This window comes from Hypomesus nipponensis, chromosome 27, assembly GCF_054491055.1.
Source record: "Hypomesus nipponensis isolate SF chromosome 27, ASM5449105v1, whole genome shotgun sequence".
In the NCBI taxonomy this organism is placed as follows: domain Eukaryota; kingdom Metazoa; phylum Chordata; class Actinopteri; order Osmeriformes; family Osmeridae; genus Hypomesus; species Hypomesus nipponensis.
The window spans coordinates 13,073,997-13,146,085 of record NC_140387.1 but is presented as its reverse complement, the minus strand read 5'-3'; the positions used below and the strand labels follow the sequence as shown (position 1 = coordinate 13,146,085).

General features: G+C 39.4%; 2 protein-coding genes across 5 annotated transcripts; one reads left to right on the top strand and one right to left on the bottom strand.

Moving 5' to 3' along the window:
* Positions 1-17,585: 17,585 nt before the first annotated feature.
* On the bottom strand, positions 17,586-43,993 carry syk (spleen tyrosine kinase). 4 transcript variants are annotated; one of them, XM_084694011.1, is made up of 15 exons: positions 43,777-43,993; positions 36,604-37,073; positions 35,559-35,719; positions 34,206-34,344; positions 33,900-33,978; positions 33,599-33,636; positions 33,086-33,130; positions 32,606-32,677; positions 30,977-31,058; positions 30,533-30,692; positions 26,731-26,940; positions 25,127-25,316; positions 24,121-24,261; positions 19,837-19,949; positions 17,586-19,550 (listed from the first exon to the last, which is right to left on the bottom strand). In XM_084694011.1, the coding sequence occupies exons 2-15, from the start codon at positions 37,003-37,005 to the stop codon at positions 19,478-19,480; spliced, it is 1,905 nt and encodes a 634-aa protein (XP_084550137.1). In that variant the 5' UTR covers positions 37,006-37,073; positions 43,777-43,993; the 3' UTR covers positions 17,586-19,477. The 4 variants fall into 4 exon arrangements, with proteins under 4 accessions (XP_084550137.1, XP_084550141.1, XP_084550138.1 ...); XM_084694015.1 differs by having other exon boundaries at positions 30,977-31,055; XM_084694012.1 differs by lacking the exon at positions 43,777-43,993 and adding an exon at positions 43,661-43,734.
* Positions 43,994-46,116: 2,123 nt separating this feature from the next.
* On the top strand, positions 46,117-52,727 carry diras2 (DIRAS family GTPase 2). Its single transcript, XM_084693867.1, has 2 exons — positions 46,117-46,256; positions 50,133-52,727. The coding sequence occupies exon 2, from the start codon at positions 50,153-50,155 to the stop codon at positions 50,750-50,752; it is 600 nt and encodes a 199-aa protein (XP_084549993.1). The 5' UTR covers positions 46,117-46,256; positions 50,133-50,152; the 3' UTR covers positions 50,753-52,727.
* The last annotated feature ends 19,362 nt before the right edge of the window (positions 52,728-72,089 follow it).

Genomic DNA, 72,089 nt, shown 5'->3' with positions numbered 1-72,089 from the left:
ATGTCCAAATAACACTGTATACAATATGGTAGGAAGGTTAAACTTGCTAGCCATAGGATAGGCTACAAGATGAATGAACCATTTTGTATGCAGGAAAGACATCATGAAAACACTCCAGATCAGGACGAGGAAACAGCATCAGGGCTTCAGGTGAGGTTTATGATAATAAAACATTTTGTTGTTCAGCATTACAGTCTCATCATCACAGCCTCTTTTTTAGGAGGGTGCATTTTTAGATTATACAGTTATACCAGCTCTTTAGGGATAGTATACAGAATGGCATCTCGATTTACGCGGATGGGTGGATGTCCCCACCAAATTTGAGACCAAACCTACGCCCTTGCACATAATATTATATTAAAGACTGTGTCTAATCCTATATAAACACCTGAAAGAGCAAACTTATCTCTATCATGGTTGGTATTATTTGTGGGGAAAATAGTAGCACTCTATAACAAAATGATATGCTTATCTTATATACACTATAGAAACTATTAAACGATTCCATTAAATGAATATGTTCTTATTTTCTTTGGTATTTTTGTGATTAGCAATGCCGATTGCTGGGTAATATGTATGTTGTTGTGCAATGGCAAGTCTCTATTTGATCATGTGACGAGACGATACGATATAGACAAGGCACTGGTTTTGTGAATTCATTTCTCCACCACCAAGTGTATAATCCAATGTGAAAAATGATAAACAAAAAGACTGATATAATTGGAAACAAAAAGATCCAACCTCCGCAACCTGCGCAACCTCCTCCATCGTGTTGCGCAGTCTTTAGGGTCCAGCTCTACCGCTGCAGATATTGATCGCCACGAATTGGCCGTCATTCACTCATCTTTACAGTCTTTTATTGATGTGTTGAAGAGGCGAGGATATTTGCGTACCTCTTCAGCAATGCGCTCTTCAGTGTTGGTGATCTCCATCTTCTTAGGTTTTTTTGTGGATTTTAAACATGGCGGTATTGTGATATAGGGAATGAAACAGGAAATGCGAGGTACAGAAATGTGAGATTCCGGAAATGATGTCGTTTGGAAATGATGTCGTAGCGGACCAATCACGGCCAAGGGGTATCCGTCGCTGTACAGCACGGCATGACGGATCGACAGGAATTTCAACGGTGCACGGGAGAGCTCTCCGAGGGCCCCGGAGACGACGTGGAGGGCGTTCCAGGGGGTTCCATCTATGTGTAGGCCCTTCCCATGTGTCCGTAATCGTGAAGTACAGAGTACCATATAACGGCCTTAAGAGGGGCCAGGCCTCCCTAGGCCATTTGAGAGCCGTTGCCACTCTGGAACCTCGGCCTCATGGAATGGTGGAACAAGAGCAATGTTCTTGCTCACTTCGAAATGACCCTGAACACCGCCAGGCGGAGGTACTGCATCCAAACCAGCGTCCAGCTCCAAACTGATCCAGATTTCAAACTGATCCAGATTTCCAACTAAAGTTTTGATATACACAACAGCAGACTTTTATCCGGATCAAAGGCAGGATTGGATTCCTTAATCTAAATTAATCCAATCCAGGAGGATTAATCCTGTGGGATCATTTTGAAATACCGGCCCCTGGTGATCATATCGAAAGGTAGATCGGTCAGCGTTTCCACATAACCTGCGTTGTCTTTCTCGAATAGGTAGGCAATCAGTCTCTCGCTTCCGTAAGGTGAGACATGTTTAGTTAGCTTCTTCCTCTTTTTAGTTGAACTAAGTATTGGTTTGGCTACTAGTTGTCTGGCTGGAAGTACAAAATAAAATAATAATTCTAGGCCTATATTAAATCTTAATTCTAGTAATCTCGTTAGATTTCCTATAAGGAATTAGGCAATTTAAATTGAGTAGCTGCTGATTTGTTTTAGCCTAAACTGGACTGAGGAAAGTACAATGTATTTAAATACTAGGGTGAGTTCAGGTAATATGGGACATCAGGTAAAGTGGGACGGTTATGCATTTTGATGATTTAATACGTGCAAAACTGACATCCAATCACCAGAGCTGATCTTGACTCGTAAAATACAACAATTCTAGTCACTATGCAGTGATTTTTATGTGTCTGACATCATCAGAGTAGGCGTGATCTGGCTTGACAAGAGGTCTATACAGAAACAACGCAAAAATTATTGGGTGGGGCAGTTTTGGAAATGTTGACTGGAGTAAATAGAATAAAAACGACCGGACAAGCCGGGTACCTAATCGGAAGTGCAATACCACCTACATCCACCCTCAAGCCGAGGGGTGGGGGTTTGACTATGCCAGCTGCAAAATACCTCGCATTCCTTCCTGGAACAAACGTAGGTAGAGAGAGAGAACTGAGAGAGCAATTGCTGAAGCTCTGCAAGTCTGCAAGACAAGTCAATGCAACACACTGATAACAACACAAGAAAGGAAAAAAGGTGGAATGATAAACAGCCTTTGTCCGATTTGAGACGGCGGCCAGGCTAGGTCACTGTGATGTATGCTATCAAAGTACCGTGAGATCGATTCGAGAACTGCCGGCTCTGTAGCCGAGCACATTTTCACACATGACAACATTGAGCGTTTCACCAATGCAGAAATCCAGAACAAACAGTACAATTGGATAAAATATTTGCCTTTATTGACAGACTGCAATAGCCTACTATTGTTGAAGAAAGTGTTTTAGTCTGCCTCTTTACTAACGGAAAGACTAAGTATAGTTGAGTTATGGTTGTAGGCCTAATATCAATCTGCAGATTGGAGAGTCTAACATACTATGGGGTATTCCAAGTAGCGGGTTTAGTGAAAACTTTGAGTTGTTTAACCCTGAAAAGAGGCATACTCCCAGTTCCACGTTCCAGAAAGAGAGGTTACAAAACCTTTTGGTAAGTTTCCATGGTAACTTACTCCTTGAAACAAACCTGCTCGCTAGCAGTTTCATGCCAAACTCTGCGTTTCTACCGATCCCCTCCCACTTTCTTAAGGCCGAAAAATGCTTCTGCGTCTCCGTTTACGGATGGGCGGGCGCACAGATACGGATGGATACACAGCGTTCATGGTTCTCTGTAGGCTGTGGGTGCTGAAAACAATTCACCGCCAGAAGAGTAGGTGGCGCAACGTTTTTTTGTAAGATGTCGTCGAGTGATTATTTACCTCGGTTACCGAGAAGTAGGAGCAAATTTACAAATTAGCCGTTTAATCAATAAAATATGCACGTTTTCAGCAACTACACTGCGAATTTCTCTAATTCAGATGCTGATGTACATGTACTGTTTAGCTGGAATATAAATTGTAAAATCTTACAGCAATGGCGATCAAAGGATTCTGTTCTTCCTGTTTATCATGGCAACCCCGCCCCCGCCGCAAGATGTTCTCAATACTGACCAATCACAGCCAAGGGGGTCTCCGTAGCTCTCCGAAATGACGACGGATAATAAATTCAGGTAATTCAGATAAATTCAGGAGGTGCACGTCAAGCTCTCCGAGGCTCTCCGAGGGCTGACGGAGAGCTCGTAGAGGGCATTCCACGGAGACGAGGGCGTTCCCATGTCTCAGTTTTTCGAAAAACGCAGAAGCATATATCGGCCTTTATCCTGATAGCGTTGGCAGACACGGCATATCATTTCCTGGTTCAGCCGAGCGATCTCAAACAAAATTTAATTTGCTTAGTTATACACCGGGAGACGATTTTAAGACTGCGGTTTGATGTAGGCCTACTTTAATTCCCTGATGAATACTTAAGTTAACGTTACCATTTCCTGTCACAATCGAATTAATTTTAGCAACATTCTCAGCCCTTGGGTCTTCATCGGTAGTGTTACTCACCGTGGACTTGCACTCAGAATTGGCCAAATGCCTTTTGGCACTGGAATAAAGAGAAATAATTGAAATTGTATTTGGTCTTCTTTATTGCCTACAAATAAAAATCTAACAATGAGTAGCCTATTTTTATCGGCTATGGTTCCTACAATTTACATGATTCATATGATTCCTACAATTTACATGATGTAGGCTACCGTCCTGTAACTGTTGTTTCAGCAAATCTATTTCAACATTGTTGGGGGTCAATATATTGGCCAAACAACAGAAACTAATTCCCCTATGGTTTGATGGAAGATGGGAAACTGAACAGTGTATTAACATTAACCAAATAATGCCAATACCAATTGAATTACAGTTATTTGACTCTTTGGGTTAAATCAAAGGAAGAATGGTCAAATTAAGGTTAAATAATATCATAATTTTATCATATTGCAAATGAATGCAATCAATTAAGTTAACTCTTATGCCTTCTCTACCATGATTATTGTAAACCAGGGATAGAAAGCATGAGGTGAGGAAGAAGGAGTAGGACAAGCCAGAGCTGAGGAGAAGGTCTCAGGAGATCAAGAATCCACAGAACAATGCTTCACAATTCCTTTTATACCCAAGAACAACTACAATCACACCATAATCTTGACCCTTACTTATCTACATGTCTACCAATGCTATAGTAAGTTACAAAGATGTGAGAGCCATCAAGTTGAGACTCCATCCAGTAACTCCATATTTTACCATATGAGAGGTGGGGGCAGGTTGATAACCTTACAAGATCAGCCTTTATTCTTCTACCTTAAGTAGGCCTACACCATCTCTTGGTCAGTTTTTGGCACTTTCTTCATGAGCTGCAATTTGTCTCACTTACTTGTAACTGGGTATACATGATTTTACATTAGCTACATTTTACAGTTCCACATGCAAATTCCCCTGCCATTAAATGAACATTCACTGTATACAGCATCCATGCTCTGTTCAACAGGATCAGAATGTGCAAATCGTTTTTTAAATATTAATTATTCTCACAATGTCAGTGTAACTGACAATTCTGCACAAGCCTGTAAATAAAAGGAGATGGGGAGAGAACTACCAGTTGCTACCATTCATAATTCTCTGCAACCATTTCTGCAGCAGCATTCAATGTCTCTTCGTCATCTTTATCATCATCATCTTTTGATGAGAAGCATTCTGTTGGGGGAAACTGCTACTACAAATTGAAATAGGCACCAATTGATATTAACTTAGTATCATGTCAAATATGATTAAAACTAAGGTGACGTTGAGGCTACAATCACAAGCATTTGGCCTAAGCAAAATATGCGTTACCTGTTCGTAGTATGTTTTAGTATTTAATAAAACATTGAACACTTTTTCTCCTGTAATATTAACAGACAGTGGGGTTAAATGTTCAATATATGGACTGGCTATTTCCTTCAAATGTATGCATTGACTCGGCAGCAATTGTCTCCCACACCACTTGTATACGCTGCTACAGCCGGGTTGCTTTTTTCCCGGAATATGTGCTCGACCATAAACACAAAATAAAACTTGTATCTGAAGTTGGTGGAGTATACAACGTTTTTTGTCGCCAGGTGCCATGGTGGATCTTAGTATCGGAGCTCCATTGATGTTGGCTTTAAATAGTTCTCATGCCCGCGCTTAACTCTGAGTTGACGTACTCCGAGTTGAGTTCACAAATTCATATTAGCTTTTCTGGAACCAAGTTTCCCATGTTAGAGTAACTCAACTCAGGGTTCAGGGTTAATCTCAGAGTTTGTTAAACCCGCCACCTGGAATACCCCCCAGGGGGGTATCCAAAATAATATTTACAGGCCCTATTACAGGCTCTATTAACAGGCCCTTTTAGTTACTTTTGTTTATGTGTGTGTGTATGACATGCTCAAGTTATCAAGAAGAAGAATCCTTTTAGACTGCCACAGCAGTTCAGACCAGTACCACCACCCCTCTCCTGCATCAGTGGATGGTGAAGGATGACTCACAAAGCCACCATGAAGGAACAGCTACATCTTCTTGTCCCTTAATCTTTCTATTAACCCCTCAACCACCAAGCCTCAAATTCCTGGTTGCTTTATTCCTGGTCCTCTCTCCCTGCACAGCTGCTCCCTACTCATGTGTGAGCTATTCAAGGCTTTTGGATGAGTTATAAATAGACTTGGTTTCACAGACAAGCCCCCTCCCTCCTGAGATGCACATCGTTGCCTCATCAAGCCAGGAATCCCAGTGGTGGACTGGCGTGTCAGCAACTCTTTCATCACACCTCTACTGCTATCGTTTTCACCCCCTGCCTCCTTGTCACACTGTTGTTCTTGCACATTTTTACTCATCTTATTCACTGATGTGCCCCGTTCTTTCTCTGTCACATTCCCTCTCATTCTTACTCTCGCTCATCACTGTTGTCTCTTTTGCTTTGCCTTTGCTCTCTCTGAACTTTCCTCACACATGGTTTTCAAGGAAAACCTTTCTTTTAAAGTGTTGATAAATGTGAGGGGTCAGGTCATTTTGTTGGGTTTGTGAGGCGTGATATGCTTCTGTTTATGATGCAAGGGTGTCTTTCTTAACTGATCGAACCACATACATAAGAGTGATTTAATTTTGTTTCTTGTCAGCATCTTACTGAGAGGCTATACATATAGAAGAGTATGGCTGGGAATGTTTTGGTACCTCACGATTTGATTCTTGGGGTCATGATTCAATTACAAATCGATTCACAAATCGATTTTCCAAGATTTTTGAAATTTGAGAGTCGCTCGAAGACTGAAGCACGATTTGAATGTGAATTGATCCCCCCCCACCCCTATAGGAGAGGTTTCGATACAATACAAAAGTGAAGAAATAGTGCATTCTTTGCATTCCATAGTTTGCAGTAGTTGGTTTCTTAAAACGTGGAAGACAAAGGAATTGACCATGTTGTACATGTTGGTATCTGTTTACACTGCACTTAGGTTCTTTAAGTGGTATTGATTTGTTGTGAGCAGGAGATTCTAAAGATATATGCCAAATCATCTTTCTTTTCACAATCTGCAGCAATAACACATTGAGTAGCATAAAACAAGGTAAAATTAATGGATTTGTGCATTTATCTTGAGTTCTCGTGTTGTACTCTCACAAGCAGCTTTGGGAACCCAATCACCCCCTTTTCTCACTTTCTCCATAATCCATTGTGTGTACAATAGGGTACCTTATGTACATGTGTCTGAGACCAGAGCTAACAAAGTGTTGCTTGGCAACCCGCCTGCACAGAGAAAAGGGAGTAGGAGGGTCTAATAACGATGAAGGGTGATGCAAGCAGGGGTATTTGTTGAGCCAGGGCATTAAACGTGGACATTTATTGCCTTGCTAGATTCACCTAACCAGTCCCCCATTAAACGCTTTCAATGCATCATCTTTAGTTACCTTGACATGGAGTACCAGCATTCATCAACAATTAGCGGCAATTTAAAATGAGAGCATACCATACCTCAAACAACAAGGTATGATAGTTCAATCAGGAGAGACCCAAGATGAGTAAAGTGATGTTTATTTACAGAATGATAATTGTACTACAAGTGTTTGGAGCTTAGACCCCATGGGGAATTAAATGATCAAAAGGGCGTCTGCCTAGCCTGGTCCTAACCAAACCCTCGTACAATTCATTTGTACAGAGGGCCTGGGATCGCTCCATTGACAAGCGTTAACTTTCTTGAAGGCGGGTACTCTGTTGAAGTTTAAAACTATTGGATCTGCCCATAGCCACTCTGACCTGCCATAACTAATTGCTAGCGATCGCCTTACACAACTCTTTTACCAAGGAGCTAGCTGCCGTAGCTGGAAAATCAAACTTTTCCCAAACCCCGTGGGAAGAAGGGCCACAACATTGTGACCACCAACAAAACTCAGCAAGGATTGTTCTTGTTCCGGCTTTAACTTATGGATATTCGGCAGCGCTGCCACAACCGCAGAATAGCTTCGCTCGCATCTTTCTCCGCCGCCATAACTGAACTACAACTCAAACTACTGCACAACATCAATGTCACTCCCTCTGTTCGCTGATTGGACCTACAAAAAATGTGTTTCTGAAAACCGAGTGATGCACTGAAATCCCAGACCTAGTATAGAAGCAAAATCCAAATTGAGCGGAAGTACGTAGGAGGGCAGAGCCAGGCTAGCGTCTGCCCAGTATCCAAAGAGAAATCTCCCACGGAGTCCAGACTGGTGGTGGTGGCGGCTGCTAACGACCCAGCCAGAGGAGCTGGAACAAAGGCACTGGGTGGCGACGGGGAGGTGGAGGGTCGTGCACTTTGGTAGAATGGACAAACTAAACAGGTGAAACACGTATTTAAAGGCACGGCATCATTGATGATAGGCTGTTAGGCTGGGAAAGTTCTGTCACCGTTAATTGATAGAAGACAGCGGCTAATCGATACTGAAACCCAGATTACAGCCCGTCAAAGGAAAGAGGGAAAGGAGAGAGCATTCATAGCGGGGGGAGTGAGTTGTGGAACATTATCGTGTGTGCCCGAGTGCACGGTTCAGTCGGGCATGTCACCATGGAAACTGCCACTTTTGTTGAAAAGTATTAACTCAGGGCATGGCCCTTTTACATGCATGCATGCATGTGCATGCACATCTGATTCTCTGTTGTTAAGGCAAAAATGTTGGTGTGGCTCATGCCGTTTCAGAAAAAACGTTAGTTGTTGCTTGAGAATTGCAGCTGAAGCTTCATTTTAGCGTGTCCTGCTGTTATTTGTTGCATGTTACAAGCAACGGCTGTACTACTAAGGATCAGTCTAAACCCTCATTTTTTTTTACCGTATAATCTTCTATATAGGCTAGGTTTAATACCTTGCTCTCCTCCTGCTTGTTAGTCAAACATGGCTGTAAATGGATCAGTGCCGAAGTGGACATGTGGAATGTGACATGGACCTGACACTGCTTTATGCACAGCTGTTGTTTCGTCCCTCGTAACTGACAACATGCCACCGCTTGCCATCATGTCCACTACTCCATATGGTTATATAACTAGACCATCAGATCAAACTCCTGGCACTGTCTGGTCTGAAACAGTCACAATCAAAACAATTTACTTGGGAGTAAATACATTTTGTATTTAGTATTTTTTGGGGGGGATCTCCATTATCTGATACATACCATCAGCTACTCTTCCTGGGGTCCACATTAAACCTAAAACACTTTTACACTTGTACAACCGTACGTACAACCAATGTTTGTGTGAAAAGTGTAACTATATACATTCCTGCCCTCACACATATTACTACACAAGATTCTTATTCAAATACACTTAAATTAATATAAATTCATAGCACTGATTATACATTCAAAGCGATATCTTACTAAATGTTCACATACATATTGATATTCCTATACATAAAATGTACAATGTGTGGTTACAGACAGAGGGGCCATTAGGTGTAGTTTCACTTGTTTTTAAAGCTAGCTTCATTGTGTGCTTCAGCAATCTCAGCTGGAAGTAAGTTCTATGCAACCATCGCTCAATACAATACTGTGCGTTACTTTGTGTTTTAGATCTAGGAACTGTGTAGAGACCATTGGTAGCATGTGTTGTGGGGTAGGTATGTGTGTTAGAGCTGAAGGTGAATTGAATAAACAATTTGGATTTTTTTTTACATGCATTTTGTGTACATTAGATCTGAGTGTGCATGGACAAGCAAGATGAGCTGCTTTGTTCTGAGCCAGCTGCAGTTTTTGACGCAAGCTTTTTTAGAGCAAGTGGAAGATCATTAGTAAAAAACTGAAAAAAGTAAAGGGCCAAGTGAATTTCTTTCTTGAATTCCTCACTACACGTCTTGCATTTGAAAACATTGCATTTAAGAAAACTATTTGTGTTCTATTGGATAGATAGACTATATAGACAAATCATATTGGGACACCTACACATTTCACATACAAGAGCTTTAAAGACATCCCATTCTAAATCCACAGGCATTAATATGGAGTTTTTCCCTCTTTGCAGCTATAACAGCTTCTACTCTTCTGGGAAGGCTTTCTACAACATTTGGAGTGTGTCTGTGGGAATTTCTATATAGTCTCTATATTGTAGCTTTCTATCCATGTTGAGGCAAATAGAGCAAACCATAATGTAACAAATGTTTCAGTATTAACACCGCTACTAGAAGTAGTCCAATAATGTATCGGACAGTTGATCAAAAGATAACATATTTGTGAGACTAGTTGTAGCTGTTAGAACACAACTGTTATCACTCAAAAGTATTAGTTAGATTTCAAAGACAAGAGAGTGTTTTTTTAACTTGTTTTCGCTGTTTCGTTTCTTTTGTTTTTTTTTTATTTATTTTTTATTGAATAAAACAAACAAATTTTGGCTTGAGTTTGAAAGTATCCAACTCAAAATATCCCACCCCCTCTCTTCAAAGCCACTCCCCCAAAACACATGAACTGACTACTGCTGGTGGGTAGGTAGGTAGGTAGGTAGGTAGCCACCAACAAAACTTGTTCTCGCTCTGGCTTTAGCTTATGGATCTTCGGCAGCGTTGCCACAACGAACCGAATGGCTTTGCTCGCATCTTTCTCCACCGCCATTACGGAACTACAACACAAACTAGCGCACGACAGCCACTCCCTCTGTTTGCTGATTGGCCGGTAGAAAATTAACCGGAGACATCTTACTTACCTCATGGCCAGACCTAGTACAGAAGCAAAATCAAGCGGAAGCACGTAGGAGGGCATAGCCAGGCTACCTCGGGACCCCCTGCCCTGCATGTTTTAGACGTTTCCCATGAATGGGTTGTTATCAGGCCCATTTATTTGCTTTATTTCCTAGCTTTAATGTGTGCTGATCTATTACTATTGCTAGTTTGTTGTGCTTGTATTATTTGCTGTGGGTTAGGCTATGGGACTCTTACTCTGAAACCAGGGGGGTATTCCAGGTAGCGGGTTTAGTGAAAACTTTGAGTTGTTTAACCCTGAAAAGGGGCATACTCCAAGGTTTCTGTTCCAGAAAGAGAGGTAACGAAACCTTTTGTTAAATTTCCATGGTAACTTACTCCATGAAACTAACCTGCTCGCTAGCAGGTTTTCCATGCCAAACTCTGCGTTTCTACCTATTCCCTCCCACTTTTTAAACCTGCTAGCGTTGGCAGACATGAGATATGACTCTTGCTTAGACTGTTGCTCTTGTTGGTTAGTGGTAGCTGATTTAAACTGTTGTATTCTATTTCAGTTAATCCTATTTTTGTTGCTTTCCTACAGGTACACTTGCACTTAGAGATGCATGTTGTTTAATTGTAACTTGCTTAACTACATACTCTTATGGTTTCTTCCCTTTAGCACTTATTTTTTTGGTCGTTCACAATGTGTACTTTGGTTTTATTACTTTGTTTTTGGCTACCCGCAATGCTTTGGGCTATCTTGTTGTTATTATCAGTGACCTATGCACTTTGTAAAGCTCTCTCTTGGAAGTCGCATTGGATAAAAGCGTCTGCTAAATGAATAAATGTAAATGTAATGTAATGAGTGGACACCTGCAAAATATGAACTCTGCAGAGTGCCCCGGTTCTCAAGATGAGCCCTAAAATCCCATTCCCAACTACAGATACAGTGAGGGGAAAACATATTTGATCCCCTGCTGATCTTGTGAGTTTGGCCACAGACAAAACATGATCGGTCTATAATTTTAATGTAAGGTTTATTTGAACAGTGAGAGACAGAATAACAACAACAAAATCCAGAAAAACGTTTTTATACATTGATTTGCATTTATTGAGTGAAATAAGTATTTGACCCCATCTCAAACAGAAATATTTCTGCCTCTCTTATACAGGGGCCTGTGTAGAATTAAACCAGACTTGAATAAGTTGAATTAGTCGAGTGGGGCTAAAGCGGTTCCATAAAGGCCAAGTTCAGCTCACTCAGCCCTACTAATTCAAGTCATATTTTAAGTAGTCAAGCTAATTGCGCGTGCACCCTATTCTTAAACAGCCTGAGGCAAAACATGGATCATACAATCCACCATGGCAAAAGCAATGCACGCAGCCACGTGACTTCTTCCCTTCAAGCAGTGTTCTATGACTCATCCACAGCTTCATCAAAATAAAATGACTTGCCATGATTGACGTGAACGATAGGCTACGTAGGTCCTTTTTTAGACCTTTACTTTGTTGATTAAAAAACAGACACCCTCTAAACACATCTAAATTGACTTTTTTTTAAATAAATACCCTACTAATAATCAATACATTACCCAGTAGCCTAACGTTTTAACAAGGTTGTTGTGTAGGGAAAATGGAGGATAGATGTAGCCTATGGATTTAGGTTTGTTTAGCAATTGTTACTGTTAACAACTCTAAAGCTATGATAATTATACTTGTATAATTTAGATTGAAACAGGCCTATGCCTGATGCTTAAACATTTGAAATCACAAACTACCATATACATTTAGTCATTTAGCAGACACTTTTATCCAGAGCGACTTACAGTAATCACTATAAGCTATTTAAATTGATTTTCTATCAATGTTGAACATATTGAACTGATGAGAAAAAGAACATGAGGATGTCATTGTTTTCCCATTGGGTCAGTGTTACAGGAACGTCTGGTTAAGCAAGAACACGGTTTAAGCCTGACAATTAGCCTGACCCTGACCAGGCTAGTTTCAAAGCATAAGTTACCATAGTAACTTATGCTTTATAGTGGAGTTGCAATGATCATGAGAACGGTGAGGAATCAGCCCAGAACTACACAGGAGGATCTTGTCAATGATCTCAAGGCAGCTGGGACCATTGTCACCAAGAAAACAATTGGTAACACACTACGCCGTGAAGGACTGAAATCCTGCAGCGCCCGCAAGGTCCCCCTGCTCAAGAAAGCAGGCCCATCTGAAGTTTGCCAATGAACATCTGAATGATTCAGAGAACTGGGTGAGAAAAAAACCTGGTGGCCAACTACTATAAAACGTCTGACCTCTGATTGCCAACAAGGGTTTTGCCACCAAATAATACAACCTAAATTCCAAAAAAGTTGGGACATTGTGTAAAATAAAATAAAAAACTGAATCCAATGATTTGCAAATCTCATAAACCCCTGATGCACTAATGCACCCCTATACCATCAAACATGCAGGCTTTTGAACTGAGCGCTAATAACAAGCCGGATGGTCCCACTACTCTTTAGTCCAGAGGATGCAGCGTCCATGGTTTCCAAAAATAATTTCAAATTTTAATTTGTCCGACCACACTTAGCCTCAGTCTAATTTAGGCCAGAGTAGATGCCAGTGTTTTTGGATCATGTTCACATGTGGCTTTTTCTTTGCATGGTAGAGCTTTAATCTGCATTTGTGGATGGCACGGCAAACTGTTCAGACAATGAATTCTGGAGGTGTTTCTGAGCCCATGCCTGTTTTTCATGCTGTGCCTGAAGATCACAGGCATGCATAATTTATTTTCTCCCTTGTCCCTTACACATAGAGATTTCTACAGATTCTCAAAATTGTCTTCACAGTTTGTTGCAAATGTTCCTCCTGCTCTTTATTTTTATTAACACTTCCTTTATCCAGCTTTTTATTGCCCTCGTTTTTTTTGAGACATGCTGCGGCCATCAAATTCCAAATTACCGTAATCCTTCCATAAATTTGTAAAGTTTAAACATTTAATATGTTTACAGTGATCTATTGTAAATGACATGAGTTTCTGAGATTTGAAAAAAATTGCATTCTGTTTAAGGGAGTTAGGTGGCTGAGCGGTTAGGGAATCGGGCTCGTAATATGAAAGTTGCCAGTTCAATTCCTGGCCGTGCCAAAATTACAATGTGTCCTTGGGCAAGGCATTTCACCCTACTTGCCTCGGGGGGAATGTCCCCGTACTTACTGTTAGTCGCTCTGGATAAGAGCATCTGCTAAATGACATGTAAATGTTTATATTTACATTTTACACACTGCCAACTTTTTGACATGGTTTTTCTGGATTTTTGTTGTTGTTATTCTGTCTCTCACTGTTCAAATAAACTTACCATTAAAATTATAGCTAATAATTATAGCTAACTCATAATTTCTTTGTCAGTGGGCAAATGTACAAAATCAACAAGGGATCACATTTTCCCCCTCACTGTACACAAGCAGACAGACGGATAGATAGACGGACACAAAGATTCCTGGCATTATTAGATAGATATCCAACTACTTGTTAAATAGCTAAGGTAAACAAGCAAATTATTAGAATTGTTTCCTTCAAAGTTACAACCAAAACAAATGGACCTCAAAAGGGTGCAGACATGCATAGATTGTCAGACCCAATGTGTAATGTTGTAACATCTGTATATCTTATTCCTGAATCAGTCAACATTCACTTCCTGAACAGTAAAATATATGAAACAGGTTGTCATACACCCTCATGTGTAGCAAAATCCACATAGACTTTAATAACTGTTTTTGTGTTTCCAAGCACATGGCTTAGTACTGTAATACAGTAGGTGCTTTTGCGGGCGGACAAGGCGTGAGCTCATACTCCTTGCTGTGCGCTGTGGGTCCGCCTGTGTCTGACAGAGCTATGCCTTTCAGACAAATCCATCCACCCCCTAGTGTTGAATAAAATAATGAATTTACTAGTGCCACACCAAATTTCTAAAACATTGATCTTGTTAAGATGTCCATGATATTCATACATCTTACTACTTCTGCCCATTCATAATACCAATACAACAGGACTTGAAGTAGCCTACTTTCCATTATAAAAATGATGGGTATATTACAAATACACACAATATAACCATGCCAATCGAACCCTCAGTAGATGGAAGGTTTGACAAACATAGTGATTTGATCATATTTCATATCTTATACTTGTTATTTTAATCTTTGTGTATTATGAAGATGACCCTAAACTGGGATTTCATATGAACATTGTAAACTATTAAAGATACGAGCATACCCTTCCAAAACCCCTGACTATTGGCTTATACTATCTTCTTGCATTAGTTTACAGCATTTGCTTATGAGAATAGCCTAGCCTTAGCTCCCCAGCTAGTGTACTGTCTGCCGTGCAGTGCAACCAGTGCAGTTCTACCGCAAGGCCAACCACACCAGACCTAGGGATAGACTGCATAGACTTCCAATGAATTTCCGGTGGTTTGAACTGGTAACCGCTGCATGGCTTCTTTGTAATACATTTGACAGTGTGCCACATACACAACAGCTCCAAGCCTTAGATTTATCTAAATTGTGGTTCACATTTGGAAAATACATCTAAGAGGCTTTGATTGAGTTTAGGACTTTGGATATATGGTTGAGCAGTGATTGTGTGTGCTTGGGTCCGAGTTAGCACACTGTTATGATCAGAAGTTTTATGTGAAAGAAGTTGGCTATTAAAATAGCTGTTTGACTAGGAAAAAAGAATGACCTTGTATCATAGGGATATGCACCTGACTAATAACTATGACATTTGTAAAAATAAATAAACTTAATAACTTTTGCTGAGATATTTATTTAGTACCTGATTCAGTACCTTGAATTGCTGTCAATTAAGTTAACTAGAAAATATAGGTATTGCATTGTATAGTGTTTTAAAGTAAATAAGGTAATACATATTTGTGCCTACATTTCAGAGGTCAAAGCCATATGGCATTTACCTACAACTCATGCTGACAGTTAGTCCATGTTGACAAAGGACCAGGTGCTGCATACCAGTAGAACCCAGTCTACCACAAGCAGGCATAATGTCCTTCACGATAATACAGAAATAACATCTGGTTTACCGGTTTAGCACAGTCTTTGTGAGTGTGTGTGTGAGTGTGTTTTAATGTATACACACAACAGATGTGTGTGTGTGTACGTTTGTGTATTCCTTCATGAGTCTGTTTACCATGTGTGTGTTTGTGTGTATATGTGTATGCATGCACAGGCCTCTAAACCCCAGCAGACTGTTGGGGCCCTGACCAGAGCGTGTGTGCAGGGTTGCCCTGTGGCTTCAGCAGGCTGTTTTCAAGGCTTGAGACACGGCTACACATCCCATTGTGGGTGGCCTGCTTCCGGCAGATGTCCCAGCACTGAGCCGAGAGGGATACCACCACAGAAGTGAGGGTTGCGTAAAAGAGAGAGAGCGAGAGGCTCTTCAATCATTAATGGTTGACTCTTCCCCTGGCCAGGGCTCGTGGATGATATTCAAGGTAGCAACTGTGGTCAGAATCCACCAGAGCAGATGTCAATGGTTGTTTTGTAGGGGGCCAGGTTGTGTTTTTTCTGTCCTGAAGTCTGTCACCGCAAACCCAATGAGTGTAACGGGTTTGTCTGTGTTTTCCTCCTTAGCTGTGTGGAGTAACTGTTTCTTTTTTACCTTAATCGTTTGTCTGACATGGTGTCATTGAATGCTGCCTTGGGATTATCAACATTAGTCAGTTGATATTTGCTTACATGGAAAAGCTGTTGGGAATGTCCCGATTCTGTCAAACTGCTAGCAGGCTGCTTCAAATCCTGTCAACTCAAGCTCATGAGTTTGTTTTAGTAGATGAGATGGTTGTCTCTGATGCATTCTGGGCCTATGTTATACTCCACTACCCTGTAGCCACCAACCAAACTGTCTTAAGAAGCTAATGGCCCAATAAGTTGCATTTGCTTTGAGGCAATACGATTTTTAAAGGGAACATCCAACTTCTTGTGTGAAACAACTTTTTCCATATCAAATAAGTAAAAATGAAAATGTCATAATATTTGTCCACACCATGATAAGGCTATTACACAGGGCAGTGTAACAACTCCATCCTATCTCAGATTTAGTGTATCGGCTCTCTTATCAAACTGCCAATCTTCTCATGTACTCGCCAAACATGTAATTCAGTCGATGAACCACACAGACTTGCCCTCATACTGTCACAATAAAACCACTACTTACCCTGCAAAAATTAATTTGGTGAGCATTTCTTTGGTCTCACATCTGACTATGTGGCCTTTCTTCAAAAGGAGAGTGGAATAAAATACAAAAATTCAATATACGTCAGAGCACAACAAGGATTACCAGCTAACTGAGGTTGAGCGAAAGGTTTCTAGACAAGGATGAGGGAAAGGGTGCGTTGAGGCCAAAATGTCCACAGCCTTAGAGAGACAGCAACCGGAAGCCTGTAAAAGCCTGTTGTGGTTCTGTTTGACTTTGTGTAAATATGCCATCTTAATTCCCCCACCTTACACTACCCTAGTTGGCTCTTCTGTCTATCTGGATCTAGGTTTGTCAATTGATGTGTGCTTATGTGTGTGTCCCTGTCAGTCTGACTGTCTGTCTCTTATACTTAGGTCAAAGCCAGAGGTCATTGTTAAGAAGTGAGAATAATTAGTCCATACATATTTAATAGACTCTGGTTTTTGACTCAAATCAGTCTTGGAATTTTGTGGCAGGGATTTGAAAGGCATTGTCACATACAATGTTAACTGCTCATAGAGGCCACAGTTAGGATCAATATAAGGCAACCAGTTCACCTTTGTACTGTTGTATTCAGTGTGTTATTTGCACAGTTTAGCTTCTTCAAAAAGCACAGTTCAATGGTCAGTTTATAATTAGTGGCAATATTTAGAGCAAGTCAGTAACATCTTTTGTCTGTTAGCAATTTAGTCTAAGCTAAATGCACAATGACATCTAGCGGTCAAACAGTGAATAACAACCCTAGTCCAATTTGAAGTGCTTTCAAAATGCACCATCAGTAACATATCTATGGATACGTGAGTTTCACAATCAAAGTATTTATCACCTTCTTTATTATTTTGAGTTCAGCTGATTGTTATTAATATGTACTACACTGTTGCAAAAAACACACAATACAGAAACAAACTCAACAGTAAGTTCAATTTGCAATAACGCACATTTTATTTATCAATCTTGAGCACACATTCAATCTTATATTCAGCCGTAAGTTTATAACATACATGTGAGGAATCAATTTCCTTTTGTATATAAAGGGAATATATAGGATACAATTGACTACTAAAACAAATACACTTTATTTAAGTCATGGAATATAAAGAATAATAATTGGGACATAAACTATAAAATAAATCTCAAAATACATACTGAGTATCGGAAAAGCAGACTCATAATTTGCATTAGTTGAAACAAAATCTATCATCAATTGTGGGCTGTGGTCCATTTTAAAGTTAAAGGTGACATGACATGCTGTTTTTGGATGCTTTTATATAGGCCTTAGTGGTCCCCTAATACTGTATCTGAAGTCTCTTTCCCGAAATTAAAGCCATGGTGCAGAATTATAGCCACTACAAGTAGTCCCACAATCAGCTTTCCTCAGAACGCGCTGTTTCTGTGTCTGTAGCTTTAAATGCTAATGAGGAGGAGATGGGCGGCAACATGCGCTAATGTTTACAATGGATGTATCGCAATGGCTCGTAGCCCCCGTTGCTGTAAGATGCCACAAATTTAGCCATTCTCTTCTGATCACCCTGGTTTGCAGAGGTGCACACTCATTCATTTCAATGTGGAGAAAGGCGGATATCGCGAGCCATAACACCAACAGCAGAACAGTTATCCAAATAACAAAGAAGTGTACAACACTGGCGTTACAGCGTTTGTATTCACACACACACGATGCCATCTACCTTTACATTAGCGACAGTAACTCAGCTGGCTCGTAGCCCCGTTACTGTAAAATGCTTCGAATTTGCCCCTTCTCATCTGATCACCCTGGTTTGCAGAGGTGCACACTCATAATAATTTCAAAGAGGGGAAAGGCGGATATCGCGCACGCCATAACACCAACAGCATAACGGTTATCCAAATAACAAAGAAGTGTACAACACTGGCGTTACAGGGTTTGACGTTAGCAACAGTAACTCAGCTGTTAGCTGCAGAGCTAATGTTACAGCCACATTCTAAGGGTAGGTAACAATGTTCAGTAAAGCAACACAATTATATAGCGTTAGTTAACTTACTTGTCCAAGTTTTGTAGCTTGATCAAGGAGATTTAGTAATGATCCAGAATTTAATTTCAGCAAGGCCAGCTTTGTGTTGGCTCAAGTTGAGGAAACAGTAGTGGCTGAAATGTTTGGCGCAGACATGCAAAACTTTGGGAAGTTGTGTCGGCGCATTTCCAGCGAAAATAAAATTGAGCTATTGGTTGTGCAGAGGCTCGGATGAAGGAATTAAATAAAGATTTGAGCTTGCATTTGTACATCCAAGCACTGAGCAACTGTTGTGCTTCGTTTGTTTGCTCGCCATGATGTCTCTCCAGGAAAAACCGATATCGCACTTGCCCTTGCACGGTGGTACTGTAGCTCAGTTTCTAATGGGCGGGCCAGATGATCTGAGCAGGCAAAGCAGAGAGGGGGGAGGTAACCTTTCTCGTATCTACGTCACTTGGAGGAGATTTTCAAACAGAGCGTTTGAGCCTTCATTTTGTCAAAGGCGGAGAAGAACACGCAGGGCTTTGTTTAAACCTATCGAAAATTCTAGCCACTGGGGGACCAAAGGCAGGCTAGGGGAACTCATATTAATGTTAAATAACCTCATAAAATGAAGTTTTCATGTCATGTCACCTTTAAAGTTTATGGATTAGATTCTGATTTTGTCTGACATTTTGAAGTTTAAAAAAATAAAGTACATATTGTTTGGTTTTAAAATGTTACAGATTAATTAATTAATTATCTCCTCTCTTTCCTTTTAAATAGTTCTTTCTTTAACACTGATTCTCCCTCTCCACTGCTTAATGAACTGATAAAGAATGATCACTGAGATATATCATAGTAATAATCTCTCAGTCTTGGCTCCACAACCACAAATCCAGGCCTTTCATCCGGTCTGCAAGATAAGATAAAAAAAAAAAGTTCAGTATTCTTTATAAAATTCAGTTTTAGTCTATATATTTTATTATTTTCATGTCTCTGGAAGTTTTAGAATATCCCCCTTTTGAATTTGAATTTGTTATTGACGTTGACCAAAGGCTGTTAAATTGAAGTCTGTTTTCAGGAAAATCTAATGCGTAACTTTTTTTGTGTACTTTTTACATTTAATTAGCATTGACATTGAAATTTGTCATGTAAAATGAAAGCTATATTTGGAAGAGGATGTACTGATTCCCACTCACTTGTATGTCCAGCACTTCTTCATAAGGTCATACATCTCTGGAGGACAGTTGAGAGGGGCAGCCATGCGCTCACCGCTTTCGATCATCTGGATTACCTCATTTCCTTTCATCCCCTGTGCACACAGAAAGGGGATATTGCTATAGACAACTGCTATTGTCAAAACAGATAATAATGTGGCAAAATTGTTTTTCCGCAATCAGGTGTGTGTGCCTCGAATTAATGGTCTCGTGATTTGCTTTGACTGTTCTGCCAGGAATTGTTATGAATTTGTGTCACTAGACTAGTGCACAGTGCCTGTGATACAGCTGGTGATGCAAGGGCGAAATAGTCAATCAAACATTGGGGGGGACAGCTGTGGGACTTTCTGTGTTGGGCTTACCCCATCGTACCCATATACATTCACTCCAGAGGGGTAGCCAGAAAGATATTTTTGGGTAGGCCTAGAAAAATACGGATAGGCATCTTTTCAGGTTTTTTTTCACTTCTTTACTTTGCGAAGTGCACCCGGTGCATATTTTTTCAGAGATGTTTTTGGGTAGGCCTGTTCCTACCCAGGCCTACCCATGGCTACGCCCCTGACTCACTCACAATGTCAGTTAAGAGCTATTAATGTCAGTCTGGTGTCCTGTACCTTGTTAAATGAACTACTCAGTTAATAATGTCTAAAATATCCAGAAACATACTTTTTTTTTTCTTTCCAAAGAAATTACAGACGTCAGCTGCTGAAGTCTCGTTCATTTTTGGCCACTACGAAATACAACAGCAACGCAATTCCATAGGGATGAAAATGATGAAGGAAGAAAGAACAAATGGCAGGACTCTAAAATAACTTGCTAGATAGCCCAATTCAGAGAATAGGAATGTAGCCCAAAACGCTGTCAAAGCTTTGGTACGTTTGACTAGCATGTCACTGCATGACTGCTATCCCAGTTTGCTGTAAAGCCAGGCTACATGCTCCCATACAAGCTGTATAGTATTGCAATTGAAATTCACACTAATTCTACGATTCTAAATTCTAGTGTAATTCACCTAGTCGTTATCTCATGGATTATGTTAGCCAAATACTGGATATTTACCATCCATAAATATGTGCTAAACGTCTGTCTGATGTCGCGCTGCTAACTCACTCATTGACGTATAAACTATAGGGAAAATATGAGAATATGCATTTCAGGAGAAATTTTGTTACTCGCGGGGACCTACGCGCACTGGATCGGTGGCTGCTGTCTCTCCCCTTACCGGCCAGAGGCCAAGCTCAGACCCGGGGGAGGGTCTTGTCCTTTGGGCATTTTTAACCCTTACTGTGTGTATGTGCGTTTTAACCGGACGGCATTACCAGTTTATGATCCGGGGTGGGAGGGTGAACGAGGGACGGTGGGTTTGGGTGTAGCCCGGCTGGCGTCTTGTGTGCCTAGTGCAGTGCCGTGGGAGTGTGTGCGGTGCCCTACGGGGTGGTGTGTTGGAATGTTATTTGTTGCGGTGGTTTGCAGTGCTGTGTGACCTGCCTGAGTGCAACAGGGCCTTGGGGGTAGTCGGTTAGTTGGGTGGCATATTGAAGCTTGCTGGGGCCTTTAGGAATCTGATCTTATCCGGCATAACTGGTAGTAGCCGCATTAATTTAAGTACTTGTCTAATTAATAATAAAGACTGAACCTTTTCTGAAGTCCGTTGTGCAGCTTCGTTTTGTGTGCATTCTCCTTGTCTAAATAATCTGACTACATTCTAGGTTTATTACAATACGTACCCAATGTTTCTGGTTGGACTTGGACCTCTGGCACACGTGTTCTTTTAGTACCTTTCTGAAGACAGGCTAACATAATGACTTACAAACTTCAAAACTCAACAATTTTTTTTAGTTTCTAGGTTTTTTGCAGTGAAATGTCTGTTACGCACTTACGCAGGCATCAGACAGCTTTTCGAACTAGCGTCCGTGGAGAAGCGAAGTTCTGATATAGGCCTCAAGGTGAACCACTAAAAGTTTTTTAGAAAATTATTCCTGCACCACAAACTACAAACTAACACCAAATAAACTAACCGACATTAGAATCACCAGATGCATCATGGGTACTGCACTATATATAATTCCAGGAATCTCTGTCTCTGGCAACAAATCAACTAAGCGCCATCATAAGTATCTGCAAAAAAATTGAAAGATGATGTGCATAAGTAACTTGATGATGTGGAGTTGAACACATACTTCAATGCATCATGCTTCAAGAATTTCAATTGTGGTCTGAGAAATGTAGGTACCAAAGCCAAAGAAGAACTGTCATCACCAGCTGCATCACAGGCAGGTGGTATAACAAAAGAAACATTAAAACAAGCGTAATAGGATTTTAGTGGCACGGTTTGACACGTGATCATTCTACACCAATTAGGTTGCTGCTTTTTGTCAACATGGATGGATATGGTTGGCAAATAGAGGATGGGACCTAGCACCTCACCTGGATTACCAGAAATTCGGCCGCTGACAGTGTTTTGCATGTGATATACTGTGGCTGCAAAAGTGCCTGTGATACAGGCAGATGTTCCTGTTTTTCTGCAGGACTGTGTTGCACAGACTTATGTCGTTGTTGTAACATTCAATTCATTCATTCTTCCACAAATTAAAACAACACTGATCAACCATAAAAACAATAGAACAAAAAATATGAAATATGATACATAAATGTGTCCAAAACAGAATAAGGAATAACAGATTAAGCCGACAGATGAGGACTACAAAAGAATGTAGCAGAAAAACCTAGCCTTGAAGAGACCACCCAAAACACTATCGTATGTGTACTCATTTCATTTTGTGGACAAAAAGCCGACGGAGGAAATCTGCATCCTACTTTGTGTTTAGGTTACGAAAGACCTCCACAGATTTAGTTGCAGTACTGTCAGTAAAGGTGGGATGCAATTATTCATATGTGAATTTTTGTGGGTTAGTAGTGTGCTGGTCCAGCTACACATGAGCACCCAGCCGTTTCTATATCACCTGACGATGAAACTAAAACCCAGGACCATTGATTTTTGAGGCTCTGACTATATGTCTGCTTTAAGGTAGATAAGGTTGTGTCCCACCTCCTTTATTAAAACGCGACCAACTTTATTGCTGTGGAGGTACTTAGCTACTGATAAGACTCAGAGCTTTTCAGGTTATTTATCCCTTCACCGTCCGTAGCAACAGAGTTAATAAAGTAACCAAATATGCTATTGTACGTTATTGAGGCCACTTTTTCAGAAGCATAAGTTATGCTTCTCCCTGCCCACAAAAAAATTTGGTCGGGAAGTTGGGTCTGGAGGGTCTCGTATTGGGAAACAACTACAGAAAACCAGAATCTGGGCGTACCAATGAAATACGATTTGGACTTGGCTTTATACGATGATGGACAGATGATCAACAGCAACGTAATCACCCACGTCACAAAAGAGCGCTTAAGTTGAATTTGAACAAACAACATATTATGTTGCTCTGATTGGTTGTAGGTCTACCCAATTGAGCGAAGAGGCATTTGTTTTCCAGGCTCGTTTGAAACACGCCCCGTAGTCAAAGCCCAACGGAGAGTTCTCAGACTCATATTCTGACTAGAATTATGAGTATGACAACGTCAGGCTAGTATTTCGGCAGTGTCACGTAACCACTCATCTCACATCCAATTCGCTATTCACCTCGCTAGTCAATCTAATTCAGACAGGCTGTGGCCAACACGACATTAGCAGCGACTCTACACATGCCCTATTATTTTCTTCAAAAAAATTGTGATTTTATTTGGGGACAATGACATGGCTCGGTAGCTGGCTAGTCTTGTTTTTAAACATACTGTCAAATTATAATTACTATTTGGAGAGTATGTCAACTTTGATGCGGTCATCTCACATCCATTTGCTATTCAACTCACTCCACAGGTTGCAGCCGTACTGTAGCCTACTAGTATATGGCCGATATTGTGCATGAAAATCTTGATATTGATTTTGGGACAGTGACATGGCTGGTTAGCTAGCTAATCTTCTTGTCAAACATACTGTAAAATGATATGTACTGTTTGTCAACCGTACACAATATTATTGCCTTTGAATCTTGCTAGCATAATGTTAGCTTTCGGGCTAAAAAAGCCTGAAAACATAAATTAATGTTTGTAAAAAAAAGTGACCATGGTATAAGCGGGAAAATTATCCCTTACTTATAGGACAATTTTTAATTTTTAATTTTAAAAATCTATAGATGAGGGATTCTGAACACCAATATGAAAAAAGCATGATTGCAAGTGCTGTTATTATTTATACTATCAGTGTACTACCTTGTACGGTTTCTGCCCTTGTGAAAAGGCCTCCCACATTAGGACTCCAAAACTCCACACATCACTCTTTGATGAAAACTTGAAGAAATTCATGCACTCTGGGGCGTACCATTTCACTGGCCATTTCCCATGGCTTTTGGCCTAAAGGAGGAAGTAGAATCAGGTTAATGATTACACTACATTGAGCAATAATTTTGCAATAACAATACATTTCTTTATGACACAAATTGACTGAAAATGTTTCATGTTTCAACATCACATAAAGCAGCAACAAAGATTGTGACTGACAGCATCAGTCCACCTTGAGCTGATTTAGCATGTACAGTGCATTGTGGGTCAGAAATGGGTCTAACTTGACACGTTTTTAAAATACTAGAACTTTTTACTCCCTAAAGTCTACACTTGCTCTACCATAAATTGTAACAGATGTGAATGTGATCATCAGAATTTCTTCGTCTCATTGGGTCCCTGAAGAGATTGATCTTGAGATCACTAACTCATGCACCAAACTGATCACCTCTCATAAATATTGCTTTGGTCAATCAAACCCTGCAACAAGTAGTTACACAGACGATCAAAATTGCGTTTCTCCAAGCTAACAAGGCATGGGTAGGCGTTATTTATATTGAGGGGTGAATTGAACCATTTCAACTTTGTTACACTGACCGCTAAACTCACTCTTATTCACCCCTGCTGTTTGAGCAGAGCCCAACTGTGTTTCCAGAGTCATTACTTTCACTGGTGTCATTATGTTTCTCCCAGTATTGCTTCCTCATTTACTCTACTAGCTTTGATCTGTGTCCTCTTACTAATGTACAAACTTTCAACTCTCATAAATGCTACCATTTGACAGCTTCATCACCAAAAAACTAACAAATTAGCAAAAACACATTTGATTTTACAGTGGGTGGTTTTCACAATCAGGAATGATTAAGTTCAATCATTCCAAAACAAATCAAAGACTATTCAAAAGATACAATGCTATATATCAAGGCCCTTCATTGACCTTATAGTAGTTCTCCTCCTCTGTGAGGACCTTGGAGAGCCCAAAGTCGCTGATCTTAGCATAGTGTTGGGTGACAAGGAGCACATTCCTGGCTGCAAGATCCCTGTGGACAAAGTTGTGTTCCTCCAGGTACTTCATGCCCATAGACACTTGGTGCACCAGTTCTGTGATGTTCTTAATGGAGATCTGCCTAAGAAAAGCACCATTAAATACCAATACATTATCTGGAATATGCTGGAAGAGGAATGGTGAATACAATAATTTACTGTGTTAAAACACATTATACAGCACTGCAGTGATGTGGTGGTAGAGCAAAGAGAGGTTAGGCTTGAAAGTTGTTGTTGTTGTTGTTGGTGGTGGTGGTGGGGTAAATGTGACTTTTGGGTTACTTGAAAGAGGTATGATGTGACATGGGAGATTACCCAAATGTACCCAAACCAATACATTATTAAAGTGTTACTTCATCTTAAAAAGTACAGAAGGTAAGTGAAAAGTTTTGTCCGCGTTAAACATGTTGGTTACACTAATCTTTCTTATTTATTTTATAATATTACCTCGTACAGCTTTAAACAACTGAGTTAAGATCATGTTCAATAACTGTATTAATCTGTAATGAGACATTAGACACCAACCTTTGTGAGTACAATAAGGATAAAGGAAGATTCTACTAGGGTTTTGTACTTGAGTAGGCTAGCAGAGTGTCATTCTCCCCTAGATAACGATGTTTTTTAAAGTTTTTCTTGTTACTGTATTTCAGTCTCCTTGAAAAGTTTGGATGAATGCCTCTGGTAATGAGTATGTAACCCTCATGAAGTTAGGGCTACTAACGTCAAAGGTAGTACCAATTATTGCCTAAAGAGGGCGCAGTATGCGTTCCGTTCAAGGGAACTCCCCACGAATAAGAAATCCCTTATTCCTCTCAAGATTTCCCCATGAGACACGTGAAGAACTAAGCTCCCGAAATTTGATATAGAAAAACATTAAACACTCAAAATATTACTATAATTTACTTGTTATCAAATTAATAAGATATATTTTCCAATTAGACATCTAAATTGAGCGTCAACTGAAGTGTTGAATACAATAATTTTATACAGGAAACTCCGATTGGTTTTTATGTACACCAGATGAACCTGAATGCTGAGATGGCGAGCCAAACCCAGATTGTGGATGCGGTGTGGCCTACCGTATAATCCGGACCTGATTCGCATATTGAAACATCAAACCCAGTCCTGCCGTCAGGTAGACAGGTAGTTAGGGGGACAATACACAAAGACCTGGACCAGAACGGAACTTTAAAGCACACACTATTCATGGACTGAACGGATGATATCCTGGGAACTGTACATACACACACTCACACACTGAAAAGAAGACTTCTTCTACAAGAATTCTACTAATCTCAAACATCTACTCTTCTTTTTTATTTTAAACTGTCCATATTGTGACTGTTGCATGACCAAGTGTGAAGCAATAAACTGGTCATTTGTTCAACTTATTCTGTGTCTTAGGCCTACCTCTCCTTCGAATCTAGGTAGATATTTAGTGCTTTTTCCTAATACTAGCCCAAGACAAGTGCTACAAGTACAGTCAAGGAAACCTACTTGTGCTTCTGCAGAAACTTGTTGAGTTGTCCCAGGTCTGCAAGCTCCATGACCAGCATAAGATTCTCGGCCTCGCAGATTCCGATCATCCGGACAATGTAGGGGTTGTCCAGTTGCTGCATGACATTGGCCTCCCTCAGCATCTCATCACGCACGGCCGGGTTGTTGTCATCATTTTTCAAGATCTTCACTGCCACCGGCTTCTCTGTCCTGGGATGGAAAGAAGGGAACTGCTGAAATTTGACTGTCCACTGAGCTTCTCAGTATTGGCCTGGCCAACACCTAGGCTATTGTAACAACGACCTTGCTAGCTCTAGCTTCTTACTCTCTGGGTGCTGAAAAAACACAAAAGGGTCAAAAATATCAATGCTGAGACCAAATGAAATACACATATAGAGGCTTTATTATTTCCTGGAGTATTTAGTAGTTTACCGTGTCAGTCTACTGACAGCTCTCTTTCTGCAAGTCAAGATTCACGGAGTGTTTCTGACTCTGCCACTTCAGCCAATTAAATGACATAATCTTGTCTCGCAGGCTCTTGGGCGCATTGGTTAACTTTTTTTCCACTTTTTTGGGCGACGGACAATAATAGGAAATGCGTTTCCGATTTTGTATGCAATGGTAAAAATCCTGAAACATTGATAGTATAGGCCAAGAGTAACTACCGAACCACAAATGGCCCACCATTACCCATAGGTGGCGCTACAGGCCACGCCCTAAAGCACAAAGATACAAGGCTTTCTGGAATGGATAGGCTCACCAAGCCCCCTCCCTTCACTTCCTGGTTTGAAATAAAGGCCCTTGTGGATCTGGATGGTATTGCATTTCAGATTTGGTATCCCATTGGTAATTCTGCAGCATTAATTTTTCTAGTTACAATTTGTCAAGAATAAACATTTTTCAATGGTTCGCAATGTTTGTAGGAATCCGCCATTACTGCTTGCAGTTATATTTATTTTTATTCTTGTAATTTATCTCATGAACACATTGGTAAAAAGTTTTGAAATTTAGCATATTGATACAACATGCCACAACTACGGCCCAAACACAGACCAGCCCACATCAGACCATAGGGGGCGCCACAGGCCACGCCCAAATGTCCACTTTTCAGAGTCATTGCATTTCCACCCCATTGCTCCAATTCTTCTGAAACTTGGTGTGCATGCCTCATTTTCATGAGGAACAAAAAAGCCTCAAGGACCCATAAGGTCCACCATGATGGATTTTCCTGTACAGTGATAATTTGGGAAAATCTTCAAAATAGATCTCCTCCTACAAAAAAGGTGAAATTGACTTGAAATTTTTACAGATATGTATCATTGACATATTTAAAAAATCTTACTTAAGACAGTTGAATCAAATACAAAATGTCTGAAAGGGGTGTATTTATGTAAATGTCCACATTGCCTCAATAAGTTTGTGTCACTAAATCGAATGTAATTTTGAATGATGGTTTTTAAAAAACCCAATAGGCTTTAAGATGACACCACCCTGAAGTACCCTGCAAAGTTTCACTTTGATATGTAAAAATATGACTGAATTACAGCTGTTTGAGCTTGGACCAAATCTGACAATGCTTGCCATTGGAGAAACATCTTATTTTATCATCCAGTTGATGACTGAACATGGCAAGAGTTCAGATCTGGCAATGGCTAAATTGGCTGAGATGTTGTGCTGATAAACAAAGGGTTGTAGGTTCATAACCTGTCAGAGGCAAAACTATTTTTTTTGTTGACAGAACGGATTCTAGTGTTCCGGTCAATACTCCGGTTGTAAAACATAGCAATGAGTGTTTATTTGAGCCCATAACAACACTCCGATCATCTGTTAAGTGAGACTGTGTAAACCACTGCAAAACAAGCCAGGTTTACAACAGTAGCTAGCTACTTGGAGTCTACGTATGGTAGAGTTAGATTTACAACCAAATGAGCTCGAATGAAGTAAATTGATCATCAGACATCTCTCTGAAGTACCATAAACAATTTCACCTTGGTATGTCAAAATATGATTGAATTAGAGCTGTTTCAACATTGGCTGAATCTAACAACGCTTACCACAGGAGAAACAGCTTACTTTTTTGTACAGTAACTGAACATGATTTACCTGCAAAGTATAAGGTCGTAGGTTCGAATCTGCCACACAGTTTGAGTCTGTCTTAAATTTGAATATATGTCTAGTTAAACAGGATGACATCGTTCTGAAGTACCATGCGCAATTTCACCTTGATATGTCAAATATCATTGAATTACAGCTGTTTAAACTTGGGCCGAATCAAACAATCCGTGCTATAGGAGAAACACCTTTCTTTTGAATACAAAAACTGACCACATATTCTCATCCTTGCGGGTAGCTCAATGTATTGAAGCAGTGTCCTATAAAGTGCAAAGTCACAGGTTCGAACCTAGGCATAGTCTTTTGGCCTGTCATAATTTTGATTAATTGTTTAGTTAAACAGTCAGACATCCTTCTGAAATACCATGCGCAATTTCATGCAATTTCACCTTGAAATGTCAACCGTTTCTTAACCTTTGTCCCAAAGCTGACCAAAAACTAATACTCATATCACGCAGTCGTAGCAGAGCTAGGTAATCAGCGTCAGCACCCTTGCGTACCCAGCATGCAGTGCGACATGTCAAACAACGCAAAGACTTGTGGAAAATAGTTTGGTTACAAAAGCCGTGCCAGGGATTTCAGTTGTTGTGTTCGTTCAGTTAGATGTTTTGTAATGTTATTGTTGGTTAGTTAAGATAATCTTGTTGGTCACCCTGATTGTGCATGTTGTGTAGTTGTAATGTGACCAGAGAGTCGGCAACTGTCCTGTTACAGGCTATTCACGCAAGGAGTTGAATATGAGCTCTTCCCTAGCCCAGTTGCCCAAATGACTATTGTTCGTTGTGCATTGACTGAGAGTCTGGAAAGAGATCAACTCAAGAAGAGTTTCAATAACCAATGGAAAGTTAATATTCAGTCTTACTAATCATGACAACTCAGCAGTTGGTGTGTAGCAGAGAGGCTAGAGACACTAACTTGTAACCTTACGCTCATGAGTTCAAATCCCCGTTCAGCCTATTGTTGTTGGCCAAATGTAGTTTTGCTCTCTTATTGTCCAAGTCTCGATATTCTACTGTGTACATGTTTACAATAGTTTGCCATTTTGCGGAGGAACCCGCATCGCTGTTTGCAGCTATATTTTTCTTTTCATTTTTGCATGGATGGCATGTTGTGGCAATTTTTTGTTCAGTATATATGACTTTACATGTAAAATGTGTAAAATGTGGGGGAAATTTGTAAAATAAGTTTTGAAGCATGAAGTAAATGTTTGGGTGAGAAACAAACTTTTGCAGACATGCAAGAGAGTGGTGATGTGACGTCCCATATGTCATGTCAGTTGACATGGTAAATATGTATTGCGTAAATATCTATGACATGGTTTGTGATGTCTGCTAAATTGCCAAATTACCTGCCAGGTGACAGAGTAATGAAATAGATGTTGTGATGTCCCAACCTGCACGATTGCACTTATAGGTCAGAGAATGTTAAGACAAAGAAAAAAAAGCAATTGAGGAAAAACTGAAAAGTACAAATCAAATAACCTTTTGCAGGTTAGCTTTCATGTTGTGCCATACGATATAAGCTATTCTGACAAATGCACCTAGAGCTTTGAAAATGTTATTACTGTTTCAAGAAATGAACCAAAGCAATTGAGAAAAACTGTGATACAAAATCACCACAAGAAGGTGCTATAATGCAGTGGTTCTGCATCATACAGTAAGTTTGTGTTTTATGGTTCAAGGTTACCCACTTCCTCATCTTGTAGACGCCTTTAAGGACTGTTCCAAAGTTCCCAGAACCTAACTCTCCATCTTCTAGGAAGAGCTGTTTGCGGTCTACGGTGCAGGTCCTAAGCTCATCTGGGTCTGCGTAGGGACTCTCATACACCTCTGTGTCCATAGGCAAGGCCTCTGTTGAACACACAACACACACCGCCTTAAAGTACTATGATAGTTGATTTACAATGACAGAAATAGGTAATCCCTAAAGTGGGAATAGTGGGAACCTTTTTTCTCCACATTTTCAAGTACTTAGTTCCTTAAACAGTTTATAAATATATAAAATAATATATAATATTATAGTTTATAAATATATAAAATATAAATATATTATAAATAATATATTTTGAAACATAGATCTCAGGTATAGCCCAGAGCAACATTTATTTGAACATGATGGTCCTCTCATTACTTACCTTTGTTGAGCCCCTGATTATTAGGAACCCTGGTTTCATAAGGGTTAAGGTTATCTGTGGTTTTGTTAAGTGTCTCCCTCTGCTAATGTAAAGTAGACAAGTTTAAGAAGACATATGACATATAATGGCAAATATATTGTAATAATATATAGTATTAATTCTGCTGGAACATTATCAAAAATGATTTGATAAATGCATGAAACACAAGCAAAAATGCAAAATATTATTTCCTTCTAAAGCATGATACCAATCCTTCACTCTCTTTCTTTCAATGACATTACACCCATCTTTATTTTATTTTGTACATAATATTAATAATATAATATGTTGTTCATCTTAAGAATACTTAAATTACCATGCAATCATGCATGAAAGCCAGCCTTTTTCCAAAATCAGCATCATTTCACTTGAGATTATGATGTCATCATATTCCTCAGGCATATCATAGGTTGAGCATGTACTACTAATAATATGATGTAATACTCAGCCTACATGAAGAAAATCACTAATTTTTGGCCAATGTTTTCCCCCAATTTTTGGCCAATAGAATAATTTTTCCTATTTGAACTTTCCCACTGGTAAGAGACCCCCTGACTCAAATAAAATGCTTTGAAATTGGAGGAAAGCCTGATACCCTATTACTCATGTCCATGAGAAAGTATTCTTAAGGTGTTTGTATAACACATTATAAAACACATCTATGTTGTGAAATTTTATGATTGAAATTCACATTGATCAATCAGACATTTATGTAATTTGAATTTTCAAATGTATATATTTATAATACATGGGTGTCGATGAAAGAGAAAAGACTGTATCAAATTTAAAAGGTAATTGATTCACATAGTAGTATATAAATTATTTTAATGCAGAGGTCTAGATTTGTATACATGCAACTGAAGGACAAGTAGGGAACATAATAGTAGCCAAGGGTTAGCATTCCAGCCCAAAGAAGTCTATGTAGACTACAGGCATACAGTATAACCCATTCCCTTCAATAGACAATGTCAGTGTGTGCTGAAATCCTACCTGTGAGTGACCTTTAATGACAACATGCCCTTCAACCCAACATGCCCTACAACCTATATGCTTTCAAACTAAACATATAGGTTTTAATAATTTTCAGAAGACCAATTTACTCAAGAACATTTACTAGTCAATGAAACTTTGTAACTTTATCTTGGAATGCACAAAATAGCATAATGATGATACTTAAAATGATGATTGAACTTTGTGACTATCCTAAGTCTAAGCTAAATTTAAGTTGAGAAAGCCTAGATAGTGTCATAGAAGTATTGAAGAATGAGTTTTCAAGACCAACATTTGTCTTGGTTTATAAACAGAGGGCCTGATAAAAAAAAAAGTATTTAGAATTGACATCTTCAATTGAAATCAATCAATCAATAGTTATACTAATGAGGATGTCTGTCATCACCTTTAATACAAATTAAAAGGGAAGGGTAGTAAACAGACGGTAGAAATTAGAGTGCAAGGTAAATCTCACAGGTGTGTTAGTAAATAGCAAACCACACTTGAGCAAAACCACACTTTGGAGAGTTAGGTGGATGTATATTGCCCAATGTACCACAGGGGTGGGGAAGGGGGAAGGGGGGTTGTGTGTTAGTGCACCTTTTCTTTCTTCCCAGGTATGGGTAAGGTGTAGGATTTGAGTCTGGAGAGCATTCCACCTGTCGCTCCTTGCTAGAAATCACAATTTCAGAGAGTATCATGAATGTTAAGGACTGTTAATGTATATGTTGGTTAAGTGAGGTACAGCGGTTAAGTTGTTCAGGGAAAGGGTCTGTTTGTAATGTATGCAGTTCCTGGCTATCATTAGTAATTACAGCAAAAATAGAATTCTGTCACATCCATACTAGGGGTCCCTACACTTCAGAAAAGGGTTTTACTTTCATTATACAGTAACTTTTAAGTAATACAGCTATTTATGAAAAGTTTACTGAGTCAAAACTTAATTTCAACAGCAAAATATCTCATGCAAGAAAAAAACAAGCACGGCTATTTACCCAGCTTTTAACCCACTTATTTTGACTTATCCATAGCTTTGACTGTAAATATGTCAACAGATGGCACAATGTCAGTTTTACTTACTAGGAACAGAAAAGCTTTTTGAGAACTGATACCAGAACTGTCAACCTTGAAAAACATCAAAGAATAGTGTCAGCAATGTGCAATCAGAAAGATCAATATTGGCAGAAACTATTTTTTTGCCTCAAAAATAATGGTGGGGGAACCTTTATTTATCTTCCAAACCGGTACAATAAACTAATTTAATTGCTAAATTAGTTGGAGGTCGTGTTTGGTAAAGTTGAGTTTGGTGTGGCAATGGTGTAACTGTGTTGAGAGTCCTGCTTATTTCGTGGATAATGTCGATGCTATAAACATACTGTTAATTTTTTATTGTGAATGGCATGTGCGTGTTTGTGTGCTTGACACTTTTATTTTAAATGTAGTTAATGAAAGGCACATACAATTACAATTTCCTCTTTTCAGTAAGTCCTTGATATTTTTGAGAAAGCAACACTCACTCACTTCCTTACATACAGATTTTGACTTTTCGCACTGGCCAAACAAACACATATACAGTCATTGGGAAAGACTTACTGGGTGATCCCGTGGTAGAGGAGGTCGGCCAATAGCCACTGCATAACAAGAAGAGAACATATTTGTTAAAATATTTCTTTAAATGATCCTACATCCATATACACATTTTATCCTGCCACAATATTCCATATAGGTACTTTGCAAAAGAGTTAATTTGATTCCAATGTGATTTTATTTTAAACAACTTTTTTTTATGTTTAACTTACTTGTAAACTGAACGTCACAAGAAGACATTTATACATAACATAGTGATATCTAGTTTAATTGATATTAAATTAATAATTCATGTAAAAAAGAGTACCGTTTCCTTCTGGTCGGGGACAGGGATCTGTCAACACGCGAAGCAGTCCATCTGGTTTGTAAGAGTAGTGCTCCACTAACTAGGATACAAAGCAAGTCAAACTGTTTTTTTTGGGGGGGGGCAAAAAGCACCTAAGGTAATCAAAATGTACTGTATTTAAGACAACTGTATACATTCAGTACAATGTTATTTTTTGTCCCATCATATTCTTCATCTGTGGGTATTAATTATTGAATGAGATATGTACTTTTTGACACAAGTTGAGTTTAGTGGATTTGGAAGAGACAATATGTATAACAATATGACCTGCCACAGCGTGTCAAACTTCTTGCCATCTGGGAAGGAAAGCTTGCCCGTCCTGTCTCTGTCAATGCGATAGTGCATGACCTGTCCTCCGTGTAGGAAACAAAGGGCGTAGGAACCATTCAAGTCCCGCTGTCTAATACTGTTTAGAAAGGATAGGAAATAATGAAAGAACACAGTGACAAAGGAGGGAGAAAGGGTGACAAAGCACACTTTCTGTGTATAGAGAACGTGTCCTAGAGCTACGTTATTGCTTACTAGGTAAAGGTGATCTGTATTTTAGATACAGATGAGTGCAACTTTGGTACTTTAATGCATTTCTTGGCTCCAGGCACAGATACATAATGGCATTGTATAGGTTTGTAGGTCATTGTATATATGTAAAGGACACCAGTTAAGATAAGTCATCTTTACTCCACAGTCAAACAAGACATAAATGTACAGCATCTCTAGGTGATATAGGTGGGGGTGTCTTAACTTTACATACAAAATTTGAAACCTTTTAACCACATGTAATATGTTAAATAAATTGTCAATGGCAAGGATTTGTTTATGCTAAATTAGTGCTAGTTTAAAAGAAAAATCTTTTTGTGTCCTATAAGCACAAACAGTTAATTGTTTAAGTGAAATATTTACTCATTTGTATTTCTTCTATAAAGAAACTTTCTTCTAGAACATTCTCAAGACAGACAATAAAGCATTCAAACTTATTTTCACGCCTGCTCTTTGGTCACTCCAGGAAGTCCTCTGCAAACTGACACAGCGGAAACCACAGTGCGCTCTCTCTCTACAGCCTAGGCAAGTGTTAGTGCTCTGCAGCACAAGGTTCATATTTTATAAATACTTCCCAATGCTCAAAGGCAGCATGTCTGTGTGTAAGTGTCTCTGGCCTTTACTTTACCACTTTGTGCTTTTGTGCTCTTGGTTGTAGCTTTCTAGTCTATCATAGACATAGGTCTTGGCCCAGAAAAGCACGCTCTAGAAAGTAAACTGAAAAGTATGTATCATGTAGAATGTCATGCCAGAATGCATGTTTTGGGCAAATACATTTTTATGAGAACTAAGTTAAGGAAAAAGCAAAAGCCATGTTCTTATGCATGTTAATGTGCACAGAATATTCATCCTCTTCCACTGCCATCACTGAAATAGACAGGGGTATGGTTTTGAGAGTGGGTGTGTCTTTCCAATCCCCACATTTTTATCTAAAAGAGCTAATCAAATTTTGTGAAAAATATAACAAAGTCACACTTTTTAGTATTATTGGGGACATTTTTGATAATCTCCACTCCAATTATTTCAGATATTTTTAACTAGAAATGCAAAAAACAATAGGCCTAGATGAGGCTTAAAGCTTACAGAAATTTCCCATTGGTGCGTGAGCCGCTTTGTAGGCGTGGCTCAGACTCCTCACGAGTTATTGCACCGTGAAACCAAGGCATCTTCTCATGAGCGGTGGTGGCGATGAGCTTCTCCAGCTGAGGCCTTTGGCTGATGATGGCTTGGTCCAGGGCTGCACCCTGAGGAAAACCACAAACTACCCTTTATCTCAGTCCACATTGTGTTGTTTTGAAATGGATAAGGAGTGTTAGCTGCTCTTGCGATGTGTGTGATGGGCTCTTGCGATGAACTTAAGTGGAGGCATTTTTATGGACTTGATTATTTTCCCCTGACATAGAAGACTGTTGCCCTGTACAGTTTTAAAACTCTGAAGGCTAGAACTGATGGTTAGGATTAACAGTATATTCCTTTCAATGGCCTCAGATCTAATGGTTATATCGAAGGGGATGATTAGTCTTCTACTGTACTCCTAGTACCTGGCATGTCATCTTTTAGGGTTACAGTTAAATTATCCAGCTCCCTACCTCCATCCACCACTCATGTATCACTGCTCAATTTAAAATGGGCATACAAGATATCCTTGTGGGCATTCAGTGTATGCTTGCATATTACATATAATTGACCACACCACTACCTAGAACAGTGGTTCTTAACCCTGTCTTCAGGGAACCCCTGTCCTGCATGTTTTAGATGTTTCTTGGCTCCAACACACCTGATTCAAATGCATGTTTGTTACCAGGCTTCTACAGAGCTAGATAACAACCCATTGATTTGAATCGGGTGTGTTGGAGCAAGGAAACATCTAAAACATGCAGGATAGGGGTTCCCTGAGGACAGGGTTAAGAACCACTGACCTAGAACCCTCCATCTAAGCAGAATGTTGGGGACAAGGGACTGCAATTCAGACCACTCCAGTTGTTTATTACTCTTTTATCCAAGATGTTACGTGACATTCTCTAGCCGCACATATTGTTTATGAAATAACTGTCCAAGATAGTCTTGGTCATGGAACAAACTTACCCCAGCAAATGTTTGTAGTAGCAAATATGGTACTCTGACTAACCTGGAGGTTCCAGGTCTGCTTTACGTATTCACTGATCAGTTTCTCCTTTAAGTCCTCAAAAGGGCCGACCTTGGGCTGCATTCCCTTGGGCCTGTTGTAGGGCTTTTTCAGTAGACACACCAGCCCATCAGACTCCTGAGAGTGGTAGTCAATTACATCCACAGGGGTTGGGTGGCTTTTACCACCAGCGATGGCGTAGGAGTTGTTGAGGTTCCTCTCAATGGTGTAGTGGAAGCACTGGCGCCCGTAGGCTACAGACAGGGCATAGCCCCCCAAGTAGCTCCGACTCTGCCTCAGCAGGTACATGCCGTCAGCCATGCCACCTTGATGGAGGTAGTCCTCTGACTCCTCTCGAGTGATGTTGCCATAGAAGAAGGGCAACATGTTTACTTTGTCAGCCATTGTAGGTCCTAAAACTTGGTTGCTCTGGAAATGTCTGATAGAAGCTCGGTGTCTCTTTAAATGAATACCTTAAAAACACATCAAAAAGACAAGAATGTTAAATGTATTTCAAATGTGCTTCAAGGGTTTTGAGATAGAAGACAAAGGACCTACAGTATACTCACACTCATCACTTTTAAGTTCTTGCTTGTGCAGAAGCAAAGAATGCTTCCAAGTAAGTTATGTGCTGGTTGTGTACTCTATGGCTAAGATTGAAATTCAATCAAATCAAATGTGTGCAAATGTATAGCCCTTTTTACAAGCAATGTCACAGTGGGCTTCACATACATCTATAGAACTGCCCCTCAACCAGCCTTAACCCTCAAGGAAGACAAGAAAAAACTCCCAGAAAAAAACTAATTTAAGAAAAAAATTGAATAAATCCTTGGGAGGAACAATTCAGTGAGGGATCCCCTCCTCCAGAGATGGTGGGTGAAAGAGAGGTGAGGAATACGGTAAATATATTCATACATCAAGAAAAGTGCCAATGGGTGTTGAAACACAAAAATCCAAAGTTCAACTCGGATCAGAGCTCGCGAATGTCAGTTTAACCCGTTAAGGAGTAGCGTCACAAATATTTGATCGATCGATTGACAGTGGAGGATTGTGTTTTATTACTTACAGTAAATGGTACCTAATTGACATGTTCTCCATGTTAATATATTCAAGTGAGCGTCTGTCTGCGGCTCAGTTATCTCCCCAATCTGGCACTATATGAAGTTGAAATGCAGCAGGTATGTTTGGCTCTGTCAGGTGACAAAGACGTGCAGTGTTGACTGTTCAAGACAAATACATATAAATATCTAAACCCCCCAAATACCATTAAATAATATTTGATTTGCCGCGAACTGGCACCGACTTCACTTTATCACTGAACATTTTATTTCTCACATTACCATGGACGAAGAGTCAAGGATAGGTTTCCTGTCGAATGAGGAGATCATCCAGAGGTAAAACCATGGGTAAGTTTTACATCACCACACAGTGTTAGCTACCTAAGCTGGCTACACGGTAACTGGAAAGGTTATTCAGCTAACTGTTATTTGATTAGAAATAGGGAAATGTAGAAAAAGAGTAAGCACATTCTGTATGTTTAACTAGAAGAACTAGAAACCAAACATAGTCTGAAATATATACCATGGGCACGGCTATGGTCTATATTAATGTAGACAACATATCCATATTATGACCAATCAATGAAATCGAACTGTAAAATTTAAGTGTGGTGTGTGTTGTTAAATCTATATTTCAGATATTAGCTCCAACACTAAGGAATATGTTGATATGCACAAGGTATTGTGCTTTAAAACAAATTTAGTCTTGTGGTGGGATAATTAAAACTATATTTTTGCCAGTGAGCTGTTTATGGAGCTCCTCTGTAAAAAAAATATAAAAAATACAGTATGTTCAACTATCTAAATGTTATTGAAACATTCACTAAGACTAAAGTTTACTAAGACCAAGCCATCATATTCATAGTGGCTAGCATCCATATTACAGTATGTGTTATGATTTTTAGAAAATAATCTAATTAATTCTCAGAGAGAAGATGTTGTGGAAATGTTGCCTTTCTCAAGTTCCTGTCTGTATTGGCTAGAATACGTACATGGAGGGATGTAGGCATATCTTAAGCATGCACTGTTTGAGAAAATACCTATTCTCTTCACAGACCACTTCTCAATAGTAACCAAGCAACTGGTAAAGGGAGAAAATGTATGAGTTGTTCATCGGCTGGGGCAACTTGCAGTGAATAGTTTATGCTAATTCCTTTCAGAAAAGTGTCTGGGAGAAGCACTGGGGACAGATACAGATAAGGCTGTCAGTCAATGGTGCTGCTGTAAAACATGCTCAATCGGATCCTTTAAAACAATCCCTATCTGATCTTTCAGGCATGTAATCAGATATCCCTTACAAAGAGGATACACTCTGACTTAAATACTGCGATATGAAAACAATGTCCTTTTTTGGATGGTTGCTCTTGATGGTTATGAAATTACTGAACCTACCTGTAGTTGAATTTCATAATTCATTCACCTACTAGCAAGGAGAGAAGATTTCTCCAACATTATTACAAAAAATGCCAGAAATTCCATAGTTCTTTTCTCCACCACTGCAGTTACATGTGAAGAGCTTGCTTTGTTCTTCAAGAACAAAATAACTTTGATCAGAGCTAGTATTATTAATAGTGGGGTCGAAACTGACATCAGTAGATTCTGCAACATAACCATGATCACATTTACCTGTATCACACTTAGTGAACTTTCCAAAATTGTCAGCGAACCTAACTCCACAACCTCAGATATTGATCCTATACCCACAACATTCTTTAAGCGACTGTTTGATAGTGTCTCAGGTCCGGTGCTAGAGATTATAAAAACATCCCTTAGAACTGGCGTCTTCCCAGATGCCTTCAAAACAGCTGTTGTAAAGCCCCTATTAAAGAAACCCAAATTGGATAACAGTCTACTTGCAAATTACAGACCAATATCAAACCTTCCATTTATTAGTAAAGTACTGGAAAAGATAGTTTTAGTCCAATTAAATTATTTTCTTGAAGAACAGAACATCCTGGAAGTCTCGCAAACTGCTCTCACCAAAATAATTAGCGACCTGAAACTAAACTCTGATGCAAATAAAGTCTCTATCTTTATCCTGTTAGATCTCAGTGCAGCATTTGATACCATTGATCACAACTTCCTAATTAATAGCCTGGAAAAGCTTATTGGGTTCACGGATAGTGTATTGAACTGGATGAAATCATATATCACAGGGAGGAACTTTTAGGTTAGTTTAGGGGACCATAGGTCCAAGAAACATGAGAAGAACTACGGGGTTGCTCAAGGAAGCTGCCTAGGTCCATTACTTTTTTCTCTTTATATGTTACCACTTGGCGACATAATCAGAGAACATAACATAGATTTCCATAGCTATGCGGAAGACACAAAACTATATATATCAACTGAACCCAACGATGGAACGGCCATCAATTCCGTTACCAACTGCCTGTTGGCAATAAACAAATGGATGAATGATAACTTTCTTAAAATAAATGAAGAGAAAACCTTAGTCCTACTATGTTGCCCCAAATCCAAAAGAGAGATGCTTATTAAGAATCTAGGAGGCTTAACCCCCTGTCTTAAACCACGAGTCTCTGTGTAACTCTCACATTAATAAAGTGACCAAAACAGCTTTCTTTCACCTGAGGAATATAGCAAAGGTACGACCATTCATAAAACAAAATGATGCAGATAAGTTAATTCATGTTTTTATATCCAGCCGGCTGGACTACTGTAACGCACTTTACTGGACTCCTCCCAAGAAAACCACTGAAAGACTACAGCTTTCTGCAGCTAGATTATTAACAAAAACTAAAAGGATAGAACACATTAGTCCTGTCTTAACCACTTTACACAGGGTCCCTGTTACCTTCAAAATTGACTTAAAGGTCCTTTTCCTCACATACAAAGCTCTACATGGACAAGGACCTAGCTACTTTGCTAACTCCCTTATAAACTACACACCAGCTAGAACACTGCGAACATCAAATGCAGGCCTATTAGAGGTCCCCAGAAGCAGTCATAAGAAGATTGGTGATTCGGCCTTTGCCAATTAAGCCCCAAAACTATGCAACAAATTACCCAAAATATTAGGAAAGCAAACACGCTAGACATTTTTCTTTAAACCTACGTTTTTACCAAAGCATTTAAGTAATTTTATCTCAAAAGGGTTTTACAACTTTTATTAGTTATATTATTGTTCTTATAGATTTACTTTTGTTACTTGTATTATTGTTTCTATTGATTTTATGTAAAGCACCTTGAGCTACAATTCTTGTATGAAATGTGTTATATAAATAAAGTCTTACTTACTTACTTACTACTTAAAAACACAACAAAATATAGTACATAGAGTATAATGTATTAACCACTAAAATACTGTGTCATTAACTTCCATTGTGAGCTTTATATTTAACCCTATTTTGAAGGAGGAAAAAACTCCCCCTAATAAATTTTGAGATATATGATTTGATTTCCTGGTGTATTGTGATTTATTGAAAGCTGTTGGTTTATATCGAAATATAGAAATATTCCAACTTTTTCGATATTATTTCAAAATTGGCTATTTATCTCACAACAGTGTCCTGCTTTTATGGTTGACCATGAAACTTTCCTGTTTTTCCATTTCATAGACCCAAGTGACAAATAAAACAAAATATAAGAAACAAGAAAATTAAAAAAAGAAAACAAAATATAATAAAAATGTGCTGTATGTTTAAACTATATAAAGAAACAACTTGCAGGAACTGGAAGGTTGACATCCTGTTGCAGACAGACTTCTCAAACAGTCATCAAAGGATAAACAGACAAAAGTACAGCTTTTTAGTAAGAAAGACCTAAAAAATGTGGTTGCATTTAGCAAACAAGTACTAACTGGGTGAAGGCTTTTGTATAGGCCTAATGTAAAGGTTGCTGGTATTGAGCAACACATGAGCCACACATGTGTACAATATAGATTGTGAAGACAATATTACATAAGCACTATGCTGAGTTGTATTCTTTAAAATGCTAGATCCGTTAGATCATGAGACTTCTTCGTAACTGAATAATACTGTACTGACTAAAACTGAATGGTTAAGTATGTGGTGTGTGAAGATTTAAATCAAAAATTCTAAGAATACTTTTCTACTTAATCAACAGCAATTGTATCAAAAATAATACTTCAAGAAAAGTTAGAATCCTACTGTGGAAAAATTCTATGCAATATTGCAATATTACAGAATTTTATTGAATATCAATATTTAGGTTTCAAAGTATTTCTTCCTTCAAAACCTTCCTTGAGGAAATATTGTTGGAAAAGTATGTAGCCCAAGTAACAATGTTATTTACATGAACAATCATCTAACTTTACCTTGTATGATGAACAATTTGTAACTGGCATATAATCGGTGTATTGATGTTTAAACATGTTATGCCTCAGTGCAAGTCCTTATTAATTGTAATTTGACAAGGAATCCATGTTGTTAGGACAAGGATGGCCACCAGCAACATCATTAACAATAAAACCTCTCGTCTGCTTTTGATTTTTAGAGAAGTAACTAATACATATAAAAACCAGAAGGCATGTTGTGACACTGTATTCTGTGGTTGGGTTATTTAGTTTTGATATGGAGTGAAATGGATGTGAATCCTGAGAATTTAGGCTTGTGGCTATTTGGGAGCAGTTGAATGCTCAAACAGCAGCTGAACCGAAAGGCAAACCCTTCTTGTTGTCTCAGGGTTTTTGCATTGTGCTTTGGAATCACATTTATCACATGTATCACATTTTGTAACTTGTTGATGTACTTTATGTAATTACATGAAGTAATAGTTACTGATCATGCACTGTCATTTAAGTCAAATGTATATACAGATATAATAAAGACATATATTATACTGTCTACACTAATTGGAGAGAGCCTTACTAGAACCACATGAAAGAGCAGAATGGTGCTCAGAGTGATGTTTGGTGGCACATATAAATGTAGTGTGTAATTACAGTCTGTTCCCCAAAATGTTATAAAGTATATTAATGACATGTTGGTAACATTACTTTTCCTATTACACAGTACATACTTATACAATGATACTGTAACAAGGACACTGTAATGTAAAGTGTTACTAAAGTACTTGTTTTTGAGTGGGCCTAAGAGTCTAATACTCATCTGGGGAAGGGGAGATTATGATGATGATAAATATGGTAAAACACCCAAGACATTGTATGATTCAACAAATATCATTGCTTTATGCAAAGCAGACTTCATGCAATGAAACTATATTCTGTTGGATCTCTTGGTGTTTTGTCTTAATCCATAATTCTTCCATGCTTCTTTTTATGTGTCTAACATACAAAGTTGTATGCTAATATACAAACAGGCAGGAGCTTTCAGTATAATAACTCAAATATATCTAAAACAACATTAATTAAAACATACCTCAATTTGTCCTCAAACTGAAACAATCTTGGAAGAGATACAATTTCGGTCATGTATGGATACGGTAGATCAAAGATTACAATATCGGATAGGACAACAGTAAAGAAAAAGAAACTAAAAATAAAAAAAGATTTTTTAAGGTTTTGAAGAAGTTAAAAGCTTTGAAAATATAATTTCACTATACTACAGATTTGATCACAGAGAGACATTTTTTCCTATTCTATTTTCCTATTCAGTGTATTTTACTATAAATCTCTTCTATGTATAAAACATCAAACAAAACCAAGAACCCACCAAGATTAATCTACTTGCATGCATTTCATGTGGCATGATCAATTGAATCGATGAAAACATGCTCACATATCAAGTGCATAAAAGACTTTGTGGTAATCAAAGAAGTATTTCATGAAATCACCAAAAACAAACCAAATAATTTATTATACTGTATTTTTCAACGCTAGTGGGCAGTGGTTATAATCAAGCAACTTTCCCTGTTTTTGTCTCTTGTCTAGGTCTAACATTTGTTGGTTTGTTTTACTTCAAGATTTTGCAAAGGAATAGCAATTGTAATTTCAATTCAACAAAGTTCTAGCAAAACATCAATATACTTCTGTGAAAGCATAGTACCAAGGTACTGTCTCTTACCAGTCTTTTAAAACTCCAAAGCAAGCTTCATCACAACAAGGACAAATGTTGACCAGAACACTGCTCAAACCAACTCAAACCACTAAAATATACATTGCTTGGCATAGTGAACCTACCTTGTAAAAGATTGTTGCTTCACTTCTGCTGTTGCATATGACGTTTTACTAGGTCGACCATGTTCAACTGCCACAGGCTGAGCAGGATGTGATCAGGTCAATTCAAATTTGATTGCAAAACCAGGAACTAAGACACGGCCAAATTCAGTAAAGCCACAACTTGTTAACTACATTCTCTTAAGAGAACATTCTTAAGAAAACATTCTGTTAAGTCTGTTGGGGATCAAAACAGGTAGCCTTTGCTCATTGAAATGTAGCAAACATACAGAATGTAGAATGTGAAGTGTTAGTGTTTTTAGGCTTCCTCATTTTTGTTTAACATTACAGGCTACTTCCTTGACTTTTGTAATGTCTGTACTTCCTTTTTTCATCTTAAACACTGACCAAAGCAAATTTGCTTAACGGAGGACAATGCCAGTCTAAAAAAGCTATGTGAAGACATTGATTCAATTAAGGCCATTCTCAGTTCAGATGAAAGTTACCATGTTACCTATTTTTTGGCAATTAGTTAAGAATTAACTTTCCTGGTACCATGGTACTTTGGTTAATTCACTCTCTTCTAACTATGTGCTCCATGTTGGGTGACACAACATGCAAAAGTTATGTAAATAGCAATTCCAAATGCAAATTCAGTTTTATACACCAAGACTGCTCACTTCAAATGACTATCAAAAGATTACATTTATTGATGATTTCCTCTGTCAGCATTATGTTCTTTGATTATGCACGGGAAACGGGTTGCAATTAAACTGCTCTTGCGTTTATAACCGTGTGTGTAATGCAACAGCATTTGTTCTCATGTGAGAGTTTGTCTTTAAATGTGTTCAAATTTTCCCTTACACACCATGAACATATGCTGATGATTTTGTGTGTTTTTCTGAGCATGTGTGTGTAACCAGTCGTCCATGCAAATAGGGTCACATTTACTAACTCAGGAAGTCAAGCTAAAGATAGATGCATTGTTATGATGCCATGAAATACCCACTGAACCCACCATGCCTTACCATTCATACTCATGAATTTAGAAATAACAACTGATAAATATGCCTATATTCTTGTCTTACAATCTGTAAGAGATATAAAAGGAGAAAAAGAGAAAAAATACTGTACAGAATTAAAAAGTATTCTTAAGTCATGAGTACATTGGACAATGAATCTATTATAAAGCCTTCAGTAAAACATGAGGGAAGTGAGAACATGTTTTGTAACATGCAACCATTTGACATTTCACAGCCCCAAAAAACTATTATGAGGTAGCACTGGCACAGCACCATCTCCTCAAAGTTTCACAAGAGGTTGAAACCTTAGAAAATTATGCCACCATGGTGGCCTAAACTTGTTTCTACATTTTACTAAGTCATGGGGTACATCCTGATACTACAATGTTTTGACTCCTTGTCTACTTGTCAAGTACCTTTTTAACCATAAGTCCCTGAAGGAATAAGGGACAAGAGTAGCCCTAACTTGACAGTACTCAATATTCTGCTTTATGAAATGTGCAATATTTGTTATTTCCTTTTTGCTGACAGTGAGTTTTGCTGCCAAAAGTTCAGATAGAAATGTCCGAATAGTCTTGTAGACATGGACATTGTTTAATTCCTTCTATAACCAATAGGGGACAGACTAACACAGTGTCATCTCTTGAGGGATTCTCACATGTACTTGTCTTTACCTTTTCTGAGAAAGTGACTTTCTGTGGATTAATTAAAGTTGTAGGAGGAGAGTTCAACATATGTGATAATGACTGTACCTCTCAGCACTGACTCTGTTACTGATCTTTGTTTTGCCTTCTTTGTCACTTCCACTTTTATCTAACTTCCTTCACTGGACTATACATTGTTCCAACAAAACCCCACAATCACACATCACTACATTATAAAACATTTATGAATTGCTGGTAAAACTCATATTGGTAACCAATTATTGCATGTTTCTAAAGATATTATGTGAGGGACTGTGAATCTCATCTTGTTTTTATATGTGATTGTACCTTATGGTATTAATGTGTCAGACCATTTGTAATTTTGGTTTAGATTCAACAAAACTATTGTCTTCAATAAAATGTACATGTAATTAGGATATAAGAATAAATAAAGCTGAAAAATCATTAATTGCTGTCGTCAACGTTTGATGCAAGCTGCATTAAAATAGTTGTATGGATTCTTGTGGGCAACCCACGCTTCCTGCGGGGGTTTCTGTTTGGGATTTGATGAGGGCAGCAGCGGGAGTAGCAAAGCTGCAAGGTTCCATCCTACGTCATGAGAGGGCGAACCTACAGAGACGTACTTCTTTCCAGCAAGCTACGCCTTTAAATAGGCTACCAGTCCACAAACAGATGGATTTTTAGTGGTATTGCAGACCTCAATGCGGACGGGACAAGTGTGGTGTCTGATATTGCATTCCTTTAATAGCCTACATCATGAGATCAACAGTCTTTAAAACGTCGTAAACGTTAATCTTTTCATCGCTGCATTTAATAAGTAAGTATTGTTTCGTTTTTAAAAACATTACTTAAGAAATTGTCTTTCTACTATTTAGGCCTATCTGGTATTTTACAACGCAATGGTATTTTAAAAAGTGATCAAATATGTTTTGGATTTTGGAATGAAATATTTCCTTGATTTGCTTGATGTAAAGGATATGATAGCCTTTTGTCTTCCCAATGCAGTGGTTTTACCCGCATTCTAATTGCCTTGCATCCTGACTACATCTGTCGAAAGCCGATTCCTGCAATGCTCTCAGTTGAAACATATATCAGTAGCCTACAGAAGGAAATATAGCACATGAAAATCATGTAGGCTATTTTTTGACGTACGATTGATAAATGTTATCTAAAAGCCACTCTAAAATAGACTATACTTACCCTCCGCGTCAACTGGTATCGTCTATCCAAGATGCTATGTTTGCCCGACACTGACATGGACCATTCGTGACCTCATCTTGCAGGCTTTCAGTTCAATAAATCAATTAGCATAGGTAAGGTACGTTCAATTGGGTTATAATTCACGTCAACTATTTGGAGTGGGTTTCAAGTATTCCTATTCTTGCTATAGTCAATTACTTTTATCTCTTTGATCCAATGAGATTGCTGTGTTAGCATATATGACGCGGCTAATTCTTCTAGATCTAAAACGGTGTTGAATGAGTCGAATATATTTGATTGGGAATGTGCCGCTGCTTGGCGTGCATGTTCCTAACATCTTTGCAGCACTATTTAGTCTGCTGTTAATTAAATGTGTGTTAATCGGTAGACTATTCCTTAGCAGATTATTTAAATGCCCATGTCAGGCTACTGTAGCCTAATTAAAGTTAGACGTTTAAATATATATATATATATATACACACATATATATATATATATATATATATATATATATATATATATATATATATATACATATATATATATATATATATATATATATATATATGTATATATATATATATATGTATATATATATATATATATATATATGTATATATATATATATATATATATATGTATATATATATATATATATATATGTGTATATATATATATATATAATACATTTTTCAGTGTTATGAAAATAATAGGCCTACCATTGAAGCTATTATGTGTAGCCTAATCAGGGGGCAACAGCTCCGCTTCCTCCCACTGTACGAAAACGAAGCCAAAATATCCCAGATATGGGTTCTGCCATCTTGTGCTGGTGATGTAATTTGCCAGATTCTGCGCAGTAGTGATTGGGTGGTGGAGCCGCGGCATGGAGATTGCGATCAACACTCGCCAGACCCAATTGCAAGCACACATTAAACAAACTGACCAGAACAATGAGCACTTGAACACACTTCAGCATAATAAGTAGTACCTAAATTGACAGAAACTATCTTTGACAAAAAGAAAATAGACAAGTGTGAAGGTATGTAACGGACGTGGCCACTCTCCGTCACTACAAGGCATCGTTCGCCACTCGCTGGGCTCGAACGCAGGACCTCTGACTTGCCAAGCGCGACCACTACCAGCTACGCCAAAGAAAAGCTAGCTATTTGTTTGACGTGGGTAGCCCATTACATTCCTGAGGAGTGAGTTTCACAGGTTCACACCCGTTACATTCACCCCTCTGAATTTCACTCCGGCGGTTAGCTAGTGCTAACCTCGTGAATCCGGGTCACGGCACCAATGTGACAGTATGTAACGGACGTGGCCACGCTCAGTCAACTACAAGGCGTTGTTCGCCAGTCGCTGGGCTCGAACGCATGACCTCTGACTTGCCAAGCACGACCACTACCAGCTACGCCAAAGAAAAGCTAGCTATTTGTTGACGCGGGTAGCCCATTACATACCCGAGGATTGAGTTTCAAAGGTTCACACCCGTTACACAAGACTTTTTAGTCTACACAGCAACAAGTGTAGCTAATAATCTTCCAGCTACACCTATTGAAATAAACCATCCACTTTAAATATAGTATTTTTCTTAGTTAGCTAGCCAGTATGTCATCAGTAAAATATTAAAATAGATTTTCTGTATTGCACTGATATAAATAATATTGTTCATGTCTTATGCCTGTTTTCGGAACTAGTTTTGGCTTGCGAGAGCTAGTTTTTTGCAGCTCAGTCAACTCAAGATGGCTGAGACGAGAGTAGGCATGGGCCAGTATCGGATTTTGACGGTATGATAACCTTAAGAAAAAATACCACAGTTTCACGGTATCACGGTATTGCAATTACAGCTCTAAAATATAGTTGTTGAACACAATATATTTTATTTTTAAACAACATAAATCTGTTTGAACAGCAGTAATATCAAGTCAAATAGTTCAATTCTTAGTTGTAGTTTTTTTACTAAAAAGAACAATACATAGCCTAATTATTGTTATAAAAGTATATACATGAAACCAGCTAAGTTTAGGACAACATTTTTTTACTAAATTGCACATATGTAGTAGCAGGGTTCTCAAGTTTTATAAAAAATTTGGCGAGATAACCATACCATTTTTCTTATTGTCTGGTTTTTAACTCTGTATAACTCGAGACAACTATCAACTCTGCAGAAATCTGCACTTCTCAGTGTGAGAAATGGTTGAAATATGTGAGATTTGAGAATCCTGAAGTAGGCTAATCTGCTCTTCCCCATAAAAATATTTTTCTTTGGCTCTGGTGTAACGTAACGTGAAACTAGCTGATGCTAGCTAGTTGATTAGCCGTGTTATCTACCTCAGTCGGTAGAATGCCAATAGTATTTTTCAAAGTTTATTTCACCAGTGTTAAGCACGCTAACTCTCTTAACTTGTTGCATGCTCATTTCAAAACACAGTTATCTTGAATTTTATGAATATTAAAGGGTGGTGCTCCTGAAGATGGGATATCATAGGCCTACATATTGCCTCCTCTAGTAACCACTCTAAAACACGCCTTACAAGTTGTATTTCCCTCATCCGTAGCCATCTGAGTGTTTTTAGTACCCAAAAAAATTCTATACCTCAGGGCAAAGTTCCAGGGGTGCACCTCCTTCGACTATTCTATACACCTGGTGGTGACTGACTGCTTGCTCGCACCACCAGAGGGTTACTTTCTCCGCTGCGTAAAACCTGAGGGATTCCTGCACTTTCCATCTTTATATAGACATAAAAACTGCGGTATACCTCAAAACCGGTAACCAGCCCATGCCGAGTCGAGAGTAAAGAGAGCAAGCCAAACTGGCTATGACTTTTTGGGTAATGTAAAAATGCTTATTAAAAAAATGTCAATCGCAGCACTGCACTCAATTGGATTATAAAAAGGACACTTGCAAAATATGAACTTTCCAGAGTGGGTTTCCAACAAAATTATTGGAAACTCACTTCCCTAAGGCTACATAGGCAGACAGACAGAGATTTCTGGCATTATTAGAGAGATGTCCACAAACTACATGATCCAAAAACTTTTAATTACATGAATATATATTTTTTCAATCCAAACCCATGTAATTACCTGTCAAAAAGAAAAACAGCAACCACGGCGTGGGATTTCAGATCCTTCGATCCTTCCACAGAAGATACATATATATATATACATTTTTTTTTTTTTTCCCCTCACATTTAGACAACTTAAATTATTGATTGCTATCAGGATGTGAAGAGACCTTCAACCAGTAAAAGAATATAATTCTGTAGACAATTACACATCCTAGCTTTAATGGTGTGTTATTCACTCAATTTAAAGGTATCATCCGAGATCACTGTAACAGCTCTAAAAGCGGAATAAATGGTGTACGCTATGACTAATACCAAACATTTCGTATAATAATTAAACTATGATCCTCATCATTAATCAAGGAGATTAATGTCTATTTTCATTTATTGTTTTCCGTCCTGCATGGTTCCTTTCCTTTCAGATCCATCTGATTAGTCCATCATGCCGGAGCAAAGCAACGACTATCGCGTTGTGGTGTTTGGTGCCGGTGGTGTAGGAAAGAGCTCACTGGTTCTGCGCTTCATCAAGGGAACCTTCCGCGAGAGCTACATCCCCACCATCGAAGATACATATCGACAGGTGATCAGCTGTGACAAAAGCATCTGCACTCTCCAGATCACAGACACCACTGGCAGCCACCAGTTCCCAGCCATGCAGCGCCTGTCCATCTCCAAGGGCCACGCCTTCATCCTGGTGTACTCCATCACCAGTCGTCAGTCATTGGAGGAGCTCAAACCCATCTTTGAGCAGGTGTGTCAGATCAAGGGGGATGTGGAGAGCATCCCCATAATGCTGGTGGGCAACAAGTGTGATGAGACTTCAGCGCGAGAGGTGGAGACATTGGATGGGGAGGCCATGTCCAAGAAATGGAAATGTGCCTTCATGGAAACATCAGCCAAAACCAACCACAATGTGAAGGAGCTGTTCCAGGAACTGCTCAACCTGGAAAAGCGAAGGACTGTTAGCCTCCAGATCGATGGTAAAAAGAACAAGCAGCAGAAACGCGCAGAGAAGCTCAAGGGCAAGTGTGTGGTCATGTGATGTGGACTTGAGGGACGTGAGGGAGGCACAGCAGACACCTCAAAGGGGCAAGAGGAAGGAACCAGAGAGGAGTCTTCCTAGAGGGTGGACCATGCAAGAAAAGATACTCTTTCATACTAGAGAACATAAAGTACCTTAACGTTTACACCCAATGCAGAGTGCTTGGATAATGAAAGGCAGGTGATTTAATCAATCTTATTATCCATCAAGTAGAATGGGAGAGATGTTGTGAAGGTTTAACCATTAAGCTACTCATACACACAAAGGTGCATTGACTAAATATTACTATTCTAAGCTTGCAACTGAGAGGATTTTATTGGATTTAAGGATTTTAACCTACTGCAGAATTTCACACGTTTAAGTCTCAACTCTAATAAGCAGCGCTTGACAACCTTCCCCCACCCTCCACCTAACCCCCTGAAGCGTACAGTGCAGGGCTACAGAGAGCATGGGAGATGCTTGGTTTCCATGACTGTCATTAGAGACTGTTTATCTCTGCAAACACAGTTGGACAATTAGTTGTTTTTAATAGTGGCAACATGGGGGAGAACATTTTAGAATGCTTACTAAATATATTTTTAACTCTCAAGAACTGTGCTACATAGAAGCAATACTTATCAGAGCAGGTCTGTTATGGAGTTAAATTTGGAAGCTGTTTAAACAGTTCAGGACTTACAAAAATGAGGAAAGGGTCACTTACTTTTCTTTCTTAGTTTTATAGCTTAGTATTTTTTGTGAGAATTATATTTTCTATTTATACTGATAATGTAAGTATTCTTAAACTCCTTATCAATCACAGGAAATGTATCATCCTTAAGAAACTAAAATTATACATCAAAAAGAAAATGTACGGCAAAAAAAATTACTTGGAAGTTATGCCGCGCTTCTTATATTGCTGTTTGAGAATGTATGGTTTTCTGATTTAAGTAATAGCTTTATATTTGCCAGTTCAGAAATATATTTTTTCCAATATTTATAGTGTTTAAGCCTATTTGACAAAAATAACTAGATAAATAAAAGTGTAAAATAAAGTGCAATATAAACCCTAAAGATAACAAGATCAAGAAAAACATGATTCCTAACACTGGCACTGGCTTTGATAATAGATGAAGTTTGCAGGTTGTAAAGCAGTCGCCCTTGATGTAAATTGTAAGCAAGGTAGCTGTTTTCAGAGAGTTCAGTATGGAGAATGAATATTATCATATCGGTGTAGTTTGTGAGGTCACTTCCAGTTAGAAGTTTTGGGGGTTCATTAATGGAGTATTTTTTACTAACACTATGGATTTAATTCATGGTAGACAAACTCACAGCAGAAATCTACATGTACACTAACAACGTCTAGCTAGTCTTCTAGCTAGCCTTTACTTGCATTCTCACATGATTGTCATGTTACAGTAAATAGGTGGATACTGAAAATATATCCTTCATGTCTTATTACAGTACATGAAGATACACATGATCTCTTTTATTTTAAAGCATTTAACATCTATTCACCTGAGCATAATGAAGCGTATGTGTACATATTTTCAGTAGCCCATTATGGGTCACGTTTCAATAAACAGTGCTGTCTGGCTTTATAGTTAGCTTATTTTGCTGCACTATTTGAGTAGAGAAACTGTATTGATTGTATGCGATCCCACAATGAGCAGGTAATGTGGACCATTGACTACTATTGTTAAGTTGAGATAGAGACGTTTATGCAAATAGTCTCATCCAATGTAACTAGGGATCAGCTATTTAATATGCTCTTTAAGTCAATTAAATGGTTTGTGAAAGTGTAACATTGTCAGTAAAAAGGTGCGTTTTCTGGGGATGTGCTTAAGGACAAGTGCTCAAGTGATTAAACTCAATTTCAGTTTATTTCCAAGCCAAAATCTCTGGAATTTCATAGTACATGGTTTTAATCCAATGCCTGTATAGAAATCATGTGTGCCTATATGTTTATATTGAATTGTAGATAATGCATCACAAGAATAAAGACTATTATACATTTAATAAGACACTTGTCCTATCATTAAATATGTGTATATTAATGATCATTTATGAGAAGCAGGAAAGTTTCGAAATTATCTTTAATTGATACAACTTCTCCACAACTATTTATGTGCTGCAACAGTCACTGGCATGTAGGATGAAATGCCTGTAAGTTTGGTGAAAACCCAGAGCATTGTGTTTTCCATGGAGTTGCTGCTCTGACCAAACAGGAAAGAGCACCCTGGAGTATACATATTCTTTATCTTTCAAAACAAACTTGACATGTAGCACTTTGTATTTCTGAGTAATGGATGAAGAACTATTTTTCAGAATGCACCACTGTCCAACAAAAACAGCCAGCTTTTGAAAAATGACTTTGACCTAGCCTTTTGCCAGGTATATTTCTCACTGTACTCAAAAACTACAAAAGTACAATACAGATAAAACTAAAACAAATACAAATATTTCTGTGTGTGTCAGGGGCAGCTGGTTTAAATGGACTAACAGGGCTAAGCCCCCCCCCCCCATTTAATTATTGTCAAAAACCTTACAATAGATTGTTTAAAATGTTGGTGAGACCTACAGCAGCAACATGAAATAGTCACACGGAAAACTAAATAGATCTAAATGGGCTTTTTCCATCCAAAACGCATCGGCTACCATTAATCTTCATAGTGTGTGTGACAGGTTTTGAGGCACGCCTTCATTTGCTGGCAGTTGACTTTTTGACCAATGACAGCGGACGTATAGACAGTACAGTCAGGTGCTAGTGGCTACTGTGGGTGATGAGTGGGGAACGTGATCGTTGACATGGCTGGTGTTAGCAACATTTTGAATCAAGTGGATTACTTTCTCCTCCGTTTTCGTTTAGTGAAAAATTTGAAGAAAAGCAACTTGGGACACCGTCCAAATGTTCAAATTACACAAAAGGACAAATTGTACGTTTTATGTTTTTTGAAAGAAAGGACTGGCTAACTTCAAGTTTAGCCTTGGCCTTTCTGTTAACTGGGTATCTTGGATGTAATCATGCTTTTGCTGCAGTGTGAACAATTGATGAATGTATAATAGCCTACACTTTTTTTGCCCTCCCACCCAAGCCGTCACTGGAAGGAATTAACTGCTCCGTTTAGCTTTCATTCCTTCCAGTGAATGCATAAATATATTTACAATGTCTGAGCATATGGTTAGATTGTGTGTGTGTTTGTGTGTGCCCACAAATGGAGAGTGAAGCTCATTACTGCTAAGTGAAGAGGACATGAGGACATAATGGAACACCTGCTTGAATCAAGAGCCTATTCCTGCATTGTGGCTGCTCCTGGCAAAATAAATGGGTAATGGATAAATGCTAATGCCAGTTACAAGTGTTGCCAGGGCAAGTTCAATACAGACCTGTTCACTCCATGACAAGTCTTTAACAGGTCATAAACAAGTGGTGACCATAATGTATATAAATGTATATGTACATTTATGTGTGCAGTGATGGGAATTGGGGATGAGTGTGTGTGTTTCAGTGTTCCTTGAAGCGTTAAGTCTTGAGTATCATACATGACATGACATTTTAATTCAGAAATGTTACTCTTATTCAGTGGATATCTACTTTGATCATTTTCATCTTTCTTCACTGAGATTTAAATCAGATTGTAATCTTTTAAACAGCAAGGAGAGAAAGAGACTGTTTTCCCTGTCACCGTTGCGTAACTTGGTGTCTGCGTCAGAGGCCTGTTCCATAAAGCGAGTTTACCGAATAAGCCAGACTTATGTCAGTTAGTCGGACTCATTTGTAGTTCATTCGGTTCCATTAAGCTAGCTCAACGTAGTTCGAACTCAGTAACCATGGTAACTTATGTTCCTGTAACACTGACCCAATGGGAAAACAATGATTTACCATGGACGTTCTCGTTTTCGAATTCTCATCAGTTCAATATGTAGGCTACATTTATAGAAAATCAACTTAAATAGCCTACATAGGCTACAACAGTTAGCCTAATGCATTAAACAATGATAAACAATGATTTGATACACAATATAGCCACGTTAAACGTATGTATGGTAGTTTGTGAGATCAAATGTTCAGGCATCAGGCAAAGGCCTAGCCTGACGTTGTCATACTCATAATTCTAGTCAGAATATGAGTCTGATAACTCTTCGTTGGGCTATCTCAATTTAAATTATCCGAGCATAATTATCATTGCGATATCATTGTTAAAAGTAGCCTACAATTGCAAAACAAACCTAAATTTATTTATTTAGCACTTTTCAAAGTACTCAAAGTCGCTTTACAGAGTCCAGCATTCATTCAGACACAGTCAAACCGGTGATGGTACGGAAGCATGGCTGCCAATCAGTGCCTACGGCCCCTCCGACCACCACCGACATTCCTTACCAACATTCATAGATGCATGTCATGTATTGATTAATAGTAGGCTATTTATTTAAAACACTTTCAAAAAAGTCAATTTAGATGTGTTTAGAGGGTGTCTGTTTTTTAATCAACGAAGTAAAGGTCCAAGAAAAGGACCTCGACTTACGTAGCCTATCGTTCATGTCAATCCTGACGTGTCATTTTAGTTTGATGAAGCGGTGGATGAGGGAGCTGTCATCGTACACGGCTTAAAGGGAACGTTCTTTCTGGAAGAAGTCACATGGCCGTGTGCATTGCTGTTGCCGTGGTGGATTGTATGATCCATGGTTTTTCTTTCGGGCTGTTTAAGAATAGGGTGCATTTGCAATTAGCTTGACTACTTAAATTTGACTTGAATTTGTCAATTAGGATTGCGTGTGCTGAAATTGGCCTTTATGGAACCGCTTTAGCCCCGCTTGACTAATCCAACTTATTCATGTCTGGTTTGGGACTTTAAGTCCAGCTTTTTTGAGCTGCCTTTATGGAACAGGCCTCAGGACCCAGTGAATCACAAGCCTGGGTGTATTGACCCTCAGTGTTTGTGTGTGAACTTTTGAGCTTTGGCTATATTTACTTCTTCTCCCAGGGGGCATCGTTGGAGTCAAAATGTGTTTTTGCTTTTTTGGGGTATAATGTCAAGGACAAGTCAAGTGGAACAAGGTTCCACATTTTGTCATGTGTCTCACAAAGTAATTCTTTCCCATTGCTACTACAGATAATTACATTATTTCACAAATACTCAAATTTAATTAAATCAACCATATAGTAAACACTGCTTACAACAGTAGCAAGTCATTATGGTTTTGCATAAATAGTGTCTACTTCTTTGCATCACATATCCTTTTCACAATCTACAACTCAGGTCTTAAAATACCCAATAGCAGTTCAAAGTCCCTATTCAGGTCCTCTTTAAATAACATGCACAGTGACGGTTGTCCCCTTCAGAAAACATGTACAGTGGATTTAGACACAGCTTACAACACAAGACTGCATTGTTCTTAGAGAATAAACAGTTAAATTTGACATCCCAGTGCAGTCAGGGCTGACATTGTTAGGCCTGATTTCCTATCGGTGCTGTAGCATGGACAATGTGGTTCTCAAGCTTAGAAAGCAAGGCAAGCACACACAGGGACCAAGGGCAAGGCCAAGCCCAGATGGAGATTAAGAATTACCATGGAGACCACTGTGGCCATGCCTCTGGCAGGACAGTGAAGGAAGTAATTCTGTAATGTTGGCTAGTGACTCAGTCAGTGATACAAGTCACACACAAAACAGAGGAAAGCAAGTTTTCTGCGGCTTTAATTAGTGTTGGAACAATGGGCGTTTAACATGGTCGGGTATGGGTATGCAGTACAAATCTCGGGTCGGGCCAGGTAATGAGCATAATTTTACACGTTTTTCTAGCCCCTGCACAAGCTTAATAGTATACTACAGCCTACATGTCTTTTTACATCTTTAAATATTGTGTCTTCTTTTTTGATGCTGTATACTTATATTCTTTTACATTTCTTCTAATGCTACTGTGTGAATGTTGCCAGCCAAGTCATAAGAATTTCACTGTCCTGATGACGCTATCTATTCAGTGCATGTGAGTAATAAACCACTTTGAACTTACGTTTGATGTAGTTTGTATCAACATAGCAAATGAAACAGGGATCCTACACTGGGCTTACACTGTTGTAGGCAAGGTATCGCACAAATAAAATCGTGTTTTGTGGGTAATGTATTTAATACACATTGGGATGACTCTATAACAATTGTCTTCACTTTAGCATTTTTTTTATACATAAACCCTTCAACTTTTATCTGGATCAGTGTTCCACAGCTCTTGTGGTACTTGTGTTATTTTACACTGTGTCATACTAACTCTCATCAGTGTGTTTCAGTATTTACTAAATTATTTTCTTTAAAATGATGGCAACTCAGTTGCTCTCTTGTTTAGATGTTTCAAAGCCATTCTGTTGACAATGTACTTGCCTAAAACTCTACAGCTGAATTATTTTGAAGATAGAAGAGTAGAGTACAATTGAGTACTACTTTATTATTTACCTTCCTCAAACACATTAGCTTGTCACGTATTAATCAAACAGTCGCATTGGACAGAAAATTCAATTTAAGTGTGTTTTTTAATGGCAATTATTTTCATTTAGACTGAGTGTGCACAGTGAACTTATTGTGCAACCTGAGAATATTTAATTCTGTAGGTGCAAGTAATTATATAGCTTTTCCATCCGGTCTGTCATTCCGTCTGTCTTTGCCCATTGAAATGTTAACACAGGGAACCTTTGGGTTAAGGGAGGAGAAAGAGTCCCTCTCCTCTTCAATAGGCTATTTATAGTTCCTCCATCTACATTAGTATAGTTGCAGATTCAGTGCTTTGGCCTGGAGGCCAAACATTGTCCTTCCATCTCGCCAGGTCTGCAATTTCGTCATTGGCCTGGGCGCACATTCCCAAAGCCTGGCCTAAATGTTCCTACTTATTGACTCTAGTAAAGGGGTTATAACAATACCAACCTAGAACACATTAAAGGCATGTCAAAGCACCTCACGTGTCTCCCTCTCTTACACGCCTGCCTGCTTGCACGCACCCCTGTGTGATACCCTTGTACCCTTGTTGAGTACTGTACAAAGCCAACACTCAGATATTGTGAAGGCTCCTGGGCCTGTCAGTATAGCAGAACATTGTTTTACAGTTAGCAGGCACGATGTGAAATGATACCCATCTATTCAGAAAATCAACCCCATTCAAACTCTGAACATGGAGCTATTAATAGGATCAGTTATTTTGTTGGTGTTTATGTTTGATGCAGCACAGGGGGTCCTAGCATGCAAGATTGCTTCCCCTGGGTGGCTGGCGGGTCTGTGTCTAGCGCCTACCATGGCTGCAGGTCCAGATGCTGCTTGTCTACCACCCCCCCCACCACTTCCCGTTGCAAGTGTCTTTGTAAATGTTGTTGGGCTTATGTGCTGAGGTTTTTGCCTGTTCCCACACTGTACTCCTCTAGGAGCATTGTCTGGGGGTTACTTTTTTCTCTCCTCATGTCATGTTATGCTGTAACCTTTGCAGTTGGTGCCAAAAATGCCACCCTAGGTAGGCTCTCCTGCCGAAGTAAATTCCTTGTCTGTGCAAACTTTCATGGCGAATAAACACCAATTCTGATTCTGAAGATACAAGACACTTATTGTACACCACCGTGACACATGATATCATTGTGCTTAGACCTTTTTTCCATGTAGATTGGTTTTTGATTTACATAGAGCCTTGAGGCATTGAAGTTCTGAATGTACAGTGAAAGGACAGTACATACATTACACAAGCCAGATTCAAATACTATACCCACAACAAGACTGTACTGTAGATACATGACTTGAATTCATGAAACTAATGTTTTAGAGCAATGTTACAAATTTGCCAATTCTATTCTAAAACATCTTATAACTATCTCAACTGTTCTATCTTATATTTTTACTTACTTTCACAATTTGACAACATTTTTAATATCCCTAATGTCCACTTGTAATACATTAAAGCCTTTTTACAGAACTGGATTTAGTGCTGCTGGGCCAACAAAAAGGCACTAATTGTTTTGGGGCTCATGTCCCATCTTGTTGGACCAAATAATCTTTCTATTGGCTTAGACTGTAAGTCTAGAAGTGACCCACGTCCTAGACAAGCAAGTCAATGTGTATGATTTGTTCCTGTGAAAAATGGCTGTCAGTTCCAAATTATTTAACATAAGTAATACTAATTAGGTCTATATACTTTGACAGGGTAGTAAAGTTGATTGTTAAATAAGTTAACCACACATTTCAGCCTGCACAAAAAATCTGAGCTTTTATTTAGTTTTAAGTACATGTAATCCGTAGTATGTAGTGTTTCAACTAAATAATGTATTTGTTAATTTGCCCTTCAACCAGTAACAAAAAGTATTTGTTTTTACTTTTCTTTTTGAAGAACACATCTAAAGCAATAATGAATTATGTTTCTATAATCATCAACCAAAGTAAACAGCATCAAGCACTCGTGGTCACAACAGTAATGTGTACTCTGCTGATCTGTGATTACATCTTTACCCCTTCCACTCTCATTTGCTCTTTACCTCCCATTTTCTCACCCTCTTTTTTTACCCTTTCTACCCTACTCTGATCTTCTCACTCCTTCTCTCCCCCTAGAGAAACCAACGATGATGCATCCGAGAACTCCTGCGCCCCTGTGCGAGAGTGCCGGTTGCTATGGGGACATCATTGGAGCTGGTAGGCGCTAGGTGCTGGTTGGTCGGGCTTGTGGGATCGAGAGAATGATAACCTGACTCATTCTGCCTGCCTCGGCTCTACTGCGACAGGCAAATAGGAGAGGAAGTGGGCTTCAACACATCTGGTTGAGGATTGTCTTTTATAACATATTTATTGCGTGTGTTTGCCTTTGGCAATGCACAACCTATATTCTTTAACATATATATTTATTTATTATTGATCATTATTATAAGAACTCAGTGGCCGCAGGAGACTGAGATCGTCTGTGTCGCACTACCAATGCGAGTGCCGGGATCCCTGCTATATACCCCGCCCTATTAGGAAGGTGTGCCTTGACGCTTGATGACGATTTGCTAGTGATGCGCTAGATCTCGCGTCCTCCTGCATGAACCAGCTCCGCTTGTTTTGTTTCAAGTTCAGAGTCAGAGGAGGGTGGGTCTCTTGGCGGAGAGTCGATTTTAAAGAATGGCGGAGTCAGCTCCAGATACCCCCCCGTATAATAATAAGTACACTTATTAAAGGAAGTAGGCTTGACATGCTCCAATACTGCACACTCTACTTCTGGTCCACTGATGTTATCATGTTCATGATTTTGTGACAAACTTTGTTGGCCTATGTTTATTATCGTCATAGCTGTGTTCAGCCATGACGATATGACCACTTGAGTTGTGATATAGAGATAGACTGAGTCCATTTGTTCACACTGATTTCAATAGCAGATATGTTTTTATAATGTCCATGTATCAATCTTAATATTTTCATGAAAACTGTGGTCTTTGTGGCCCCGAGGGGTGTGGCCCCCGCTGCGGCAGGCGTCCCTTATTTTTCGGTATCGAAGGTGTCAACCCTAGTCCCAATGTCACAAACCCACGTGCAATTACCTATAGTAAAATATCAGTTTAGTAGCTTGTTAACTTCTGGGAGACCGCTATCTACCTAAAACTGTAAGACAGCTGCAGAAAAACCACAAGCAAAAACCGGGGTGATAACATGTAGCTAGCTATGTTTGCAGGCTGTGATATCAACACCCTGTATTTTTGTACGCCCTTCGTACTGGTACATTTACATTTATTCATTTAGCAGATGCTTTTATCCAAAGCAACTTCCAAGAGAGAGCTTTACAAAGTGCATAGATCACTGATAATAACAACAAGATCGATGATTAACTCCTGCAACACACAGCGGTAGTCTAGTTAGCTGTATAACTTCCTTACCGATCAGGGGATATGGTCAAAAGCTTATAGCAAAACTTAGCACAGCAGGCTTCTACGGTGGCCCACGGGTGCACACCACAGCAACATTAGCGAAGCAAACAAATGTTGAAAACACAACAACATTAACACACAACACAACAAAATTAACAAAAACGAAACATTTATAAAAATGCTACATTTAAAAAACTATCTACTACTTACAACACAACAGCATTGGTTCACACGACCAACATCAGCCGAGAACATAGCAGCATTAGCCGAGAACATTGCAGCATTAGCCGAAAACACAACAGCGTTAGCCAAGAACACCGCAGCATTAGCCGAGAACACCGCAGCATTAGCACAAAACACAAAGACATTTGCAGAAACGCTGCATTTCAAGTTCACACCAAATCGTTCTCCAGACCACTAGGGGCAGTGCAAAGTGGAATTAGTTGGGTTCTCGTCAAAATAAAAACGAACTTTTAGGCAGCAGTCACCCATAAGGACGCGTTCCCCCTGCCCAGGATTGAGGAGACCTTGACTGGGTTGAAGCAGGCAGAGTGGTATTCAACGCTGGATATGGCAAGTGGCTACTGGCAGGTCGAGGTTGCCCCTGCAGACCAGGAAAAAACTGCATTAAGTTTGCGGTAATCTACACAAAACCGCCATGAGCCATCTTTCTTACGTACCAAGACCACCGGGGCTGCCCAGGGACTGGAGCTTTCAGTCACCACCCCACTATCCAACATACCTTGTAGTAGGGTTTGCAGTTCAGAATACAAATTGGGTGGGATGGGCCGATACCGCTCTCTTATCGGGGGTGCAGCGCCAGTTGGGATTTGGTGCTGTACTACCGCAGTGTGGCCAAAGTAATCTTCGTTAGCCGCAAAAATCCCTGTCCATTTGTGTAGGAGTGCCGCCAGCTGCCGCTGCTGGGGTGTCGTCAGCCCTTCACCCCGGAGATCGAGTGCTGGGTGGTCAGCCCGTTGGTTCTCGGGCACCGGTGGTGTCTCTGGTACCAGTTGTATGTCCATCTCCACTTCATGTGGTGCCGTGGCCCTAAGCACCAGACAGTGACGTGCCCGCACGTCCTTGGAGCTGATTTGGGTCACACTGGCTAGTGCCCGTCTCTGTGGGAGTGTCACAGGGTGAGCATGGGGATTACAAATGCGCAGCATTACTTTACCTCCTCGAGTCCAACTTAGCGTCCGGGCCACACGCCACTCCTGTTTCCCCGCATCACCCCCGAGGTCTTCGATGAGCACTGGACAATCACTCCGATCGAGTCTTTGGGGGATACTGGCCCAGATCACGATCTCGGACTCCGCCGGCACGGAAACAGGGGCTTGTCGCTGGAGTTTTGCCGCTCCCCACCCCTGTTCGTCACCGGGCTCAACTTGCACTCGCCTGCAGAGGGTAAAGGCTTTCTCCCATGCTTTCTCGGCTGATGGGGGAACCATGGACTTGAAAGCCACCTGGCCCGGATGGCCCTTCTGAAACAAAGCCTCCCAACATTCCGAGATTACATTCATGCCCAATAATCCATATTCTGTATTCAGGCAAGCATCCTGGACTATGACGACACCCCTGGCTGGTATCTCTAAACCCCCCACTATGAAATCCAACACTGCATAACCTACATATGGAATCTTTAGGCCATTTGCAACCTTGAGTGTTAGCCAGGGAAGGTCTCTTGCCTCACATAGTGCCTCTTCCCCAAAATATTTCTGAAACAGAGTGTGGCTAAAAAGGGTTACCTGGGAACCTGTGTCTAAAAGGCAGGGGATCTTCTTCCCCCGGATGGTAACTTCTACTTCAGGGCACCGACCCACTACCGCGGCCCTCTCAGGGACCGCCATACAGGGCCCTGCCTCAGTCACTCGCCCTGCAGTGGCCGAGGCAGATGAAAACCCGCGGCAGCAGGCCGACGAGGGCAGTAGCGTTGGATGTGACCTACCGCTCCACAGTCTCTGCAAATTGGTCGTCCTTCAGCATCCCACCGAAAATGTTCTGGGTTTCGAGGTCGTCCGGGGTTGGTTGGGCGGTCACCACCCTGCGGATACCTCTGCAGGCCGACGAGGGCAGTAGCGTTGGATGTGACCTACCGCTCCACAGTCTCTGCAAATTGGTCGTCCTTCAGCATCCCACCGAAAATGTTCTGGGTTTCGAGGTCGTCCGGGGTTGGTTGGGCGGTCACCACCCTGCGGATACCTCTGCAAAGGGGGGTCTCGGCTGGGTTCCGTTGGCCGGCATTGACCTCTCAGTTCCTCCACCAGGGTCTTACTTAAAATGGCCATTTGTTCTTGTACTTCTAGTTTTAACTTTGCCCGTAAGGATTCACGGAGGTGATGTAAATCCCTAGCCGGGACCAGTGGTTGTAAGGTGGCCCGTTCTGAGGGTTCTGTGCGGGTCTGACAGGCTAACGCTTTGTCTTCGCGGCCGGCTTCCCGCTCCACGGCCATTGCCTCCTTGCATGCCTCTTCAAACGTCAGTCCAGGTGAAGCACGTCTAATAAGCCTCATGATCTCCCTTTTCACTGGTCCTTCCTGAAGCCCCCGGGCCAACTGAGTCTGGAGGATCCTTTCCACTGGACTAGCGTGCATAGTCTGAAAACTGAAACACCAAAATAGCTAGCTAATTGGTGGCCAAGCCGCGAAGCGGCGAAGCCACCTTAAGGGTTTCTACGTATTCTTATTATTACACATCTGTCATGTGAGTCTATGGCAGCCCCAACCACATGGTCAGAAGTTGTGAAATTTGGCACACTCTTTGGGACCAGTCCCCTCAGCAATTTCACCAAGTTTCATGTCTCCCATTTCAACCATCTAGTGCCACCAATGGGTCAGATTTAAGTTGTGTTTACCTACCTACCTATGATACCTATGACGGTACTGGCCGCGGGCCTATTGGCCCCTGTGACCAGATCTGGAGATCTGGAGTATGTCTTGTGTAGCTTCAGTTAGTACTTAGGGTTAAGACCAAGGTCTGCCTGCCAGTCATAAAGCCAAGGGTGATCTTGCCAAAACTTGTCCAATCTGTTTTTGAAAGCATTGATACTTGGGACCGATATAATGTTCTCTGGCAGACTGTTCCATATGTTGACTACTCTATGCTTGAATGAATGAATCTTGAGTTTAGAGCTGGCTCTTTCTTTTGGTAATTTTAGAATGTGTCCACGTGTCACTGCGTTTTGCACTGGTGTAAGGTGCAAAAAAAAAGGCTAAACGATGGCGTTTAGTTTGAGAGCGTTTTGTCTGAGAACAATGGCGTTTGGTTTGACAGCGTTTTGTCTGAGAATGATCACGTCTAGTTTGAGAGCGTTTTAACTGAGAACGATGGCGTTTGGTTTGAGAGCGTTTTAACTGAGAACAATGGCGTTCGGTTTGAAAGTGTTTTAACTGATAACGATGGCGTTTGGTTTGAGAGCGTTTTAACTGAGAACAATGGCGTTCGGTTTGAAAGTGTTTTAACTGATAACAATGGCGTTTGGTTTGAGAGCGTTTGGTCTGAGAACGATGGCGTTTGGTTTGAGAGCGTTTGGTCTGAGAATGACAGGTTTTTCTGACGGCGTTTAGTTTGAGGGCGTTTTGTCTGAGAATGACAGAGGTTTTTCTGAGACTGAAAACGTTTCGCCTGAGTCTGACGACTTTTGGTCTGAGACTTGACGCCTTTTCGTTTGAGTCTGACAATTGAGTCTGAGATCTGAGGATGTCCTAAAATGAACACCGTATTACGGTTAGAGTTCCTTTCATGGCACATAGTCCTGGCTTGGTACAGTTAATAACTGGGGTTAGATAGTGTCTTTCAATTTCATAACCCTAGCCACTACAGGGTATCAACAGCGCCACCTAGAAAAGGTTATTTCCTGAAATTCAATTCAATTTGGTTTTTTCAGCTGAGGCTAGGATCAGCATGGGATTTTGTATTTAGACCAATATTGACCCTCTTCACATCATACTGGAACCATGTTCGAAGATTATGATGTAAAATAATGTTAAGTAAATGTAAATACATTTAAACGTTGACTTTTCGAGTACTGATACAGTACTGATACAGTACAGAACTGATACAGTTAATTGGTCTTTCATAAAAGACCAATGAATGTATATTTGTCATATTGAGTGATTTAAATGTAACTGAGGACAAAGATCTTCTCCAAAAATGAGTTATTAAATTGAAAGGAAAATGGAACTACATTTCCCAGGACCCCGCCAATATGTTTTACCGCTAATATGCGCCATATTTGTAGAGAAAAAGTAACGAGTTACTAGTTACTTCTGAAAATTCAAACTACTTTACTAGTTACTGCATTTGAAAAGTAACTTCGCTACTAGTTAGGCCTACTTTACTTTACATTTTTTAAGCAAATGTCCACATTTACCGCAAAGATACGTGGACAAACATCAAGGTCCATTCATCACTTTGTTTGTGTAGGCTAGGCCTACTCATATCATGGTGCACTGTTTGGCAAGATTAGTTCGTAGCTATATTTAACCAGTTTGGTTTGTCATCATGTGTAATTTTGCATAATTAAACACGTTATTAGAAACTATTCAACACATTGTAGCTAAGATGAATACAAGGAGAAAGAATTGATTTTATTAATTTATATTGATGTGACAGGTTGTATGGTCGCCTTCAGTTGCCAGGACTCGGGCCACTCCTCTCCACTGAAAATAAAGTAAATCATTTAAGTAAAACGTTTGTGAACGATTCGTTCATTTTGAACGAATCTTTATAAGGACTCGGGAGTAACGAGTCCTCTCAACGAGTGATTAGTTCATTTCCCGACTCGGTCTTTCTACGAGTCTTTGGATCATTTTTCACGTGACCTGCATAGGCTCTGTATCTAGAGGAAACGAACGATTCGTTCATTTCCCGACTCGGTCTTTCTACAAACCTTTGGTTGATTTTTCACGTGACCTGCATAGGCTCTGTAGCTAGAGGAAACGAACGATTCGTTCATTTCCCAACTCGGTCTTTCTACGAGTCTTTGGATAATTTTTCACGTGACCTGCATAGGCTCTGTAGCTAGAGGAAACGAACGATTCGTTCATTTCCCAACTCGGTTTTTCTACGAGTCTTTGGATCCTTTTTTCACGTGTATTGTATTGTATTTTTTAGTAGAGAAAACAGTTTCCTTATTCCCTTTCGCGTGGCCGCTGTTTTAGTAAGACGTGAATGATATTTGCTCAAGTCATCATACTGACTGGTTTTGTTATTTTCACTTCACATTTACACTTACAGTTTAGTGCAGTGTAATTGTTTGACGTGATAATTAAATGCTAGTGTGATAATACATGACCAAATCATACAAACTCATGATACATTATTTTAATGCAGGAATTTTTTTTGAAATAGTATCTGCTGGTGCACATGTCATGCACTAACCTACATGAGAATATGATTCGTGTTTGCAGTGGACGTATACCCCCCCCCCCCCCCCCCCGTTGAAATGAACGAATGACTCGAAGATTCAGAGAACTGAATCAGTAAAATTAACCGAACTTCCCATCACAAGTAAATATGCTGAAGTCATTTTTCACGTGACCTGTGTAGGCTCAGAACAGGAAACAGAAAAAATGATAATTGTTCACAAGTAATCGTTTTTTTAAATTGTTTTATTTGTTGTACTTTACTTACAGTTCAGTGCAGTGTAATTGTTTGCCGAGATAATTAAATGCTAGTGTGATAATAAATGACAATTCCAAATCATACAAACTGTGTAACATAATGATGCCTTAGTTTCTTTTAAAATAGTATCTGCTGGTGCACATCTCATGCACTAACCCAGCGGTCCCCAACCCCCGGGCCGCGGACCGGTACCGGTCCGTGGGTCATTTGGTACCGGTCCGCAGAGAAAGAATAAATAATTACATTATTTCAGTTTTATAAAAAATAAAAATAAATGTATTTTTTATGCACCTTAAATATTTGTTTTTGTGTTGCGTCTTTTTTTGAAGGCATGTTTAAATATTACCATAGCGACCAGAGAGTGTTTGGGGCAGAGCGGGGCAGAGCCGCAGAGACATGGACATAATAAGGGCAGAGAGGATTCATGTTATGTTGTTGGCACGATGTTACGAGGCCGCTGCTAATAAAGTTGCATAAGAGTACACAGTGGATTCACGTTTATTATTGTATTTAGAAAATGCCACCGTTTGTATGCCGGTCGTATCATTTTATTTTATGTATTTATGCGCCACGCCTTAAAGGCCGGTCTGTGAAAATATTGCATCATTAAACCGGTCCGTGGCGCAAAAAAGGTTGGGGACCGCTGCACTAACCTACATGAGAATATGATTCGTGTTTGCAGTGGACGTATACACCCCCCCCCCCCCCCCCGGTTGAAATGAACGAATGACTCGAAGATTCAGATTCAGAGAACTGAATCAGTAAAATTAACCGAACTTCCCATCACAAGTAAATATGCTGAAGTCATTTTTCACGTGACCTGTGTAGGCTCAGGACAGGAAACAGAAAAAATGATAATTGTTCACAAGTAATAGTTTTTTTAATTGTTTTATTTGTTGTACTTTACTTACAGTTCAGTGCAGTGTAATTGTTTGCCGAGATAATTAAATGCTAGTGCGATAATAAATGACAATTCCAAATCATACAAACTGTGTAACATAATGATGCCTTAGTTTCTTTTAAAATTGTATCTGCCACACAAATGTGTAATCTTGGCTAGTTTAAATGCACTAGGACAGTGGTTTTTAACCCTGTCCTCAGGGTTGAGATTCAAAGAACCGAGTCAGTAAAATGATCCAAACTTCCCATTACTTAAAGACTTAGATCAAGTATCACGCATGATACAAAGAATGATCTAAAATTTGTACTTACCACACTGGGCAAGGCTGCCAGTCCACAAAAATCTCCAATATGCCCTGAGGAGGAAAAAATACTTTATTTAATTTGAAGAATATTTGTGTGAGTTTCATGTTTGTACTGTGTATGACTGTCATAAAGTTAATACATTCTATCTAGGAATCTAAAACTTGCTATTCATGACTGAATGTGAAACAGCCATGTGTGCTTTTCAGAGTCTAGAATTGGATGTTAATTTTGTATACAGCTTTCCTAATCCTCATATCCTTGTCTTTCTTTTGCATATACAACCTGTCTGACTCTCTCCCTAATCACACTCCTGATGGGGAAAACCTTCAGGCTTGTGTGATACAAGCACTCTGAAAATATAAAAAACATATATTCAAATATTTTGAAAAGTAGAAACGTTGTTAGTCATAATTATCACTGAAAATGAATGCTTACTTTAGAATTGAGTGTGTGAGTGTCTACTCAGAAACTATGAAGCAAATGTAGAGATACGCGGGTACCTCTACATTTCTCTACAGCATACGAGGTATGTTTTGTCACTGCCCACTATATGATTATACAGTATGTAACGTACAGTCAATCTACCTTTCTTTTGTTGTGTCCGGCTGTCTGACTTTCTTTGCCTCTTTTTTTTTGACGTCTTGACCCTGGGTGCGGGGGTCAGGCTGGTCGATGTCTCGACCCTGGGAGTGGCGGTCAGGCTGGTCGACGTCTCGACCCTGGGAGTGGCGGTCAGGCTGGTCGATGTCTCGACCCTGGGAGTGGCGGTCAGGCTGGTCGACGTCTCGACCCTGGGAGTGGGGGTCAGGCTGGTCAGCGTCTCTCGATTTTTCTTTGTCATATCTGGCCTGCTGATACCAGGGGAACAATGCAACATCAACTGCTGTTGGTTCACTGATTATTAGCTTAATTAAAATAGGTTTTACCTTCACACAAGACTGCATATACCTCTATATATTGCTCATGCAGTCCTGAGAGCATTCATTAAGGATGGAACGCGGGGTTAACACTTCACATTTAAAAGGCTTCTTGTGGCCTTTGGCAAGGAGGAGAGTGGGTTTGTACCCTACAGCCTGGAGTTTCTCAAGCTGAAATGACAATAGTATGACACTGAGAATCATTTGAGGAAATTACAAAGCAGAGTCTCCCAGCAGTCTGTTTTTGATGATTTTGCTTCACTTTCATCAATCATAGATTGCAGGGGCTTCAGTCATCTACAGTAGGTTGACATTCGCTGCACATAGAAATATCTCACCATTAAGCTACATTTTAAGTAAGGATTTCTTGTTAGGTACATCCAGACATAACTACAGATATTATGAAATACAGCAAATATTAATATATCAAACCTTTTTAGAAAGCCAACTTACCAATAAAATGGCATTGTTGTGTGAGGCTGCAACGTTGGGGTTCATCTTCTAACCAGCTGCCCACACTTCTCTTTGGGCATGACATTTTGAAAGCCTTTTTTGTAAGATATTTTTGTCGGTTGTGGCTGATTACAGGTGCCACATATTTTTTGTGCACAAAACATTGAGGTTTTGCAGAAATGGCAGCTCTTTTTTACAGATGCTCCTGATCCTTTAAAATACTGAAAACTGACAGAGTCAGAGAGGAGAGAATGAAAGAGAGATAGAGAGAGCAATAGAATAAGAAATATGTGGTTTTAAAAGAGCATTTGGGTTGGTTTGATAACAAACAGGTAGTAGGTTGTGGAGAAGGGCAAATAGGTTCAATGGAGCTGCAACAGAAGGTTAAAAAAAGAAGTGAACAAGAGCATATAGAAGTAGTTATAGAAGACATTGATTTTCTTAGTTTAACCAGCCCATCTGAAATTATGTCAACTATTCTGTCTGATACTACAGACTACTACTGGTGCTCATCTTGCTACATTTAGAGTCCTGCAAGCAGGATATCGGACACTAGATTCATTTACTAGGTCAGCTAGCTGAGCCCGCTCAAATCTGGCAGGCTGGCCAACGCATGCACTGTACAATGCTAGCTTTAGCTAGCTAATATGCCTCCTGTTCTTAAATGTTTATACTGCCGTTTTTTTTTTCTTCCCAAAAATTGCAATACAGTTGGGTTTCTATGTTTTGTTGCAAAAACTGAGGAATTATGGCTAGCAACTTCATCAAACGTAGACTTCACATGAAAAATCGAGCAGGTTCATTTATATGCTACTTACCAGGAAGGGGATGAAGTCACGCTGAAAGTTGAAATTGCGCGGTAGATAGTAGCCAGGGCAACCAGCCAGGTCGCGTGCTCTCCTTGTCCAGGCCTCGTTCCATTATGAAAGACATATCTTCTCTCGGTTATTGTTAAGTCCTTTCTTGGTTATAAATAGGAAGATCGGTTAAATACAGGTGGTAAAGGATACGTAAACGCACGGATCAGTGGTTAAATAGTAGGCTTTAATAGGTAAGGCTAGCATATTATTCTATTAAATGTAGCCTAATAATCTTTTTTTTTTTTTTTTGTAATACTTGTATTTTTATAGGTCTACTGTAAATTAGGGCAACTTAATATGTTAGTGCATATTTTATTTTTCTAAGCTTTGCTAGTCTATGTACCTTTAGTATAGTTAGATATCATATATACATTTTTAAGATTCCTATGTTGAATGTATACACTTTCCTGCCAAAGCAAATTCCTTGTCTGTGCAAACTTTCATGGCGATTAAAACCCTTTCTCATTTCTGATTCTGATTCCTGATTCAAGTAAGGTGTGAGGGACCGGCCAGCTCTGTCAGGATTAAGCAAATCTCCGAGATGTAGTTGTGTGGAGTTAATAATATTTCACCTAGCTTACCTCTTAAAAAAAGAACACGGCAAGTTATTTTATGAACTAGTTTTTTATCGCTTAAAAATGAGAACAAAACCTTAAATGAACATGAAAAAATATCCCCATTGTGTTGCTCCATTGTAATGAATTGGTTAATTAAAACGTGCCGAGGTCACTAAATATTCACTCCATTGAAATGCACTAGTTGGAAAAACATGGCATAGTCACGAAAAAAGTGCCAATTTCGTGAACCTGTCACAAAATATTAGATTATTTTTCGTGACTGGTTCACAAAATTATGTGCTAATGGGTTGTGTTAGCCTATTGGTGGAGGCCCCAAAACCACATTATTTGTGCGAGTGGCGTCAACTGTGCCAGTGATACCCCGAGTCTAAATACAATTTGAAAACAAAAGCGATTTGTTATGAACAGTCGTCTATTCGTGTTTGGACTGATAACGAGAGAACGTAAATTGTAGCAATTGTGCGGGAGCTTAGACTATATTTCCAGTTTTTGACGATATAACGATATGATTATATGATAATGACGATATGAGTACAAGCGCAAATAACACTCCTGGATCATGATCTTCATGATCATGATGAAATGGAGTGAAAAAAACTTGTGTGAGGAAAACAAAATATATAAATATTACGAGTAATCGTTCTTCCCACATTTACTTTCTGCAGTCTGACTACAGTAGGGTCATCTGCGTCGCCAATTCCCACTGTCCTCAAAATAGGCGTGAGCCTACGCATGGGTCAGATTTTGCGTGGAGGATCGCACATTCTCCCATCAAGTTTGTTTTTTATAAATCACAACCTTTGCTTCGGAAGTGGCGTATGCACATTTTCAGCCCTGTTTTGTGCGTACGCAACGTTGATAAATGAGACCCCTGGGGCCTCATGTATAAAGCATGTTTCATACCAGAAGATGGCGTATGGCTAAAACTCGGAAAGTATCTATGCACAGAAATATTCTGATGCATAAAACTGGTCGTACGCCAAGTCCTGTGCACCTTTCCTTTATAAATCACAACGTGAGATTGACCGCATGTGAACGAGCCACTGACTTCGCCTTGCCTCCTCCCATAAATGAATATGCAGATGAACTATAAATGCGCTCCTGAGGTCATTTCTTTGTCTAAATTACTGTATTTCTTCAAATAAACGTTGCCCGCGAATAAACGCAGCACCAAAATGAACGTTATTTAATAAAGGTCACAGCGTTTATTTGAAGAAATATGGTAAATTGGCTAAAAACACAAAAAAGAAAACATTCACAGACTGTGAGATCAAGGTTCTGCATGTGTCCTGTTGGGCGGCCTGTCATCAGGTATTAGCAACAAAAGAAAGTTGGCGGAGTGGAAAACTGTCACTATTTGCGACCTTTTTTTAAAATTACCTGTAGCACTTTGAGATTGAGCTAAATATAAAGTGTATTACAAATACAATTATTATTAATATTATATGGCCGTAAATGCTGAGGGTTTGGAGAACCGGACCATCGCAGAAATTAAGAAGAAATGGTCTGATGTAAAACTCGAAATTAAGAAACGAGTGGTGGCGCATCGTAACAGCATGTAGGGTTAGCGTGACATGCGTTTCCAGAGTGATTTTGTAGTTTGTTTGACACTCTCAAGTTTAACAGAACATTTATTAAATGGTGGCGGATTAAACAGTAGTCTAGCTTTTCCCGTTTGGGTTTTGGCATTTTTATGTGATCATCCACATTAATGGTCAAACTTTTATGTTTTTTGAAAAGTTAACGTCATAGACGTATGTAACTATAGTGGAAACATGATTTAATTATGTTTTGTGAGTTTCGGAACTTTTCAGTTAGAATTCGCCACGTTACAGAGCCAGACAAGACTTTGCGGAGGGTTCGC

Coding starts and splice junctions, on each gene's coding strand:
- diras2 (XM_084693867.1), top strand. CDS start 50,153: ATGCCGGAGCAAAGCAACGACTATCGCGTTGTGGTGTTTGGTGCCGGT.
- syk (XM_084694011.1), bottom strand. CDS start 37,005: ATGGCTGACAAAGTAAACATGTTGCCCTTCTTCTATGGCAACATCACT. Junction 31,059..32,605: donor TACCTGGGAAGAAAGAAAAG/GTGCACTAACAC, acceptor ACTTTACATTAG/CAGAGGGAGACACTTAACAA. Junction 19,551..19,836: donor AAGAAGTGCTGGACATACAA/GTGAGTGGGAAT, acceptor CTTATCTTGCAG/ACCGGATGAAAGGCCTGGAT.